Genomic DNA, 65,697 nt, shown 5'->3' on the forward strand with positions numbered 1-65,697 from the left:
ATCCTGCCTTGACGCACAGTTCGGGACCCCCTACCTGAGATCCGCCGGTTTTGACACCGACAGAGACCTAAGTTCCAGACATATGGTGTGATACATATGCTACCTTATCTTTATCTTCAGTATCTATGTCTATCTAGTACTTTGGTATCTTATGAGTTGCATGCTTATCCTGTTATATACCCTGCTCTCATGTTTCCTATGCTTAGATTGTTGGACTATAAAATATAGGGGGAGTGTTGATCCTAATATGTGTGTGTCTTGCATTCCAAAGGCACTTCTAAGTAGGTGCACACATTCAGGGGGAGCCCGTCTATATTTTGTAGTTCTCGGTATCTTTACTTTCATGTCTTATCCCTGTGCAAATCCCTTGTTATCATCAATCCACCAAAAAGGGGGAGATTGTTAAGGCATATCTCTCTCAATGTAGTTTTGGTGATTGATGACAACATGCTTGCGTACTAATCGTGTGCGTTGAGCATTTCAGAGATTCATCCTTTGGAACGAGACAATTTCTTTCCCCTCGGAGTGTTATTCAAGACGGTGTAGCTCTTTCGTTTCCTGTTTGGTGGACTAGTTTCATAGGAGTCACCGTACTAGCAAGAGGGGGTCCGCTTTGGTAAGGCTTGGGTGGAATCAACACGTACACATACTTTCCTCACCCTCTGAGCCATTCCGCTTAAATGGAGTGCCCTTTCCCTTGTTAGTGTGCGGTTTTGGGTCCAAGCGGTCGTACCGCGGTACCCAGCGGTAGTACCGCTTGTGGGTCTCAGCCGCAGTACTGCTGCGGTACCGGGCTCCTTCCGCGTCGATTCAAGGGGGTCACCTCTCGTGTCGGGTTGTGCGGTACTTGCAGCGGTAGTAGAAGCGGTAGTACCACTCGAGAGCGGTAGTACCGCTCGAGAGCGGTAGTACCGACCTACCACCGCGGCAGTACCGCACTGGGCTCGGCTCATGTACCACACGGTAGTACCGCATGGCGGAGCGGTAGTACCGTTGGGTCCAGCGGTAGTACCGCTACCCCCTGCGGGCTGTTTTGGAGGTAACGGTTGGATGGGATCCCCTTCTATAAAAGGGGGTCCTCTTCTTCTTCGTTGACTTACCTCTTCCCCCAAAAGCTCCATTAATGATCCAAGCTCCATTTTGGCCCGATCTCTCTCCCTAGACAATCAAACTTGTTGATTTGCTCGGGATTGGTTGAGAAGGCCCCGATCTACACTTCCACCAATAGAAATTTGATTCCCCCACCAATCCCTATCGGATCTTGTTACTCTTGGGTGTTTGAGCACCCTAGACTGTTGAGGTCACCATGGAGCCATAGTCCATTGTGGTGAAGCTTCGTGGTGTTGTTGGGAGCCTCCGATTAAGTTGTGGAGATTGCCCCAACCTTGTTTGTAAAGGTCCGGTCGCCGCCTCCAAGGTCACCAATAGTGGAATCACGGCATCTCGCATTGTGTGAGGGCGTGAGGAGAATATGGTGGCCCTAGTGGCTTCTTGGGGAGCATCGTGCCTCCACACCGCTCCAACGGAGATGTACTTCCCCTCAAAAGGAAGGAACTTTGGTAACACATCCTCATCTTCACCGGCTCCACTCTTGGTTATCTCGCACCGTTACTTGCGCAAGCTTTTTAGTGTTACTTCCCGTGCTTGCTTGTGTGCTTGTTGTTGTTGCATCATATAGGTTGCTCACTTAGTTGCACAACTAGACAACCTACTTTGATGCAAACTTTAATTTGGTAAAGAAAAGCTAAAAATTGTTAGTTGCCTATTCACCCCCCCCCCTCTAGTCAACCATATCGATCCTTTCACCTGGTAAAATAAACGGACAAGCAACCATCACATCCCTTCGTATTTTTTGCATTTCATCTCTCTGCATTTACTTCCTCCGGTTCATCTCGCACACTCGATCCCTAGCTACTACTCCTAGGGCCAGTTCTTTTGGCGGCTTCCCCAGCTTTTCTCATAAGACTAGTCACAGTGGAGAGTAACATTAAGGCCCCTCACTCATATATTTGGGCTTCTAAACTACTACTACTTGTAGTACCTCCGTTCTAGTTTATTCCTCACCATTGTAATTTGTGCTAAAATTTGACCAAAGATAACATTTCATTAGTTAAATTTATGATCAAAATTTGACACAGATTACAATGGGGACCAATAAACTAGGACGGAGGTAGTAGTTATGGGATTACTAATCTAGAAGCCTAAAAGAACTGGCCCCTGGTACTCCTACTAGTAGTAGTACTCAAGTTGGAATTTCAATTTCACGGCACAACTTGTTAGGCAAAAATTTCGATACAGGGTGTAGGAAGCGGTTTGGGAATTTGCATGCCTTTCAGACCAGTGAGATACTCCGTACAAAGTATGACAGAGAAATAACCACAGAGAAGGAAGCTAAAAGTAAACAATCAAACGAGCATTTTTGCATTTATTTTGCATTGAATCGTTTCACAAGCTTGACTAGTGTTATTTTTCTACTTTTACAAAAACCACATCGTAATGTTAAAACGTGCATTTGCACGTACATAAGTAATAGTAGTACTCCCTCCGTCTAGGTGTATAAGTCTTCCATCATTCTTGGTCACGGTGCACAACCAAAGATGACTTATTGACTTGGACGGAGGGAGTAGCACAGTCTGCAAGCATATATAGAGAGAGACGTGTAGTGCGATAGTATATAGTAAAGTTTGTGCTATATGCACGTACTTGCAAAATGCGTACGAATACACAAGGTTTCCAAACTTTCCCTTTTACATACTTAATTAAGGACGCTAATAATTCCTGAACGTTCGGGATTTATTATTTGCGTCCCAAAACTAATGAGATCGCCTTACGAAACAAAAATTATACTCCTACTAAAAGCCATGGCGCTCGCAGGAGCGCTTGCGGCGCGCCACGGGTGCCCTGGTGTGCGGCCGTTTCCCAGCGCATCGACACAACGCCTCTTCCTCACCCTCGTAACTCGCGAGGTGTTGATTGGCGGCTTGCCAGCGGGCGAGCGCGATCTCACCGGTGTGGTGATCCGGCGCCAACAGGTACTCATCCTCGTTGGAAGCGTGCACCCAGTCCATGTACCGTCAAGCGTAGATGAGGCGCTTGGGCCCGACTACACTCAGGGCTTCGGCACGGGCGTCCTTCGCCACCCTCACGGCCCTCGCACGAGCTTTCTGCCAAAGAGCCAATTGCCTGACTCTCTCGGACGCGACACAGGCCTATCAGGCAGCTTGTTCCGCGGTGCGCTTCTCTTCCTCGGCCTTCTTCTCTGCCTCTATTTTGGCGCGCTCTGCAGGAGGCAAAGCCTCCCACAAGGCGACATCCATTTCTTTCCAAAGCTCCTCAAGGCTGGGGGGGCTCGGCGGCCGGTGCGGCGTTCTCCTCGTAGCGGGGAGCCGACGCGTCCTCCGACGCGCGTGCTTGCAAGATTGGGAACGCCAACACGTCGACCTCGACGCGTCGCGGCAAGGATCGGAACGCTGACGCATCCTCCTCGACTAGTGGTGACGAGGAACAGAACGGCGACGCGTCGCATCGCGGCGAGGAGCGAAACGCCGACGCGTCCTCCTCGACCCGCGCAATGCAGCGAGGGCGCCTAGGGCTTGGGAGGGGCGATGCCATGGTGGTCGACGTGAGAGGGAGGGGGAGGAGATAGCGATGTTGTGGGAGGCTCAGTATTTATAGCGAGCAATGGCACACCTGCGTAAGATATGGACTGAGCTGCACTGACTTAACTGCAGGTCCAATTTCATCACTTACATGTGGGCCAGACCCCTGTTGGGCCCATATGTCAGTGACCCAATGCACCTGCAGTTAAGTAACAGCTACGTGGGCATATTTGTTGGAGTAAATTACGAGGGAGGGAAGGGGTGGAAATATTGCTGGTCACAACGGATTGGACGAGCGCGGGGGGAGGAGAGTCATGCATGCAGATTTTTTTTCCACACGGGATGGAGTGGTGGGACCTCCGGAGGGAGAAGGAGAGTCTGGCAGGCATATTATTTCCACACATGGAGAGGAAAAGATTTGGAGACGAACGGGCTTCCTGCAGGTATGGGGAATGGTGCATAATAAGTCTCATCTTGCATGTCGGGCTAGGTATAGTCTCAAGTCATTAAAAACGTACACACCCCACACATGTTCATATTTCAAGGTGCACTAAATTATTGCATGTGATGATTAAGTCTGGCCATAATGGTGGTATCTTAGTTGGTATCATGCACACGAGAATAGCAAACATGCTGATGTGGCAAAGAATTAAAGAAGAGAGGGGGGTTAGAGTAACTAGTGTTCATGCATGCATTGGTAAACACATTTTTTGTGAAGAACTACAAAAACTATTCCACCGCCTCTATCTTGCTAAGAGTAGGTGAAAATTTTGAATCGAGCCCTTTAAACTAGAAGGGAGGTAGTAGTACTCTAATAACTAACCTTGGCCCTGTTTGGATCCATGTGTTAGAGTTAGTTTGGGTTAGTTTGAACTCAACTAACCCAAAAAAAATCCAACCCACCCAAGAGGTGCTTATTTGGGTTACTCCCTCCGTCTAGGTGTGTAAGTCATCTTATGTTGTGCACCGCGACCAAGGTGGAGAGGAAAACGAGAAAACTTAATGTCTTTTTGCTAATTAATAGCATTGCATGCAATGAACTAACCAATGCATGTCATGTTTGGCAGTCTCAAGTCATTGAAAGCATGCACGGCCTACATCTCTTATTGGTTGATATGTCACAAAACAAGAAACGAGGAGGGAGTTAATGTACGGTGCCTAAGTGTTTTGAGATTATTTGGTTTTCGTAAGGTGACTTACACACCTAGACGGAGGGAGTAGTTCTTCTCGGGACACTAAAAAACACATTTTTCTCTCGCTCTCCCTGCAGCAGATCCCTCCCCACTTCCTCGAAGCTTCTCGTCCTCTCCCTCCCTCCCTCCCTCCCTCCCTCTCGCACCGCCCATGAAGGCACCTCGCCGTATCCGCGCTCCATCTAACCCTGTCATCCAAACACCTCTTTCGCTAGAGTTACTTCAGGGTTAGTTCAGGATTAGAATCTTTAACTCATCTAACTCATCTAATAGTAGTTCTTATACTCATTATAATTAGTGTTGTAGATATTGATATTTTTAGTATAAATTTGGTCAAGCACTTTGCAAACGGTTGACGGAAGTAAAAAAGGACCAGAGGGAGTATCATGCATGCGGAGTAGGCAAAAAAATTGCTCATTTATAGCCGGTCGAAGTCTCAAAGGGCGCGACCGTGCAAGGGAGGCGAAGGTCGTGGGAGGCGCCACGGTTGACGGAATTAGTTGAAGTTACCCACATGCCGGCATGGCATGCAAACAGGCAGAAGCTATACCGTCAGGCCTACGATATGGGTCTAATAGACATGACATCCAGTGGGTCCCGCATAGTTCTCGAGAACTCTTTGGGGGCTTGCAGCCGTTTATCCACCGGGCAAGCCAGCAACCCCATGCTGTTCGCACACCCTACTCGTCCCCGTCTTCTACTAGTACAGTACCTTACAACAGTTCACTCCCAGTCGTCCCGTCCTTTCACATTACACCAGTTCAACTTCTCCTAACCCTCCTCCAAAATCCATGGCCTCCCAAATCTCCATGGTCGCCGCTGAGTATCAGGTTAGAGCCATCACCGGCGATGAGTTCTTCGTCATCTACACACGTGGATCCGTGATGGTGAAAGCATGCCTTGCTCGCTTCCTATGCATGTTCAACAGTTTCAACATCTCCAAGTCGTTCACCTGTGGTCCTTCCGATTTTCATTACTGAAAACCAACTTCTAAATCTAAACCATAGTATTTGCCCTAGAACTACCAGGTTCAACATCTTGCAACATAAACCCATACAACCATACACCAAGGAGGTACGTAGTACTATGAATTCCATTTTCGCTCCATAACAATCATTCTGAAAACTACTTAGTACTTATAACGCGGCAATGAAAATCGAACTCTTAACCCCGCTAAAAATGATATTTTAAACATGGCTACTCGATCTGTGGCAACTGGCGAGCCACCGCCTCCAAGTTGTTCACCTGTGGTCCCGACCATCAACTCCTACGGATCAAATTATCACGCGAGCTGACTATTCCTACAAAGGTGCGCTCCACCACGTACCCGGTACCCGCGAATGCAGCAATCATGCACCTAGGGTTTTAGGGTTTATTTGTTAATGTTGCCTTTACGTAACACTCATGTGTGCGAGACAGCGAGAGACCGACTGCGTGTGTGCGCCTCTTCTCTTAGTATATGTACTCCACCGTTTGTTTGGTGTCCAAAAAATTATAATAACTACTAGCAATGTGCCAATGCGTTGCCACATGATCAGAGTAGATTAATACATATTCACCGATTTGATAGAAAAAAAAGTCTAGTTTTGAAATATGTATATCACTAAAAAAATGTTATGTTTCACTCAAAATATATTCCTTTGGCGGTTATGATGAGATACTAGCAAGATGCCCGTGCGTTGCACGGAACATCAAGATCTTGTGAGAGAAAAGGATGAACGAGGGAAGGCCTTATCTACAAATGTGGAGAGAAGTGCGGGTAAATTGCCATAGTTTCGTTCCTATCCGTCAGATATAAATCAGACGGCCTATATTGCAAGATCGCAGGCCCACCATCATCACCAACTCTGTTTTTTATCCCTACTCTTATAAAAAAAAGCATAGTCGGTGATGATCATATGCCTGCCATCCTGCAATATAGGCCGTCCGATCTATATCTGACGGATAGGAAGGAAACTATGGCAATTTTGCAAAAAGATACCCACACCCCTCTCCACACTTGCAAATAAGGCCTTCCCTTGTTCATCCTTTTCTCCCACAAGATAAACTACTCATAAAAATGCATCTTCATGTTCCGTGCAACGCGTGGGAATCTTGCTAGTTGTTGCAAAAAGCCCATGTGTGTGTGAGAGAGGGAGAGAGGAGGAGGAGGGAGTGCATGTGTGACAAAGACACAAAGAGTGTCTGTGCAAGAGGTATCAGCTTAAAATGAGGCGATAGTGTGTGTGTGCATGATCGAGAGGGTGTGTCTCAAGAAGGGAAGAAAAATCTACATAGATACAAGGATCGGGAGAGAGACATGTATGCGATAGTGGAAGCACGAGTGTGCGGGTGTATAAACCTATCTAGAGTCTAGTCGATAAATGTTTGTGAGAAGAATATGAGTCGGGGGTGCGAAAGCGAGAGTTTTCTGTGTGAGAGAGAGACGGTGGTCAGGAAGGGGAGTAGAAGCAGGAGTTGTGTGTGTGAGAGAGAGGGGGAGTTTGTCTGATCGGTAAACAAATGATTAATGTCAGTCTAGGATGGAGACGAAAAGGAGACTGCAACAAATGTTGTGTCTACAGGAGAGAGAGAGAGAGAGAGAGAGAGAGAGTAATTTTAGTGGTATGATTCATATCTAGAGACATGTAGGGTGTGTGAGAGAATCCCATACAGAGAAAGACAAAGTGAAAGACGAGTGGAGACTGTGTGTGGCGGCGAAAAAGAAAGCTTAGGTACCTAGTGATAGGAGAGAATGGTAGAGACGTGAGAGATAATGAAAACCGTGTAATGTATAATGATAGGGAGAGTGTGACACTTCTCAAGGGAGACGTCGAGAGACCATGTTTGCGAGGATAGAAGAAACATGAAGTGAGCGTGCGGGTGAGCTGGAGAAAAGAGAGTGATAGCTACATGAAGGAGCATGCGAGAGAGATGGGCATGAAAGGAGTGAACATAAAAGGGATTCAAATATTTGAATTCGAGATGATGATACATGTAATCCATACTCAAACCAAAATTGATCTATCAAACATGCATACTCATATGAATTCACGCACATCTATGTTATTTAATATGTAGATATTACTGATCCATACATTTTAGTATAATATAATTTGGTTTATTTTTGAATTCAACCTTATGATTTTGAGATCATTGTATTTATAAATCATATTATACATATAAAGGAGCAGAATTCTTTGTTGTGCTTTTGAAAGTATATATAAAAAATGATGTATATAGAATTTTATTCCAATCGAAAATGGATCTCGCCCGAAAAAATAGAATACAAACGGGATTCGAATTGAGTTGGCATGGTAAACGTGCACTCTCGCAAAATTTGAACAAAGCGGGGAAAGTCGCAGTAACCGCCCGAAACCAAATTCTGCGAGATGGAAATCACTACTGCCTATCCCTGCCATGCAAAGCCTATCTGCTCGATTTCCATAGGTTTCGATAGGGGTAGGTTTGTAATTTCACTCAAACGTGACATAACCGCCTCTCACCCGGATTCATACATGGTGGGCGCCAAAACACAGTGTGTCCTCGGCCGAAATCGACTCCCTCCCTGATTCATACATGGTGGGCGACAAAAACAAACTCTTGTCGGCAAATATTCGGTGTATGCGAGATTACCGTCCTATCCCCAACCGACTAATATTGTTGTGATGTAGGAAATTTGAAACGGGGGGTAAGTTTGTAAATTTCCTCGCATTTGAGACAAGCGCGCCCTGAAGACATGGTTCCCCCCTTCCTCTCCGCCTCCATTTCCCCATTTGTACTCCGTGGGCACCAAAACACCCTCTCCACCCCAGCCTCCTCCGCCCGCCACCCCATCCACGGCCGTCCTCCTCCACCATGCCGAAGCTGATACCCCGACGCCGCCGTCCATTACAAGAGATCGACCTCTCTCATCCACGGCTTCGGACCGGGATCCTTGCATCCCGTCCTCTCGCTTCATCCCCGCCGTCGTCCACCTTGTCGGCGCCGCTCCTACGACCGTCTCGTCCACCGCGCCCCGCCGCCACCGTCTACCCTCCTAGATCTGCTTCCACGCCGCCGACAGCCATCGCTACCACAGCACCATCAAATTCTCAGAAGATGCATACACGGCGCCGCACTAGACGCAGTACTCTTTCGTATCTGATCAACTTATTTATCGCAGCAAGAAAATAGATCACCACTGCTTTACTCTGATTTCTTGTCCATCACTTACTTGCTAGTTGAAAGCAAACATTGGTTGCAAAGTTTCCTTTGTCCGGTTTGCACCTTCAGATCCGCCATGGAACGCTCAACACTATACTCCCAATGCTTATGGTTTTCCCCTTTTATATTCCACACTAGTTAAATCATAGTAGACTAAATTTCAAAATTGGGTCAGTCGATTTTTCAGAGCTCGACGGAGTTCGCCGGTGCGAATGAAGGGGCTCGGGTGGGGACTTTGGTTGTGGGGGCGGTGGTGGGGCCTCGCCGAATGAAGAAAACTCGACGCTGGTGGGGGCGGGGCTGGGGGTGGGGTGGCGGGGGAACACAGGCGATGGGGGCCGGTGGTCCGGTCGGCGGCCCGTGCGGTGTTCTTTATGGGAAGAATTAGAGACGAGGTAGAAGAACGGTTAGGAGACGTAGGATCTTCATCCAACCGCCTGAAATGGTCCAATGACCCAAATGACAAAAGTCACGCGACTTGAATGCAGACATGCCTTTATATTCAGTACCATCATCGTACCTACTTAGCACTGCTCCTGAATCCATCAAGCTAAACAACGTGCCACTCATAATTCCAAACTTGTTGCTCAAGTACGAATCTGATATGATGCTGATATTACTAAAATAGATAACATTTAATTGGTCAGCTAATGTTCCTACTTTACTTTAGAAAAAGCACGTGCACCACATATAGAGAGACAGCAGGGAGTTGCTTTCTTAATGCGCTCTGGTTCATCATGTGTGGGCACTGCGCAACGAACATTTTATTATCCAAAATATGCTTGCTCTTCTTTAGCATGTTCCTCTGCAATGACTGCAATGACTTACAAAATTGGCACCAAGGCATTGAGTGCCATTCTAGATGCAATGAAACTCATACGCTCCCCATCTGTAGATTCTTGTTCAGAATATGATCCTAATGACTATTCTAACCTCGAGGAGTCAAAGGCAGATGGTCTGTCATGTTCACCCATCAAGGTGCCTGCTCTAATTTGGCAAGGTTTTATTGATTGCGCGTATCTTGCATATGTTGTCTTGCATTTCTTCTACTTTGTTGCACCGCCATCTGCTTAGTTTACTCATCATATATGTCGAGATGCCATGCCCATCCATTATCAATACATATTCCATCTGTCATCATACCATGTTTTTTCACTCAAATGTTGTTCTTGTGCATCAGACATAAAAAAGGAAGAGAATGATTGCGGAACCTGAAGGAGCACCAGTAAAGTCCTTGAAAAACGTGGTTGTGCCGGAGAAATCAAACAGCACCCCACTTATATTGGCTGTACAACCAGTGACACAAAACTTAGGACCAAATCCAGCAGACTGTACTCATACTTCACTGGCCACACCACTAGCCCCACCACATAGGACCTGCATTCCAGCAAAAGGTATGCTGATTTCAGTTGCCATAGCACCAGCCGTACCACAGAAAAATCCCACTCCAGCAAAAAGTACAACGAGTCCACCGGTCGAAGACCTATCCCAACTGGAGAGACGACCAATTCCTGCAGATTGGAACACCATTTTAGTTATTCCCAGTTTAAAAGACAATGCTTCCAATGTTGTTAGGGACTACGTGCATATATTCCCTTCATTGGAAGATTATAGTGAAGACAAACACCATTTTCACATCTTCATGTCCCAGTTACGTGTAAGTGCTATTATTCATGGTGATTATTTTCCTGTTTTCTGCTGATTGAACACATCAATGATTTACATTACATTGTTGTAAGTAGGCGAGGGTCAATCTGGATAGTCATGACAAGCAAAGCTTGCTTGCGCTTTTCAAGGAAGCATTGCAGTAGTATTGGTGTTACCTGAGGAAATCACACTTTGATGGCAAGTCTATAAACGAATTTCTGGTGAAGTCTCCTGTGCTAAATTTAGAAGACATTGAATGGAAAAACCTTGTTATGCACTGGTCTCGTTCCGAGGATGAGGTATTGTCTATGATATCGCATGAAAATTTGAACTTCTACTTTTCCGCATGTGCCTTATGGATCTTTTTTGCAGGAAATCTGCTCGAAAAAGAAATCCGGTTTGAAAAGAACGACAGGATGTCGCAAATATGCTGCCCGCTTCTTTGCTCTTGTTAGTACTTGTTGTCCTGTATCACTGTACTTGCATACATACCTGGTTCATTATGTGACAGCAGTATGCATGATAGCTTGCTTATCAATTATTCGCTCCAAATTATCTGATTTGTATGAATGGTTACATTACTGTAGAATATATCCAATGCCAATGAAATTTTTTAGCTCTGCATTGTTCTTGTAAGTACCTGATGTCCTTTATCAGTGTACTTATATTGACAGGTAGTTGTTCATGTACCATCACTCTGCGGCTTATTTTCCTTTGCCCTTCATTTTCTGCACATAAGATCTATATTTACTCTTACCACACTACAAGAAATATGCCAACTTGTGACCCTCACTATTGGCCGCTGAAAGGTTATAGTTTTTCATTTGCTATCTTTTTGTGACCAAAAACAGAAGGTCAAAAGCTGGCGGTCGTAAACTGAAATTAGCGACCTTCTCTGTGAGAAGGCCGTAGATGTTTACAACCAAAACAGAAGGTCGTTGAACCCATGACCTTTTGTTTTGGTCACTGGCTGTCTGCCCAGGCCACGTCCGATCTGACGTGGCAAAATTGCGACCAATTGAAAAGGTTGTTAACAAGATTCAGCCTGGTCCGATTCGGTGTCTATATGGGCCGAGCCCAACAATTCAGCCTTTTTAATATATATTTTTCTGTTAATTTTCGCTAGGTACATGGGACTGGCCCAACAATTTGGCCTTATTATTTTCTGGGCCGTGGCCTTTTATAGTATATTTATTTTCTAGTTTCAGCCATTATATATTCAAACTGGTCCCACTAGTCAGATGGGTCCCACTTGTCAATTTCATCTATCAAATAGGTCCCACGTGTCAGAAATGTACAAATTAGACATATTATTTTCGTAAGTGGCCCCACTATTAAGTTTCCATTTCACAAGTTTTGAAATCACATACATAATCAATATTTCAAAAAGAACAAAGAACACATAAATTCATCACATATACCACTAAATAAATCTATTACAATCTTTACAACACAGATATGCTACAGTATGCCACTGTTCACTGAGTAGGACTTCACGGCTTCACACTTCTAGACTTCACACTTCACACTTGAGCTTCTGTAAAAGAGAAACCACCACAATTTCAAGTCTACAATACAACAATTGATAATAATCAAGGATAATAAAAAAACAAGTAATAGGTTCAAATGTGAAGGCAGCATGAAACTAGTGATACGACAACATGCAGAAAACACTACAATGTAATAATGTTGTAAGTTCATATCAACACAAAATCAGCACTGTTATATAGAGCAAATGATATTCCCCAGCACTGTTATATAGAGCAAATGATATGCCCCCCTTTTATCTAAGAGTGTAGTTTATGCTAGTGACAGAACAAGGGATTGTAGTATATGCTAGTGACAGAACAAGTGTAGATATGATGTGCCAGATTGCCAGCAACAGTGCTTACATGCATCTTCATATTTCAAAACGCCAATCAGGTTAGCAACAGTGCTAGACTAGTTAGCTAGCAAAACACTAAAGAAGGCATAGACAGAAACAAAGGTAGCATGCATCACATCAAAAAATAGTAAGAACTGAACCTACATCATATCTACACCAATCAGGTTGCATGTGTATGCTAGAAATCAAGAATCAAAAGGACTTCAGCTTGTTTCAAATATCTTGCCTCTATTGCTCCCAGTTCAGTAAATAAATGGTCGAGCAGTGAGTGATTCGTTTCAAGAACTTGGCAGTGCAAAATAGATTTCGGGTGGAGCACAAATAGAATACCTAGAAAAGAAACATAAAGAACTATACAGTTAAGTAAGCATCATTGGCTGTACAAATAAGTGGAGAACAATAAAGAGCTATACAGTCTGTTGAGAACAATAAAGAGCTATACAAATTCATATTCAAGTTTGACTACATGCTAACAGACTCATGATCAAGTTTGACTACAAGCTAACAGATCATTGTGAATACAGATGATTTTCGGACTAGAACCATTGCGCAAGTTCAGGTCGTTTGAAGTTTTGACAACAAGCTACAAAATCTAGTTAAATCAATAGTAGTATTGCAAGCAACAAATAGACTCTCAGAGCGGAACCAATGCACAAGAATGGACCAGCAACTACTAGGTCCAACAACTAAGATATGTAGGAAATTTCAGATGTATCACTTCATAGATCAAGCATAGGCGCAACATAAAAGGCTCATGAGCGCTACAAAGTCTGAACGATTCAGCAGGAAGCGGGCGGAATCAATCAACTAGACATGCGGACAACAGAGGTGCAGGGGAAGAAGCTCCTGCACCGGCAAAAGCAGACACAATCTGGTCCCACCAACAGGTCAACCATGCCAACATCTCCAGAGAACATACGAGCAATGGTGTCAGAAATCTTAAGCTTCTCCATAACAGGAGCGTGCCCAACAAGACCGACTTGGTGCAGAATCATCCCAGTCTATCTGCAGGCAGATACATTAAACAACAAAGTCAAGGAAAATGAAACTGAAACAAAGCAAACACAATGGTTGGATACGAGCAGAATCATGGGAGACAGCTATAATATAAAGAATACAGTAAGATATAAAATCAGCTAGCAGAATCATGGAAGTACCACAAGATTACATTGCACCAAGCCACAACATAAACCATAAGTTATTATTGTTCACCGCTAGCTAGTGATGTAATAAAAACATTAACAAGTGGAGTTATTATTGTTCACCACTAGCTACCGATGTAATGAAAACTGATGCAGCAGCCGAAACCGGCATCCAAAAGGGCATGCAAACACTTCATAGCAAAATCATATATGCCCCATGCTAGGAGAACCAGAGCATCACAGAGTACTACTGACTGACCCCAAAACAGAGCATCACAGCAAAAGACTTCACCAGGGGCCATCCATCCACATAACCCACCATCCCGAGATCTCAATTCTCACGGGTAAAAAGCAAGCAAGAAGAACAGATCACCTAGGGCGTGGTCTGCTTGTACTTGGGCACCTCAGTGAGTAGCTTGTTGTAGGTGGCCTGGTCGAAGATGCATATCATTCAGTTACCAGTAGCAATCCTTGTAGGTGCATATTTACCACATCAAATGGTAAGTATACAGGCAGAGTTGTGCACTTACTAACTAGTGTGTTGTGTGTTCACCCTTTGCACGCACCCATGGGCATTTAAATTAAAATGAAACAAGCCACCAATGGTTGGCTAATCTAGAACATGGCAGGCATTTATATGATGGCAGTACATAGCTAGGAAACAAACAGCAGTCCATAATTGCTTCATCATGTGTAGAACAGAATACAGACTCGCCTCTACAGGCTACAACACTAGTAGAGTATTATTATTGAGCCCTAACTAACAGATTCTGGTGGCTTAATTAGTGGGCAGATGTATGCATGCACAAAAAGGGGGACATTTTTCAATCAAACTGAAGAAAGATGCACATCATCCATTCAGTAACTAGTAGCAATAAAATCCCTGTTTACCCCACCCCAGCGCACTGTAATAAAATCCCTGAAGAATACAATAATCCATCTGAAGAAAGATGCATGCTGCAAGACTGAGTAATAAATAGCAAGCATAATTATGCACTTGGTAGTGCGTCGTCCTCTGTTTACCCCACCCCAGCGCACCCCAGAGAACCCCCGGATTCGACACAACAAATCCGCGCAAGAAAGGAAAGGATCACGAGACGCAGACCGCTCGGGCACCAAAATCCACCACGCAGCAGACCAAACCAGAGGATCATCATCATCATCATCACAAGAAGAGAAGAGAAAGAAAAAAACAAAGGCGACGGTATGGTACGGTACGGTACACTAGGGGAGGGGAGGAGAGGAAGGGCGGAGCTTACGGTGGCGAGCAGGGAGGCGAGGTATCAGCTCGCGCGGCGTGGAGGAGCAGCGAGGCCGCCATGGCGTTTGGGGGCGGGGAGCGACCAGCGACGGAGCTCTTTCCGTCCACTGTGCTGCGCCCATGGTGTCCCGGTGCTTGAGCGAGGACGGCATCCTGGATCTGGGAGGGAGAGAACACGAGGTGACAAAGTGAGGGAGGGCTGTGAGGAGAAGATGGAGTGGAGGGACGCACCTGAGTCGCCGGACCACGCCGAGCGAAACCCTAGTGACGGGAGATGGTCGCGGGTGGCGCTAGAGGACGCGTGCGCCGAACTGGGAGAGGTCGAGGGCCGAACGAGGCGGGGCAGGGTCGATGGCGATGCCGGTGACGTTGAGCTCCAGCTCCAGCACGGCCTGGTTGGAGAAGTCGAACTCCTCGAGCGGGATGATGGTGCGCGGGTCGGCCCGGATCTCGGACGCCGCTGAGGGCGCAAGCGCGAGCGGGGCGAGGGCGGCCAGGAGCGTCACGGTGAGGGTAGGGGATGGGAGAGAGGAGGAGGTGGTGGGGGAGGCCTTGGACGGCGGGGAGCTGGCGGTGGCGATCTGGAAGGGAGGAGGTGACGACGGCGATCTGGAAGGGAGGAGTGGTGTGAGGGGGAGAGAGGGGCTAGGGTTCACTGCTAGGCCGTTGGCGGGGCTGGTTGGGAGGAGGTCGCCGCGGGCAGGTGGGATCGGGGAGAGGATTGGATCGAATCATGGGAGCCGGGCCCCCCAGTGACAACCCGCAGGAACAGCACGCGGCGACAACCCAGCCCCTGCACGGCGGCGAGGTTGGTCGAGGACGAGGGAGACCAGGGGAGAGTGAGGGCGGCGGCGGAGGTGGGTGGCAGCGAGGTTCAGAGGGGTGGGTGGCGGCGACGAGGGGGCGAGGGGGATCTGCATCGGGGGAGAGGGGAGAGGATCTGAGGGGAAGGGAGAGAAAGAAAGAAAGAATGGTGGCGGGGGGTGGGTGGAAAATATCCATGAGGACAAACCTAGGGTTTCGGCACAGGTGGGTTTGGGACGTTGGATTTGGAAGCATCCGACGGTGGTTGATGCATGATCCGCGTGATATGCTCATGGTCCAATCAGAACGCAGCAAACCATTTGATGACCATATGACCATATAAATTGGTCGTGATCGATTCAAGATAAAAAATTTCATTCCATTTTTCAGTTCTCAAAATGAGTTTTTTTGTGGAAGTCCTATCAAATATTTGTTCAAATAATATCATATTTTGCACAAGTTTACATCGTGGATTTGCAAACAATATTGACAAAGGGAGTTTTCATTTTCTTTGGATAAAAATCAATTTTACATTTTTCGAGTGCCCAAAATAAGTTTTTTTTGTGAAGGACCTATAATATATTTGTTGCAAAATTGTACCAAATAAATTTTCTAAAATACTAGGACATATTTAATGCTTAGTTGACCAAATGGTTGGGTGTAAAAAGTTTTGATCCACCTCTCGTGAAAAAGACAAATTTCCGCCGATTCAGTTGGAAACGGGTCAAATTTGAACTGTAGCTGCCTTGTAGTTTGCTATTTATTTTTTCCAAAAAATCATTTCTAGGTACATAAGTATCTATTTAATCAGAGAAATATCAAAAGTTTTTCCAAGATTCAACCACTAGCTAGGAACGGTCAAGCCCGCTGTTTTGACCGCATTTTGAAACAGGCATAAAAAATTCAAAAACAATCAAAAACTGGAAAACCTTCGCATTGTGTCATTATATGTGACCAAGTTACGAGGAAAAATAATAAAATTGTAATACGTCAATTATTTTAAAAAGGTGTTCTCAGAAATGAGCTATCATGCATGAAGATTCGTGGCTTTCAAGCCAAATGATCAATCTTATGGCCACATTCATGTCATAGTTTGTTCAAATGATCTCATATTGTGCACAAGGATGCATCTTGGAATTCCAAACAATGTTTTCTAAGGAAGTTTTCATTTTCTTTGCACGGAAAATTCATTTTCCATTTTCCGAGTGCCCGAAATGAGTTTTTTTTGTGATGGACCTACCATATATTTGTTGCAAAATTGGATCAAATCAATTCTATAAAATAATAGGCCATATTGAATGTATAATTGACAAAATGGTTGGGTGTCAAAAGTTTCGATCCACCTCTGGTGAAAAAGATAAATTTCCGCCGATTCAGCAGGAACCGGGTCAAATTTGAACTGCAGCTGCCTCATAGTTTGCTCATTATTTTTTCCAAAAATCATTTTTAGGTACATAAGTATCTATTTAATCAGAGAAATATCAAAAGTTTTCCAAGATTCAACCACTAGCTAGGAACAGTCAAGCCCGCCGTTTTGACCGCATTTTGAAACGGGCATAAAAAATTCAAAAACAATCAAAAAATTGGAAAACCTTCGCATTGTGTCATTATATGTGACCAAGTTACAAGGAAGAATAATAAACTTGTACTACGGCAATTATTTTAAAAAGGTGTTCTCAGAAATGAGTTATCATGCGTGAAGATTCATGGCTTTCAAGCCAAATGATCAATCTTATTGCCACATTCATGGCATAGTTTGTTCAAATGGTCTCATATTGTGCACAAGGGTGCATCCTGGAATTCCAAACAATGTTTCCTAAGGAAATTTTCATTTTCTTTGCATGGAAAATTCATTTTCCATTTTTCGAGTGCCCGAAATGAGTTTTTTTTTTGTGATGGACCTACCATATATTTGTTGCAAAATTGGATCAAATCAATTCTATAAAATAATAGGCCATATTGAATGTATAATTGACAAAATGGTTGGGTGTCAAAAGTTTCGATCCACCTCTGGTGAAGAAGATAAATTTCCGCCGATTCAGTAGGAACCGGGTCAAATTTGAACTGCAGCTGCCTCATAGTTTGCTCATTATTTTTTCCAAAAATCATTTTTAGGTACATAAGTATCTATTTAATCAGAGAAATATCAAAAGTTTTCCAAGATTCAACCACTAGCTAGGAACGGTCAAGCCCGCCGTTTTGACCGCATTTTGAAACGGGCATAAAAAATTCAAAAACAATCAAAAAATTGGAAAACCTTCGCATTGTGTCATTATATGTGACCAAGTTACGAGGAAAAATAATAAACTTGTACTACGGCAATTATTTTAAAAAGGTGTTCTCAGAAATGAGTTATCATGCGTGAAGATTCATGGCTTTCAAGCCAAATGATCAATCTTATGGCCACATTCATGGCATAGTTTGTTCAAATGATCTCATATTGTGCAGAAGGGTGCATCTTGGAATTCCAAACAATGTTTCCTAAGGAAGTTTTCATTTTCTTTGCACGGAAAATTCATTTTCCATTTTTTGAGTGCCCGAAATGAGTTTTTTTGTGAAGGACCTACCATATATTTGTTGCAAAATTGGACCAAATCAATTTTCTAAAATAATAGCCAATATTTAATGCACAATTGACAAAATGGTTGGGTGTCAAAAGTTTTTATCCATCTCTCATGAAAGACAAATTTTCGCCCATTCAGAAGGAAACGTGTCAAATTTGAACTGCAGCTGCCTTATAGTTTACTCTTTATTTTTTCCAAAAATTGTTTCTAGTTACATAAGTATCTATTTAATCATAAATACATGGTTTTGTGGTGATACATTGTGGTTTGGACAGTGGCCCAGGGCCCCAACTCCAAAGCGCGTAGACTCGCATGCCCGCCGCGTGGTCACCGCCTGACCGTGGCATTGCCATGTGTTCTGGGTAGACTAGGCATGTCTAGTAGGTTGGGAACTCCTTAGGTAGATGCTAGGAAGAAAATAACAACAGAAGGATCTCACGAGGAGACCGAACTATGCTCAAAAATGAATTAGTAGCCAAGTGTTTGATAAGTGGTACGGGAAATTCACAAGGCTAATGGGCCTGAGTTTTGGCTGAGGATGATCATCTACTAGGGAGACTGTCTTGGCAAATTTTTAGCTCAAATGGAGGAGTTTGGATGGCACTTTCTTTGCAAAGTACCACATCGGGCAGAAATATGGATGTTGAATCTGGGCTCAAATGGATAAGTGGATTGAGCTGTAATTTTGTGGAGTATGGTAATTTGGGCATATTAAAGCACTGTAAAAGTTTTATACCATTTGGATAATCCTAGCTTGTACTTCCTTCACAAAGCTTCTCTCTGGATAGAAACTTTATAAATTTTCTGAGGAAGACTTAATAGGAAAATGGAGCTGAATATTGGAATGTGGCAATGATTTTTATATGTAAGATGGTACAAAAAGTTTGAGGACAATACGAGGTGTCTAGATAGCACTTCCTTTGAAATGTGCCAATTTGGACAGAAAATAGAAATTGAAGTTGGGCTTACATAGATGATAGGATTATGCTGAAATTCGGTGTAGTGGGTTTCTATAGTCAGGGTAATGTCCTGGCAAGTTTTCAGCAATTATAAAGCAATATAAAATGTAGTTGCTTCACAAACTAAAAATATTACCACGAACAAAGATTCGATGGTGAGCTCACATGTATTGTTAGATAGAGCTAAACTTTTGTGTAGAGTTATGACTTTGGCATATAGAATATGTCGCAAAAATTAAACTGATAACGATATTCCTATCTTGTACTTCCTTCACAATGCTTCTAGGTGGACATAAACTTTGGAAATTTGTTGAGGAAGATTTACTAGGCAAATGGACATGAATTTTATCATGCTGCAATGATTTGGATAGGAAAGAGCGCCCAAAAATTTTGAGGGCAATCAAGAATATATAAATAGCACTTCCTTCACAAAGTGTTTTTTTGAACAAAATAGGAAAATGAATATTGTTGAATTATTTTTGAACTAGGCAAGGAAGGTTTTGTACATATTTGACAAAGATATGACCCAAAGAATTTATGATTTTGTTTTGGGAATTTTGGGAATGACAGAAATATAGGTTGCTTCACAACCTAGGGCAAAAACTGACACATGGACATGACACATAGGCAAAACTGATGAGGTGACGCCTAGTCATAGCAACCCACCACAATTTACAAGGTTATGACCATCTATATTGGTCATGATCAGCTAGAAATAAGGTAGCGGACCAGTGCTATATGCTTTATGACCATTTTGTGTAAGGAAATTACGACCTTTCTGACCAAAATGGTCGTTATAGTTTAGGGTTTGGAGCCCCCCGAACAGGTTTTGACCAATTGGTCTTAAATGGTCATAGATCTATGACCAATTCTTCTAGGGTCACTGACAGAAGGTCACTAGTAGACATATTTCTTGTAGTGCCATAAGGTTGGATAACACCGATGGTACTGAAGAAGTTTAGCTCTGCATTGCTCTTGGTTGTACCTTTTGCCTGTATCGCGGTACTTACATTTATAGCTACTTGGTTATGTAGCATCACTCTTCATCTTATCTTAAATATTCTCCATTTTTTCTTATATTGTCACATCTATATTTACTCTCAGCAAAATGTAGAATAAAGGCAATGCTTATGAAGAAGATTTTGTGGTAAACTTCTTGAATTGCCCCCCATCAGCATAGACAAATGCTTTATAGAGCCTACCTTCACGAATAATGTAAGTTTGTCCTTCTCAAGCCTTCAAACTTTGTTGTGTATATTTGGTTAGGCATGACTGCAACAGCTGTTTATTTTTGGTGTTTGCATCAAATCGCATGTTTAAAGTTTATTATGTACTCCAGTTCATAAACAAAAGTTTGTCCTTCTCAATTTAAGTTTTCAGTTATACAACCAAGTTCCTTCTTCATACCATGTAAATTAAACTATACAGAGCAAGTGATCTTATTTTGCCAATCTAAAATGGGATAAATTGACAGCACACTAACCATTGATACTTATGAGTTATTGATCTGTAATCCAGTGGTGTTGTGTTGCTGTCAACTCCTTCACAATGTCATTTCATGCCATGTCTTGACCTGAACAATAACATATTGTGTTAATGCTATTTTAAATTGTGTCACTTTATTCGTCAGTAAGAAATGTGATGAATTGTCAGCACTGATACTTATATGTGCAAAACTTGTCATCTGTCTGCTTGTTTATTTTTCAGAGTGAGGAGGATATAAGTGTCAAACAAGTGCAGTCTCACTAGCTTGCTCAGCTGCTTGCGCTGCAGCTCCCGAGCAGGGCTAACCTTTCTTGAACTCTATTGAAGAGCTGCCGGTTTTGTATATTATTTTTTCGGCGTGTTTAGTTGCACTGGTGGAGATCTTTGATGCCCAGTGTATGTAATCTGTTGTCTGCTTGAGGTTTTTTTCTTATACATGATGCTGCAGTTATTTTACTGTATATATATCATGTCTTCGTAGTAAACCGGCCAAACGGCCGTCATGCAAATCACCATGTATGATCCTCATCATGGGCCCTGTCATCTTGGTCCGTTAACAGGCCTAAGTGTAAACTGGCCCACTAGTAGATTCGGGCCTTTAATAGGCCGAGTAAACCGCCGGCCCTATTTTCCCAAGAAAACTCAATGGGCCTTTAGGAGGCTGAAAGGTAGGTTGGGACTGAAACGTGCCGAACAGCTCACGGGCCGGCAGCAGGCCGAAATAGACCCCGGCCCATGAATGTGCCAATCAAATCATGGGCTTATAACAGGCCAAAATTGTCTTAGTCCTTGTTTGGCCCAATCAGATTATCGGCTGCGAGCAGGCCGGATGCAAACCGAGCCGTAGTTAGGCCCAACTATATGACATGCTTTTAACATGCCGAAATTAATATAGGGCCGAAATGTTAAACGGGCCCTTAACAGGCCAAAACTAATATCAGGCCGAATTACTAAATGGGCCTTTAGCAAGTGGGCCCAAAAGCACAGCGTCCAGTTGACGGGCCAAATCTGATATGGGCCATAATTTAGCCCAAAGCCTCTTAAAGGGTCGGACCTGATCTGGCCGTAATTTGGCCCAGAACGTGGTAGGCTTTTAATGGGCCGAATCTCATATGGGCCATTATTAGGCCTAGAACGTGGCAGACCATTAATGGACCGGATCAAATATGGGTCGGCATCTGGCCCAGCAAAAAAAAGTTTGATTCAGAGGGAGAAGAAGCGGTAGAAATTAGAACAGAAATATCATTTGATTCGACATGGCAGCCAGTTAATGGGTCGCCCTATTAGGGTCCTCAAAATATTGTGGGCCTACAGCTAGGCCGGCCCATTAATGTCGGCGAAATCTCGTGGGCCTTTAACTGGGCCGGCCCATTATGGTCCACAAAAATCTTGTGGGCCTTCACCTAGGCCAGCCCATTATGGCCCGCAAAAATCTTGTGGGCCTTTACCTGGGCCGGCCCATTATGGCCCGCAAAATCTTGTGGGCCTTTAGCTGGGCCAGCCCATTATGTTCCGCAAAATCTTGTGGGCCTTTAGTTGGGCCGGCCCATTTAAACTTTATGGGTCACTTTTGGGTCAGTCCACGTGTTAACATATCATAGGCGCATCTCGCCCATTGGATGAGTGACACCTGTGCCAACGCGGAGCTGACACGTGTTTCCTACAGCCAATGATGATTTTACACGTGGAAAATCCCCATTGGTTCGAGCTTTTAACGGGTTATCGGATCCAAAACCGGACCCGATAGCTTAATGGCGTTCCGTTACGGTGGATGCCACGTGTCGGTCACCCTTGACGAAAGCACTTCCGTGACGCGCGATTTATCGTCATGGAAGTGGACACTTTCGTGATGATAATTTTGATAATGTCATGGAACACTTCTACGACAGCACAGGTATGACTATCTTGATTCTGTCATAAATTTGTCATGGATGTACATGCATGACAGAAAACGTGACCTACTGTGACAAACACGTATCATCACGGAAGTGTATTTTTTGTAGTGAAACCTTCAAATGAAATTCTGTTTTGTATGCTCGAATAGCTCATGTATTAACTAGGGCTATCTATATCTTCCATGCTAGGTGGGTTATTCTCACGATGAGTGGACTCCGCTCATCATTCACGAGAAAATGGCCGGTAACCGGGATGCCCAGTCCCATGCTCAAATCAAATCAAAATAATTGCAAACAAAACTCCTCCAGGATTGTTGTTAGTTGGATGGCACCCGTTGTTTCGGACAAGCCATGGATTGATGTTTGTTGGTGTTGGGGGAGTATAAATTTTACCATTCTGTTTGGGAACCGCATATAATGTGTGTAGCATGGAAGATATCGAGATCTCTTGGTTGTTGTGTAGACAATGAAAGTATGCCACTTAAAATATTATTTATCTCTATTTCAAAACTCGAGCTCTGGCACCTCTGCAAATCCATTCTTCCGTCTGTGAAGGGCCTATCTATTTACTTCTATGTTGAGTCATCATCCTCTTATTAAAAAGCACCAGTTGGAGAGCACCGCTGTCATTCGCATGCATTGCTATTAATTTATATTGAGTATGAATGTGCTTGGATCTCTTTTACCATGAATTACAATGTCTAGTCAGCCCTTGATCTTCAGGGTGCTCTGCATTTATGTTTTGCGGTCTCAGAAAGGGCTAGCGAGATACCATCTTGTTATATCATGTTATGATTGTTTTGAGAAAGTGTTGACATCCGAGATTTATTATTATTGCTCGCTAGTTGATTATGCTATTGATATGAGTAAACATGAGACCTAAATGTTATTGTGTATATGGTTAGTTCATAATCTTTGCTGAAAACTTGAATGCTGGCTTTACATATTTGCAACAACAAGATCAAACAGAGTTTGTAAAAGTTTTTCTTTATCACTTTCAGTTTGCCAACTGAATTGCTTGAGGACAAGCAATTGTTTAAGCTTGGGGGAGTTGATACGTCTCCAATGTATCTACTTTTCCAAACACTTATGCGCTTGTTTTGGACTCTAACTTGCATGATTTGAATGGAACTAACCCGGACTGACGTTGTTTTCAGCAGAACTGCCATGGTGTTATTTTTGTGCAGAAAAAAAAATTCTCAGAATGACATGAAAATCCACGGAGACACGTTTTGGAATTAATGAAAAATACTGGCGAAAGAATCAGTATCAGGGGCCCCACACCTTGTCCACAAGGGTGCAGGGCACCCCCCCCCCGGGTGCGCCCCCTACCTCGTGGGTCCCCTAGGACTCCACCGACCTCAACTCCAACTCCATATATTCACTTTCGGGGAGGAAAAAAATCAAAGAGAAGGATTCATCGCGTTTTACGATACGGAGCCGCCGCCAAACCCTAATCTTCCTCGGGAGGGCTGATCTGGAGTCCGTTCAGGGCTCCAGAGAGGGGAATCCATCACCATCGTCATCATCAACCATCCTCTATCACCAATTTCATGATGCTCATCGCCGTGCATGAGTAATTCCATCGTAGGCTTGCTGGACGGTGATGGGTTGGATGAGATTTACCATGTAATTAAGTTAGTTTTGTTAGGGTTTGATTCCTAGTATCCATTATGTTCTAAGATTGATGTTGCTATGACTTTGCTATGCTTAATGCTTGTCACTAGGGTCCGAGTGACATGATTTCAGATCTGAACCTATTATGTTTTCATGAATATATGTGAGTTCTTGATCCTATCTTGCAAGTCAATAGTCACCTACTATGTGTTATGATCCGGCAACCCCGAAGTGACAATAATTGGGACCACTCCCCATGATGACCGTAGTTTGAGGAGTTCATGTATTCACTAAGTGTTAATGCTTTGGTCCGGTACTCTATTAAAAGGAGGCCTTAATATCCCTTAGTTTTCAATAGGACACCGCTGCCACGGGAGCGTAGGATAAAAGATGTCATGCAAGTTCTTTTCCATAAGCATGTATGACTATATTCAGAATACATGCCTACATTACATTGATGAACTAGAGCTAGTTCTGTATAACCCCATGTTATAACTATTGCATGAGGAATCGCATCTGACATAATTATCCATCATTGATCCATTGCCTACGAGCTTTACACATATTGATCTTTGCTTAGTTACTTTTCTGTTGCCACTGTTAGATTTCTACAAAAACTGCTATTGTTACTTTTGCCACCATTACCGTTACTTCCATACTACTTTGCTAGTAAATACTTTGCTGTAGATATTAAGTCTTTCAGGTGTGATTGAATTGACAACTCAACTGCTAATACTTGAGAATATTCTTTGAGTCCCCTTGTGTCGAATCAATAAATTTGGGTTGAATACTCTATCCTCGAAAACTGTTGCGATCCCCTATACTTGTGGGTTATCACACCACATGTTGGAGGATCCATAAGAATATAACTTCTATACAAATATACACAACCATAACTCATTACGTTGTATTCCTTGCCCATCTTCAACTAATTTGCTCAAGTTTGAAAATAATTAATGGGTATTAGCAATCATAAAAGATGTCCAAGATAATATATTTGTATGTGAAAGTTCTCTTCCTTATACTAATCATTCATGAATTGCTTGTATGACCAATATTGTGATTGTCAAGCTTCAAAAAAATCACTTTCTAGACCCAATGTGAAGCTACTACTAGGCATGAACATACTGAAGGAAATATGCCCTAGAGGCAATAATAAAGTTGTTATTTTATATTTCCTTATTCATGATAAAGGTTTATCATTGATGCTAAAATTGTATTGATCGGAAACTTAATAATTTCACAAATTAAACAAAGTTCTCAAATTTTGTTCGGTAATTCAAAAAATCTTTGAGGAATTTCAAAAAATGTCCGCTTTCAAATAAAATATTGGCGTTTTAAAAAAAAACAAATAGTTTCAACATTTGTGTTTTTATTTTCACCCTTTTCAAAAATCAATTGTATAGAAATTTCAAATTTCGTTCACATTGTTTCAAAAAATTCTCCATGTTTTCAAAAATTTGTTCAAATAATTCAAAAAACTATATAGTTCAGTAAATGATTAGGCTGCACTAAAATGTTGGCGTTTTTTGAAAAAAAAACAAATAGTTTCAACATTTGTGTTTTGTTTTTCACCCTTTTCAAAAAACAATTGTATAGAAATTTCAAATATCGTTCACATTGTTTCAAAAAATTCTCCATGTTTTCAAAAATTTGTTCAAATAATTCAAAAAACTATACAGTTCAGTAAATGATTAGGCCGCACTAAATATCCCGCTCTAGTGAATTCTTAAAACCATTGCGCTAAAGTCTTTCACTAGTAGTCATTCGCCCTAGTGGCTAGCGTCACTCGTCAACGATCTGTGCATCACTAGTTCGGCCAGCCTGTGCGTCGGCGCGCAGCTTGACACAGTAAGGTTCCAATAAGAGCTCCCATGGATTCAAGCCTGGGTCTCCTCCATGAGAAGTAGTGAAGCTAACCACTAGGTTAGCACAGTGTTCGTGATAAATGCTAGGGCGCGCCCTACTTATAGATTAAAAGTGTCGGGTTTACTCCTTTTTCTGTTTCTTGTTTTATTTTATTTTTCTCTGCCTTTTTTCATTTGTTTCTTCAGTTTTTTCATTTTCTTTTTCCTTTGATTTATTTTGTTTCTTATTTGGTTTTCATTTTTTTGGGTTTTTTTGTTTCTTTTTGTTTTTCATTCTACATTCTTATATACATGATCAATTTTTTTCAAATACTTGTTCAACATTTTTCAAATACTTGTTCAATATTTTTCAAATACTTGTTCAACATTTCTAAAATACCTGCTCAACATTTATATATGTATGATAAAAAATTTCAAATACTTGTTCAACCTTTTTTCAAATACTTGTTCAACATTTTTATATACATGATCAATATTATTTCCAAATACTTGTTCAATATTTTTTAAATACTTGTTCAGCATTTTTAAAATACATATTCTACATTTAAAAATACGTGTTCAACGTTTTTATATTAATGATCAACATTTTTTTCAAATACTTGTCAATTAATTTTAAAACACTTTTTCAGCATTTTTAAAATGCGTATTCTACATTCAAAAAATACTTGTTCAACATTTTTATATACATGATCAACATTATTTTCAAATACTTGTTCAATATTTTTTAAATACTTGTTCAGCATTTTTAAAATACATATTGTACATTTAGAAATACGTGTTCAGCATTTTTATATTAATGATCAACATTTTTTTCAAATACTTGTTAATTAATTTTAAAACACTTTTTCAGCATTTTTAAAATGCGTATTCTACATTTAAAAAATACTTGTTCAACATTTTTATATACATGATCAACATTTTTTCAAATACTTGTTCAAATTTTTTTAAATACTTGTTCAACAGTTTTCAAATACATGTTCTACATTTTAAAAGTACTTGTTCAAAAATTTTACATACATGATCAACATTTTTTCAAATACTTGTTCAACATATTTCAAGTAGTCGTACAACATTTTACAAATACTTGATCAACATTTTCAAATGTTTCTTGAAGAGTGCTTTTGTAAACAAAAGTATACAGAAAAATAAAAATACTTTTTCAACATTTTCAAATTCTTGAAGAATGGTATAATATGATATTTTAAAGTATAAACAAAAGTAAAAAAGCGAAAAAGAAAACAGAAAACGCAAAAAATATACAGGAAAAAGAGCTTATGGCCTCCCGCAGTAGTGGGCCGGCCCAGCTCGAGTGGATTTGCTTGCTTCCACCCGAACGGGCTCGCACTGAGCGGAGCGGGCTCCAATCCATCCCCGACATACTGCTCAAAAAAATAAAATAAAAATCCATCCCCGACATTGGTGCCCCGGAGGCGGAGACGCCGGCACTGGCACCAGCGACCCCCACCATCCGGCCGCTCTCCTCTTCCCCCCACTCTCCACAACCCGCAATGGCGCCGGCCCGCAAGCGGAGGTCCGCCGACGAGCCGCCGCTCGTCGTGACCGAGCGCGCGACAAGGGGGCGTCCGCCCAGGGAGGATGGCGACCCCGAGTTCGTCGGGGACCCCATCCCCGCCGACGAAGCTCGGGCCAAGTTTCCCCACCGCTACCACCGCCAGCGCAGGTAGCTCACGCCCCCTCCCCTTGTGTCTGTTCTCTGAGCGTGTGTGTGGTGTGTGGATACTGTGCTGAATGCTTAGGGATTTCTGCATCCGCGTTCGTCTGGGCAGAAATGGGGAGGAGGAGGAGGAGGTGAAGGCGCGCTGCCATTACTGGGCAGCCAAGGTGGAAGGAATCGTCTATAACCTCCGTGACGATGTGTATGTAGTGGTAATCGTCTTCCTCTGCTTATCAACATGTTGCTCCTCAATGGAGTATCTTTTACTACATGTTTCCGGTTATGCTTGCTGCTAATGAATGGTTGCTCCATTCATCATCATTGTTATTTAGGTAGGCTGTTATGGTTAGTATCACTCCGTCATATGCTTCTGCTGTGAGATCGACGGTCCTATCATCATTGTTAATCAGCATGACTACTCTACTTCTCTGTAGAAAATTTGCTGCGTAGATGCATTTCCTCTGGTACCCAATTGGGCCCATGTGGCTCTGCATATGGCTGCTGCAGTAAAAGAATACTCGCTATCTTTTACACTTTTTCATGCTACTGTTCTGCCTCCACAACTCATGTGACCGCTGTTATGCTTGCTGCTATCATTGCTTCTGTTTTTCTTTCTTTCTTTTGTTGTTATTAATTATCAGGGTGCCATCATAATGCTTCTTTTCAACAGCTCATGCCATTGCGGTTATGCATGCTGCTGTCAAGTACTCGATGGCTGACCGTCATCGTAATGCTCTGTTCATGCGCCTAATGTGGTTGCCTCCATGTTTCCTGCTTTGTAATCTATGTTTATAAAGCGGTAAAGCGAAGCGAGGCGCTAGGGGGGCGCCTCACTGCTTAAGCGATAAAGCGTAAAGCGAGGCGACGCTTTAGACAGACTCTGAACCTGATGGGCAGTATAATAGAGCACCATTTAGTGAGACATATATATGTTGATTCTAATCCACCAGTGAGCCCATATATTCTGATCCATCCACTAAGCAGTAAGCAACTAGCCAATTGCTATAAGAGAGGCAGTAGCACCTAACAGCAGAGGAGTTGTGCATAGCATAACACACAACAGAGCAGAAAAGGCTGGTGCAGATCTGAGGAAGCTGCTGCCAGAGGAGAGAGGAAAGAGCTGAAAGCCTGGATATTTGCACGCTCTGGTTTTGGTTCTCTCTCTTTCTTTCCCCTCCTGTAACTGTTTCAAATGTGAGCCCAGCCCTGTTTCCCTGCCAGGAATCTCTGTACCCTGCCTGGCAAGTCTAAGGCGTCCTCTCTGCCTTAAAGCGCCAATCAGGACGCCTAAGCAGGCGCTTCAGACGCTTTAGTGTCTAAGGCGGACGCCTTAGACACATGTCTAAAGCGAGTTGGACGCTTTGAGCCTGGAGGGCGCTCTAACGCTTAAGCGACGCTTTAGGGACGCTTTACAAACAGAGTTGTAATACTCGCTCACCTTAATGCCACGGTTTGTACAAAATGAATTTACACCTCAGCTTGCATTGCTTAATGCCATTTTGGGTACTCCTCTGGCCCGAAAAAATTGTCGCTAGTTATACTACCGAGCTGTATTATCTCAGTCCTTTTCTAGTGACAGATAAGACGGATCGGAGGGAGTACCAAACTGCATCCATACGACACCTTTCTCCGTGAATATGGTTTCTGCTGATGTAAAAAAATATCCTTGCTATCTGTTAGATGTTTGCATAGGTTTATTCATTCCTGATTCCTTTATCATCACTCCTGTTTAGGCAGAGGAAGGAAAGCCCCATTTCATTGGTAGAATCACCGAACTTTTTGAGGGAACAGACCACGTCAAGTACTTCAACTGCCGTTGGTTCTTCCGATCGGAGGACACGGTGATCTCGACCGCGAAATTGGTTGATGATCATAGTCATGATCCCAAGCGGGTCTTCCTCTCTGACGAGAGGAACGACAACCCGCTTGACTGTATTGTGTCCAAGGTTAAAATACTGCAAGTCGATCCCAAGGTTACTGCTCTTGTTCACAACTGTGTCTCCCCTCCTTGATGAAATGCTTCTCATTTTTTTTAACTCCACGTTTTAGCTTGATCTGGAAGCAAAAGCCCAACTAGCGGCTGACAGCGATCTGTACTACGACATGTCGTACACTGTGCCCTACTCTACCTTTGAAAATATCACAAATGGTAATTGCTGCTGTGACCTTTGTACTCATTTCAGTTATGCAAGCTTTTTATTGACCTATCTAATGCTTTAAACATGTTCAATACTGTTGCTATAATTTGCTGTAACTCTGTTTAGTTTTGTAAATTAACTCCTAAGAGTTGAGCATTTTAACCAACATGTGAATTTTTTTCCCATCAGACCATGTTGATCATAATCTGGTTTAAGTTAAAATCTAAACTCATTGTCTTATGCCCATGCTTTCTTCCTTCAAAATGTTATTTCAACCTGATACGTTCAATAGAAATTAGGATGTAACTCGTTTGTTAAAACAGTCAGTAAATATCATAAATGGCAATTATTGCTGCTAACCTATAACTCTGTTCAATTATGCAAGCTAATTATTGGCCTCCTTAATGTTTAAATATTTCCAATATTGTTGCTAAGTTTTTTTTTTTGAAAAAGGTGTGTATTATATTAAATAATCAACATAGGTTCATTACAATCATCATCGACCAGTCGCAACACGCAGGCTGGAACTGAACCGATCAACACACCCTTACTCACACCACTCCTACCAAAACTAGCGAGAGCGTGGGCAACCCTATTGCCATTTCTAGAGATCTTAGCAATAGTAAAATCAGGGAGTTGGCCCAGCAAACTCTGAATTTCCCTACACAAGCTACCAATGGGAGATCTATTAAAGTCCTTTGAAGAAATTTGTTGGATGACATTCACACAGTCGCTCTCAATAACTACTGGCCGGTCTATGAACTGCATGGTATCTCGGATTCCTTCAAGACAGGCTTCAGCTTCGGCCGCCTCAGCACTAGCGCAGTTACTGATTGTGTTCCAAGCAGATCCAATCACCGCCCCATTTGTATCTCGTAGAACAGCCCCCCAAGCTCCATGGTTTGTCTCCTGAATAAAGCTTGCATCAACATTTAGTTTGAGCCAACCTGAGTTAGGTCTGGCCCATTGATAATCTGCAACTCTCTGTTTAGTCTCACGGAATGAAATGTCTGGCATCACTTTTTCTTTTCCTTTAAAGTCAGGTAGCGACTGTCCCGCTCTGATCGCCGCATAGGAGCTAGCATAACTTTCTAGGAATTCTGCTGATGCCTTTATTGTATCTTTCCCGTCACCAAATATAATGTTGTTTCTAAGGTGCCATGCTCGCCACCAGATGAAAAGGAGGTGTGTACGCTCCTCATTCGCCTTATCAAGAGTTAGAAGGACCCACTCACGCCCCGTACATGTGAGATCAGTGCCTCCTTAATGTTTAAATATTTCCAATATTGTTGCTAAGTTTAACCTGTTTAGTCATGTAAATTAACTCCTGGGAGATAAACATTTTAGAGAATATGTAAAAACAAATCCCATCTGTCCATGTCGATCATAATCTAGGATTCTAGGTTAAGTTTAATCCAATCTCATTGTCCATGCTTTCTGCGTTTGGAATGTTAATTCTGCGGATAGGTTTGGTAGACATTAGGATGACATATTTTTTCTGTGCATATAAGCTGTGTTCAAACATGCAAGAATATTTTTGGTAGAAAAAGATAGAATTAACTAAGGGGCATCATGGGCCTAGGAATTTTCATCTATTAGTTAACTTATCTTTGGTAGATATCACCTATAATCTTGGGCAATTAGGACATGAGATCAGCATGTTCAGTAATTTTAATGATCTGTTGAATAATCTTGCCAGTTCAGTATTATAACTGAAGGTGTGTTTTGCGTGTAGATATAAATGAAATTTCAGGGATTTCTTCGGATGCTGATTCGGAGGTTGACACCTCTGTGGCAACTGCAACGCTACTTGACCTTTATTCTGGTTGCGGTGGCATGTCCACTGGATTGTGCTTGGGCGCTGCACTAGCTGGATTGAAACTTGAGACGGTATTACTTAGGCTTATATTTATTTGGAGAATAATTTGTCGACCACCCTTCATTATGTCTATAATTTCTTTCTTTTTTATATTTGTAGAGGTGGGCTGTTGATTTTAACAGCTACGCGTGCAATAGCTTGAAGTCCAACCATCCCAAGACCGAGGTTGGCTCATGAATCTTTAATTCTTTTTGGCTGGTACAAATCCTCTTGTTCTATCTTGACTAGATGTGATTTCTGAATATAGGTGCGGAACGAGAAGGCGGATGATTTTCTATCTCTTTTAAAAGAATGGGCAGTTCTATGTGACCAATATGTCCATGGTAATAATGCTGAGGCACCTCCTCCGATGGACGATGAGGAGGAAGAGGGTGAACTCGAAAAGGACGAATATGTCGTGCAAAAACTCACTGATATCTGCTATGGTGGCATTGATAGGAAAAGTTGCATTTATTTCAAAGTGCTACACTGTCCATCTAGCTCATTTCTAGTGCTCATACTTCTGTTACTTAGGTTGGTGTGATATTTTCTTGAACAGGTGCAATGGAAGGGATATGGTCCCGAAGAGGATACCTGGGAGCCCATTAAAAACCTTAGGTTTGTATCTAATTTGACATATTCCTATTACATAATAATGTCTATTTCCGTTGCAGTTATCCAGAAAGATCTATGCACAGTTCACTGATTCTTTTTTAATGTTCAGTGACTGCCCTTTAAAAATAAAGGAGTTTGTTCAAGAAGGCCACATGCGAAAAGTATTACCACTGCCTGTGAGTACTTGCTATTCTTTCTCCGTAATTTTGTACCTGAATATCAGATTCCTGATGTTGTTTATTTGTTCTGTTATACTTTTAAAGGGTGATGTAGATGTCTTGTGTGGGGGGCCACCTTGTCAAGGGATAAGCGGGTTAAATCGGTTCAGAAACCGTGACGACCCACTAAATGATGATAAGAATAGGCAGCTGGTCACTTTTATGAACATCGTTTCCTATTTGCGGCCGAAGTTCGTTTTGATGGAAAATGTGGTGGATATACTGCAATTTGCCGAAGGATATCTAGGTAGGTATGCGTTGAGCCGGTTGGTGGCTATGAACTACCAGTCTCGGCTGGGTATTATGTTAGCAGGTTGTTACGGGCTTCCACAGTTCCGCATGCGCACCTTCCTATGGGGTGCCCTCACTACAATGGTTTGTTTTAATATTCTTTGTCACTTTCAGTTTTTTTTACAAATTTATTTCTGAGATGATTGATCAGTTGTATTTGGATATGCAGGTGCTCCCAAAACATCCTCTCCCCACGCATAATGTTGTTATACGAGGCGGGGCGCCGAATGCATTCACGGTAAGCAAAACCATAATAAAATTAAGATCGTAATGAAATCCTATGAGGAGTGAAAATATGCTGACGAGCTTATTTTTCGTTGCAGCAAAGCGTTGTGGCATATGACGAAATTCAAAATCCAACCTTGAAGAATGCCTTGGTCCTTGAAGATGCGATCTCAGATTTACCGAAGGCATGTATTTACTTGACTTCTATTTGTCATATTTTCCACATATCGTCTTACATCTGTTATGCAGGTTGGTAACGATCAAGCTGATGACGTACTTGAATACCTTGTGAAACCAAAGACAGAATTTCAGCGCTACATTCGTCTTAGCCGTAAAGGTAACTATATAGCTCTTTTGATAAGACGAATATATGCTCATCTTTTTTGTTTGTGAAAAGTCCTTTCCTTTTGCATTTCACATTTCAGTTCAGTTTATGCATTTAAATTACTATTTTTTATTAGTGTTGTTCCAATGTTCTAGAAATGTTGGACTACTCATTCGGTGATAAAACCGGTCCTGGAGAAGGCAAGCTAATGGATCACTGTCCTCTGAAGTTGAATAAAGATGATTACGAGCGCGTTAAGCGAATACCATTTGAGAAGGTAGGTGGCTGAATTTTTTCGAAATGTTTCTTGTGTGATTACTCCTCTTCCCTTTGTGAAAATTTTGAATTCTCACTTAGGGAGCCAACTTCCGTGACCTGGAAGGTGTAAGAGTAGGGCCAAACAACGTCGCTGAGTTTGACCCTGAGATTCCACGAGTTTACCTTGAGTCTGGCAATCCATTGGTACGTGTTGCACCGCCCAATATCGTCAGGACTTTTCTAGTCACAATTGCTGAAGATTGCATGTCTGTATGGCCAGGTCCCTGAATATGCAATCAAGTTCAGGAGTGGCAAATCTCTCAGGTTAGTGCCTTACTTATTTTCTTTTCTGAAACTATACTAGGTTGTTGATGCTGTTCTCAAGATACACGCTGCGATGCATTTACAGGCCGTTTGGACGATTGTGGTGGGATGAGACGGTTCCTACAGTGGTAACCAGTGCAAACCCACACAGCCAGGTCAGCTTTGTCACAAGCTACCTCAATTTTCTGATCTGACCATTTAGGAAGCACATGACCTTTTGTTCAGTTTCGACAGTGTCAGGTTTAGAATCTCTAAATGTGTTCCGTGTTGCTCCCTGCAGAGAATACTACACCCGGGCCAGGCCCGAGTTCTGACCGTCCGTGAGAATGCAAGGCTGCAGGGGTTCCCGGATTATTATCGCCTGGATGGTCCCATCAAGGAGCGGCAAGTTTACGAACTGCTCTGCTAGTCGTGATTTCCATAAATAAATCAAGACTGAAACTGAACATCTGTTGGTCATGAAATGAATTCTGGTGCTGGCTGGCAGGTACATGCAAGTCGGCAACGCGGTGGCGGTCCCTGTGGCCCGGGCCTTGGGATACTCTCTGGGCCTGGCGTACCTGCGCATACACGACGGCAGCGATGACCCGATGCTGGTGCTGCCCGCCAACTTCTTTAGCCCGGGGCAGACCGAGGCCATCGCGCCCGCAGACGAGGTTGCAGAGGAGTAGGACACAGAGAGCTCCCGTTGCTGCTGGTCTATTGAACTGGGGCCATTTTCTGAAATTGAGCTAGGTTGCTGTGATTGGCCAGGATTGGAGTTTTGTGATTGGCTAGGATTCATTTTTTCTGCTTTGGTTGTATTTTTCTCAACATTATCATTGGTTTCCAATTGATGATTTTCATCAGTAGAGTGGTGGTCATATGTCTGTTTATGAATAGTCGAGTTTGTGCTCAGCTCAAGTTGCACCTCATTGTGCCTGTGGTGACTCAGGTGATGTTTGTACAGTAACCAGTCACACATAGAGAAACCAACAGATCTCTCGTCCCACACTTGTGGTTTCCCACAGATTTGGAAAAAGAGTTGGACCTTTTTATAAGGGTTCCTCTTTCAGATGCTATTGGAGCTTGACAAAAGAAGAAGTGGTTCCCGTTGCCCGCCTCACGCCACGCGTGCGCGTCGTGTTTTGTAAATGAACCCCAGATTATTTTTCACATCATATTTTTTTTCACTATGATACATGCATATTACTACCTATGTTACTTTCATTATGATTTATTTTAAAGTGAAAGTACTATTCTACTCCGTGAACTGTCAATTTGAAGAAATAGTGAGAAAATTCATTAAAAGAAAGTTGTTTATTTATGCCAAACATTGTTGAATGTTTCAGTGCTTGCAAATTCCCCTGGAAAAAGGAGTGTTTGTAAAGTTTCATCATGTAATGACATTCACGGAGTCATGGCGAAAATAAATAAATAAAATCAACGCTCTAAAATGCTTTCAAAAATAGCATTTTTTGGAGGACCTGTTTTGTTTCTATGCTACAACTTCCACGAATGTCATCCCACCGTGAAACATTGCAAACACACCAAACATTCAACAGTGTATTCCGATGGGCGCAGTTTTTTTTAAGGTAACGATGGACGCAGTTTTGCTCTGGGCAACGTGTGGATGGAAATGGGCCGTTGGATGTCATTTGGATGGTAACTTGGCCCAGCCGCTGGATGTTCATTTCAGAGTCGATCCCTGTCCAGCACACCACACCACCGGAGACATCCGACGCCACTCGAATTCCCCACCGCCCGCCGCCGCCGTCGCCGTCGCGGCGCCATGCTCCACCTTCGGAAGCGCGTCCTCTCCCATCTCCTCTCCGCCGCGCCAGCGCCTTCCACATCCCGACTCCTCTCTCTCCACCGCCTCCTCTCCGCGGCCGCGCCCGCCGTTTCCCCCAACCCTAGCTTCGCCGTCGAGGAGTACCTCGTCGGCGCCTGCGGCCTCACCCGTGCCCAGGCACTCAAGGCCTCCGCCAAGCTCTCCCACCTCAAGTCCCCCGCCAACCCCGACGCCGTCCTCGCCTTCCTCGCCGGCCTCGGCCTCTCCGGCGCCGACGTCGCGGCCGTCGTCGCCAAGGACCCGCGGTTCCTCTGCGCCAAAGTGGAGAGAACTCTGTCCCCCGTCGTCGTCGGGCTCACCGGCCTCGGTCTATCCCCTTGTGATATCGCGCGCCTCGTCTTGCTCGTCCCCGACAACTTCCGCCAGAGATGCGTCGTCTCCAAGCTAGAGTACTACCTGCCACTCTTCGGCTCCTTCGAAAACATGATCCGGCCGCTCAAACATGGCTCCTCCATCCTCGACTCTGACCTCGAGAGGGTGGTCAAGCCCAATGTCAGTCTCCTAGCAGAGTGCGGAATAGGTGCTTGTGATATTGCCAAGCTCTTCGTATGTTCGCCGTGGATACTGTGTGCCAAACCAGGGCGTGTCCTGGAGATGGTTGCGTGTGCTGAAGGTATAGGTGTGCCCTGTGGCTCTGGAATGTTCAGGCAAGCGCTGCAGGCCGTCTCATACTTGAGCGAGGACAAGCTCGCTGCCAAAGTGGACTACTTGAAGAAGACATTTAGGTGGTCAGATACGGAGGTCCGCACTGCTGTGTCCAAGTGGCCGGTTGTGCTAAGGTGCTCAAAGGACACGCTGCAGCGCAAGTCCGAGTTCCTCATCTCTAAGGTGGGCTTGGAACCGGCGCGCATTGCTCACTGGCCGGTTATCCTCGGTCTTAACCTGGAGGGCCGGCTCAGGCCCCGGTACCATGTTATGAGGTTTCTTAAGGAAAATGGATTGCTCAAGCGTGACCCAAGCGACTGTACAATTGTTAAATTGACTGAGAAAGAGTTCTTGGAGAAGTTCATATGCCCTCACAAGGACGCTGCACCATACCTTGCTGAAGACTATGCAACCGCTTGCAGAGGGGAAGTGCCTGCGAGATTCATATTTGCATGAACCAAGAAGCAGGAAAATGGATTGCTAGAGCGCGAGGGGAACTACTATTCAGCAGCCTTAGTTACTGGGAAGATTTTCATGGAAAAGTTCGTATGTCCATACAAGGAAGCTGCCCCCACCTTCCCAAAGACTGCTGCCACTTGTAGGGGAAGTGCCTTCTAATTTCAGACTTACATCACCAATAACGGGCTATGAGAATTGGTAACTGCGTATGTCTACGTGTAGTGAGCTGGTAATTTTTGTCTCAGTGTTCTTTGCCTAACTAGATGTTGGTTATCTGCTATAGCATATCTGGTACTGTACATGTTAATTCAGTGTCGCCAGTCCTGGTTGAAACTAATAATTTGATTTTAGAGTACTTGTACGTCCACTATATCATTTAGAGAGAAGAAAGAATCACATTGCGATGAACTTTTCCATCCTGATCTCATATTGATACGCATTCTGAACTAAGAAAGTGACATCAGGGCATTCTGCAAATGCTTTCAAGTATTAATGAAAAGTATATCTGCACGCTCTATATCTTTATGTTCTGAGTGGCAATTGCAGCTTTCAATGCGATCCTGAGTTAATCTATCTTTCCATGAAAAAGGGTTCTCAATATGGCCATAAAGATGACAAGAAGTCCCGAAATTTGTTGAACTTTTTTTCGGGAACAATTCTGGAGTTGTTGATGGTCACAACGTGTTGATCACTGTTGAGGGTGCAGTTTTGATATAGTCTGTTGGTTCCTCTAGTTCTTCTTGCTTAGCTGAATGCCTTCATTTTTCAAGCAGTAGCTTTGTTTATAAAATATTAACTGTTGTGAAAGCAGCTCATCGTTTTCTAGTACTTTGTATCAGTTTTTTCCTTTATTTTTCTCTTATATTCTTGGATGGCATACTGGCTGATGATACTTTTTCTGGGAGCATCTGATGTCAAAACTGAATAGTAAAGTAGTTGGCCAGTAGCATTTTTGTCGATGGCCTACCCATATAGCACTATGTAATGGATATGTCGAAGGCCCAGGTATTTGTACTGGAGAAGCAAATTGATGCTTGTATGGTGTGGTGCTGAAAAGCAGAGGGCAATTCAGACAATACAGGAATATGTTAAGGTGGTCTTAAAAAGGTTATGGCATTACCATGTTACTCTCTGCCTTACCTTTTAGCTAGTTTTAATCTATATTAGCACTATCTATATAGATACTCAGGACATTTTTATCATTGGTGTGCTTTATTGGGATAGCAAGTCACCCTCTGTCTTATGTTTGATATTTTGCTTTTTTAGATGCTCTTTTATATTTGCTTTAGTTGTGTTGATTACAATATTTTGTGAGGACATGTATGCTGGTATTGGAAAAAACAGAATGAAGATACCTTAGCCAAGAGATGGTCCGAGAGATGATATCTTAACAAAAAAAGGGCAGCCCCAGTGCATGTAGCTCCCGCTTGCGCAGGGTCTGGGGAAGGGTCCGACCACTTTGGGTCTATTGTACGCAGCCTTTCCCTACATTTCTGCAAGAGGCTGTTTCCAGGACTTGAACCCGTGACCTCATGGTCACAAGGCAGCAGCTTTACCACTGCGCCAAGGCTCCCCTTCAGATGATATCTTAACAAAGCCTGGTCTTAATATTTAGGGGAATGCAGTATTTTTTCTCAGTTATACTGAATGCCATCTCTTCGTGCACTCCTTTCAGTTAAATCTCAGCCTAGGCTTGCAAGTACTAGCTGTCAGATAGCGAGCGTAGTTATGGAATCTTGGAGAATTGCAAACACAGAAACTGTAGACATGCTGGCCTACCTCCAATTAAGAATCAAGATGTGTGAGGAGAGGATGGTGAGCATATGTTTATTCCTGATGTTAGGCTGTAGAAATTGGAATAAATGAGATCTCAGCTGTGTGCTTGCAGTAACACAAAGGAGATGGGCACATGCTATTATTGGCGCAGAGCTCTGATTTGAAATGAAGATCAGTTGCGTGTCTCTTCTCTAGTGCCTAGTTTAGCCTGTGGGAATTATAGAAATAATATTAATGCAATGAAGGCGAGGGGAAGGGGTCTATTAAGGAATGAAGTGACTTGCCAGGTGAGTAATTTGTTTTTAAAAAAGTAGTTTCCTTGAGTAAGAATTGGCCGGGCAATAAAGAGCATACTGACTGATTTACTGAGTGTTGTAGATTGATGGTGCTTTCTTACTTTCTTGAGAAGAAGTGATGAAACTAGATATAGATGCATAGTTCTTTCTTCTTCTTTCAGGAGATCGACCAAGCATGGTGGTTGGGGATTTGCTATACTACACATGATTCTGATGGTTCTGTTAGTTGATGATGCCTGAGACTTCCTTCAGTTACAAGTATTTATTCAAGTGTTGATGATGCCTTTCTCCTTCTGAATTTTGCAAGTTGTGCAATCCTTCTGAACCTGATACTTGCATGATAATTTACTTTCACACTAGAACATTTTCTACCCTGGGATAGAAACTTGTGCTCTAAACTTTCTTTTGTACGCTGGGAAACTTCTGGTGTTATCAAATGGTCTTTGCTTTTACTCCACCTCTATGAGCACTGTTACCGAAGAATGGGTTATTGAAATACTTGGGCAAAGAAGCTGCTGTTCAATCGACAGTTGCATTTAGCACCAGCTAGTGCTGCAATTTCTTATTATTTTAATAGAAAGCCGCAAATGATCGAGGCGCTATGTAGTATGTGAATTATGTGTTTTCATCTTCACCTGTACAGTTTTATTGAGTCAACCATGCATGCCATCACTTTTTTTCTGGAGCTGATAAACGAATGTAAACAAACATATTTCTCTGTTTTCCATCCATATATATGCCATGTAAGCAATTAGATGTGGAATTTAAAGCCGCTAGCTAATTGATGGTGATTTACTCAGACTAATATTTAGTTTGCCCTTTCTCTTGGTCTTACCAGAGCTTTCCTTTAACGGGAACAGTCTTAATAGAGCTTTTTATGTGTAGGAATTTGGTGCATGGAAGCAAGCAGAGGGCAGTTATGGATAAAGTTCAGCAAGCTAACTGGTACGAATAAAGCTATGTTGTTATTCACCCTCCATTTACCGGGGTATCCAATCTGCTTAGATTGATCTGCACTTGCACTTCCTTTGACTAGGTATGCGCTGAAGTTTATTCCCTTTTTTCTGTGATTTCCTGGCTGTGGCTGCATACCATTTTGAAATCCTGAGCAATTTCCGCAGTACAAGTGCGGAGTGGTAATTTGATATTTAGGATCGGAACAAGTTAAATATGCACTCTTCCTAAGACTTGAGAATGATGCAGCAATGTATCATCCATAGTATCCTGCGTATTGATTCTGAGGATGCTCTGAGATCTGGCAATACAAACGCAAGGGGCCGAAGGTACCGCTGCAGTCAGGCTGGATATACCGCTGCAGACGCAAGCTTACATGATCGCTGGAGGAGAGACATGGTTTCAGCCGTGGCGGCGCGAGATTACTCGACACTCTATTAAGACGGCGGGGGAAGATCAGTGTCGCCGTCCAATCAAGTGTCGCTAGCTGGGGAAGTTGGCAGCAGTCTGGGAGGTGAGGAAGATGAGATGATCGTGTAATTGCTGGGCGTTTTTGAACCCTATCAGTAGAGAAGAAAGATTGATATGTGTGAGCGCCTGCTAATGCTGACTCAGTGTTGCAAATCGATCGCTAGATCACAGCTGAGCTAATATTGCTGAATAATGGTGAGGGAGAAGGTATTTGTTGATAACCTTACAAGGAAGCTGCCTCACCCTGCTGAATGCTCTGCTGCCGCTTGCAGAAGGCAATTGTGCACTAGATTCAGATTTGCCAGCCTGATAAAAGGAACAGTGTGTCAAATTTCAAAAGTAATCAGTTAGTTCTTTTTCTCCCGACTAAAAGTTTGATTTCTTAACATGGTGGCATACTGTTGGAATATTTGTCTGAAGCTGGGTATTCATATTTGTATAGAAAGCAAGGGATGCTGATATCTTGGATATTACTTCCGTAGCTTTGTCATCATTTATACTTCCATTTTGTGCTTTGATCTGGGGTGCAGCATCTACTAGTTTCTGTTACCACTATATTGCGTCAACTATCTTAGGTGCCATCTGCGCCGTATTTGAGATCCGTCACTTTCTCAAGTTCTATAAATGTGTTCACTTTTTTCGTCCTGTCGAGTGCTAACAGGGGGCAAATTGTGATATCCTCTGAAGTCTGAACAGGGAGCAAATGGCTCCTGGCTTCCATTTGGAAGAGGACCAAGATGATAATAGTACCTACCATGTTATCTCAAGGCCGCCATCGTGTAGCAAAAGCTTCATCCACTGCCTCCTTTCTACTCCCTCCGTAAACTAATATAAGAGCGTTTAGAATACTAAAATAGTGATCTAAACACTTTTATATTAGTTTACAGAGGGAGTATTATACAGAGGACGATGTTCAATATTTGGTACCGCAAACGACGGTCGTTTCACAGACTGGTTTTGGAGAATGGATATAACTTGCCTGGATCTTTTTTGGGTGAGTGAATTTTGGTAGGGCATTGGCCGAGGAAAATGGGCATATCTTACCTGAAATTGTTCCCAGTGTGTAGATTAGATAGGTTGCAAGGGAGCCTCTTTTTATTTTCTTCATGTGAAGAATGCTTTTAACTGAAATGCAAATGTGTACTTGTAAAAAAAATTCAGTGTTCACATCTGTACTGAAATCCTTTGAGTTCGATTGCAGGACGCATCCCGTTTGCTAAGCTAGTGAAGTGGTTGTTAAGTTTCTGCAAATAAAATTAGCATCTAGGCACCAGTGGTCTAGTGGTAGAATAGTACCCTGCCACGGTACAGACCCGGGTTCGATTCCCGGCTGGTGCATTTTTCTGGTCTTCATTTTTTGTCCTTTTTTCATCTATGTTTTTTTTATTCCTGACGTTAAATCCTGCATGCCATATAAGTATTTTTTTTGCTTTATAGACATCAAAAGCAGAGGGAGAAGAGTAGTGAGAGCGAAATCAATTTTTTTTCACTACAGATGCTATCATCACTTTCAACCACCTACTCAAGGCCATCTGCGCGGAGAAGAAGACCAGCTATGCAATGGAAATCGTACTCCGAATAATGCCCGAGCTTAACTGCATACCGGATGTTTTCTCCTACACCATTCTTTTCAAGGGTCTCTCCAACGAGAAAAGAAGCCAAGAGGCTCTAGAGCTGATTCACATCATGGCTGAGGATGGGGGTAGCTGCCAACCTAATGTGGTGTCATATAGCACCGTAGTTGATGGCTTGTTGAAAGAGGGTGAGGTGGACAAAGCTTACAGCCTATTTTGTCAAGTGCTAAAGAGGCGAATTTCACCGAATGTTGTGACATGTAGTTCAATCATCTCTGGCATGTGCAAGGTTCATGCGATGGACAAGGCTGAGCAGGTTCTTCAACAGATGTTTGATACAAGAATTCTGTCAAATGTTGCTACATATACTAGTCTCATACAATGATACTATTCATTAGGACACTGCGAAGAGGTGGATCGGATTTTCAAGAAAATGTCTAGAAATGGTGTTCAACCAAATATTGTAGCTTACAAACATACGGATGGATTATCTTTGCAAGAGCGGAAGATGCGGAGAAGCTAGGAAGCTTTTTGATTCTATGATCAGTTTGGGCCAAAAACCGACGGTTACTACATACAACATTCTGCTCCATGGGTATGCCACGGAAAGATATTTTCATGATATGCATTGTCTCATCGATTTGATGGCAGAAAATGGCATTTCACCGGATCATTATGTCTACAACATATTGATATTTGCATATGCTAAAGAAAAAAGGGTTGGTGAGGTAATGCATATATTTACAAAAATGCGGCAACAAGGATTCAACCCTGATGCAGCGAGCTATGGGACGGGAATAAACTTACTTTGCAGCATTGGCCGAATGGATGATGCTGTGTTGCAATTCAATCAAATGGTAACGGAAGGATTAGCTCCTGATATCATAGTTTTCACCACCCTTTTAGTGGTTTTTGTTCTTGTGGCAAATGGGAGAAGGTCCATGAACTATTTTCTGAAATGTTGAATCGTGGAATCTATCCCAATGCTGTGTTCTTCAACAGAATTATGAGCCCCCTTTGCAAAAATGGAAGGGTTATGGAAGCCCAAGATCTCTTTGACCTGATGATACACATGGGTGTAAAGCCGGACATGCATACTTATAACACGATGATGGGTGGATACATGTTCGTTGGCAAGATGGATGAAGTGAGGAAGTTACTTGACAATATGGTCTCAACTGGCCTGGAACCAGATATTTTCACATATGGATGACTACAACTTGAAGGAAGTTGCACATTTGGCCTAAGCTAAGCTGTAATTTTTTAGTTACTTTTGTCAGTCATGGATCTCCCTTGTTTCTTTGATTTGTGTCATTCCTGTTTGCACATAAACCCATGTTATGGTTGAGTAGATAATTAGAGGGGGCATGAGCTAGCTGCTCTTCATGACTTCCATCTGGTAGCACAAGTAAAAAGACCTTGGTAAGCACATGAGGTGATAATGGTACGAAAGAACTCTTTGTTGCCTCACACCAATTGTGAAACCATGGTGATCTCCTGATGCATGTTGCCAGCGGGATGATATGCGTTCAGATCAAACCAGTGCTTGTGTTTACATACAAGTATGTTCCAAATGATTAGCAACACAAAGCTAGGGATTCGCCTGACTTATTCAGTTCTAGCACCCAGGGGCGAACCCAGAACAAAAAAGACACCGGTGTCCACATGCAAACCATACATGGGAGGATAACAAGCAATAATACACATAGAAGTAGCACACAAGAATAATTTAAATGTGATGGGCATCATTTGGTCACATGAAGGGCCAAGATTGTCTTAAGCTTCTTAAGAAACATTTCCATAAATACCCCTAGAATTTATTGGTTATTATGTTGGCACAAATGCACAACGAATTATACTATTTGTGTTCATCGATGAAAAAATAAAAAATAGTAAATAAAGCATATTGTTTGAATTGCATGGTTCCAAAGTTAAACTTATTCGACATTGGTTCTTACCGCCATCGTGCGTGGCCAAGAAATAATCCAACTAGATATGAATCATTCAAAAGATTGACAAATTGCGGCCATGAATTAAAAACCCTAGCCATACAATTTAGAGAAAAAGAATTAGATAAAATTAAACAATCATAATACCCTCAAATGTGGATCCTGGTTGTACAGTTTAGAGAACGAGAATTACACAATTAAGATACATACATGACCTAACTCAGATACATACATACATACATACATACACAATTAACATACATACATCGATCTGCCAACTCCAGTAGCGACCGAGGGCAGGGACGGGCGCTTGGTGTCTGTCTCTAACTGAGCAGGCGACAGCGGAGAGGAGGCAGAGGCGGCGAGCAGCCGAACAGAACACGTACTACATAGAGGGCAACGCACATGAAGGGCTTGATCCAATTGACCCAAAGCAGACAGAAGAGAAGGAAGCCCACACGCCCCTAGATGAGCGGGCATCACAAGGAGAACAACAAGTTTATAGCATAATGGACCGGTACAACTTTGTAATAAATCATCAACAATTAATATAGATGAGTGAGTACCCTAATTGAGTATTTTTTTTCTTTGTACTGTAAAATTTGCTAAAAAATTCATTTTAGTTTGAGATCAAATGTGCTCCAAATGAGTTGAACAAAAATATTGCACAAACATAACGAGAGAAAAACCTTGTAAACGGGCCCACTCCAGAGAGCAGCACCCAGATGAGAGTGAGACCGACGCGTGGGGCCCACTCCAGAGCACCCACGGAAATCTTCTCCACGGCCTCCTCCTCATTCCCGCACCAACGCGTTCCCCTTTACCTCGCCGCCGGCGCCACCGCGCCGTCGCGCCGCCATGCTCCGCCTCCGCCTCCGATGCCGCGCCCTGTCCCAGCTCCTCCCGCCCCCATCCTCGTCTCCCATCTCCCAGCTCCTCGGCTACCACAGCCGCCTCCTCTCCGCGGCCGCGCCCGTCGTCTCCCCGAACCCTAGCTTCGCCGTCGAGGATTACCTCGTCTCCACCTGCGGCCTGACCCGAGCCCAGGCACTCAAGGCCTCCCCCAAGCTCGCCCACCTCAGGTCCCCCGCCAACCCCGACGCCGTGCTCGCCTTCCTCGCCGGCCGCGGCCTCTCCGGCGCCGACGTCGCCGCCCTCGTCGCCAAGGACCCCAAGTTCCTCTGCACCAAGGTCGACAAGGGCCTGTCCCCCATCGTCGCGGGGCTCTCCGGCGTCGGCCTGTCAGATCCCGAGATGGCGCGGCTCCTCTCGCTCGCCCCAGACAGATTCCGCTGTAGATCCATCGTCCCCAATATACACTACTGCCTGTGCATCTTCGTGTCCTACGAGAATCTCCTCTCTGCTGTCAAGCGCAATTTCTACATTCTCACGTCCAACCTTGAGAGAGTGATCAAGCCCAATGTCGCGGCCCTGCGAGAGTTTGGGCTTGGTCCTTGTGCTATTGCCAAGCTGTGCCTCGCTCAGCCATGGCTGCTCACCTGCAACGTAGAGTGTGTCCGGGCGACGGCGGTGTGCGTCCAAGGTCTGGGTATACCCCGAGGATCTGGGATGTTTAGGCATGCACTCAGTGCTGTTGCATTCGTCAGCGAGGAGAAAATCGCCGCCAAAGTGGAGCACCTGAAGAAAACATTCAGGTGGTCGGATGCTGAGGTGGGCATTGCTATTTCTAAGGCTCCAAATGTGCTGAATAAGACTAAGGAGTTTCTGCAGAGAAGGTCAGAGTTCCTCATCTCTGATTTGGGGTTGGAACCCGCATACATTGCTCATCGCCCCGTAATGCTCTCGTACAGCTTGGAGGGCCGGCTAAGGCCCCGGAGCTACGTTGTGAAGTTTCTTAAGGCAAATGGATTGCTAGATCCCGACCGGGACTTGTATTCCGTGCTTGTAGTGACTGAGAAGGTATTCATGGAGAGGTACATATGCCCTCACAAGGAAGCTGCACCATGCCTCGCTCCAGACTATGCTGATGCTTGCAAAGGGCTAATGCCGACTAATTTCAGATTTACATGAAGCAAGGATTGGTTATGGAAATCGCTAACTGTGTATGGCATGACAGTTTTCACCATTCATAGTAAGCTGGTAATTCACATTAGTATTTTTTCCCCTAAATAGAGATTGATTTTCTGCTGTAGTATGTCTTCCATATGCTGGTTTGGTCGCTGCTAATGCCTGATGAAATTGATAGTTTAATTCATGAACCCTGTGGTGTTGATGTAATGATGTTCTAGTTAAGTAGACATGAAAGCATCGCCTGCAATCTCTAGAAATGAGAGTCCATGAATATATTTGTGTTTCTGACTTCCATTTCTAGGATAATGGAAATTGAATATGTGGGTAGACCAATTTCCTTGTGAAACCAGAACCCAGAGAATCAGAAAGGATGAGAACTGTATTGCATCGTTTTCCAGTAAATATATCATATGAGTTGCTTTCATCCAAATTTTTATTTCCATTTTCATTTCTGTCTTTTTTTACATCATTTACAGTTCATTTTTATATCCAGGTTATGTTTAGAAAAATCAGTTTTGCTAAAGCACATCTAGATGTGCTATAAGTATTGCACATCTAAGTCCTATGTCATTGATCTTACGTTGAGATTCGTGTGGATATTTTCTTTTTCTTTTTTCTTTTCCTCTTTATGCTTGATTCACTCACTTAGATGTGCAATAACTAGAGCACATCTAGATGTGCCCTAGACACACCCTTAGAAAATATATGTTTCTATTGGGTGTCTTATTATGCCTTTTGGTTTCTTTCCCATTCTTCTTCTAAGATTTAACATCTTTGTTCCTAAATCCTGTACCTGATTTTACTTCCACTGAGAAAATTTCAAACTTGAAAAGGTAATAATCTATTTGGGACTAAACCATGATCAACAATGACTTAGTCTCGTCATTTACGTCTGTCATAGTTTGTCAGAACTAGAGGGTCTGCTCAGGCCCTGATACTATGCTGTAATGTTTCTCAAGGAAATGGATTGCTCAAGCGCAACCTGAGCTACAATACCGTTTTCATGGTGGCTGAGAAGGTTTTCATTGAAAATTTTCATATTGCCCTCACAAGGAAGCTGCCCCGCACCTTGCTAAAGAATATAGGGGAAGTGCCATCTACTTTCAGATTTTTTTTCTTGGAATACTTTTTTCTAGGAACTGACAGCATTTATGTTGGCGCTAGCTGTTTATGTTATGAAAAATACTTGGCTGTTCCCCGGATACTTAGAATTTTGGCTACCTTTGGAAAACTTTATATTACTTTGCAATATTAAATGAACTTTAAATGCATTATATATCTTGAGGACTACTAGGACTGAAGCTGTAGCCGTTGGGTGCATTTTATGCGAATATCCACACATACAGGTTAAAGTTGGACTCTTGGAGTTAACGAGTTGCCATTGCGGTTGACACACTTGAGTTATTTTCCTCTTGTTTTTTTTTACTTGTGTCATTCCTGTCTGCACAGAGACCCATGTTATGGTTGAGTAGATAAGCTGGTTGCTCTTCATCTGGTAGCACAAGGAAAAAGAGACCTGGGAAGCACAGGGGGGTGATAATGGTCCATGTAGCATTACTACTGGGTTCAATCCCGTTACACGCATGGTACATCACATCGGTTGAATTCTTGAGAGATTGATCCTTGCCTCCTTTGTACATACGGTCTATACATAGCTTTGCCTTAAAGGGCTCATCAACAAAGAGGAAGATGTCCGGCATACTTGTTTGATTATACTCGGTTGTGGTGATTTCCTGATTCCGATCATTCTTTCAGGTAGCAGGAGCCTTGATTTAAAAGCTTGGCTACCAGAGAAGACATATTGTGTGTGCTCAGTGCTAACCAGAGAAGACATAGCATGCATGCACATAGGCTGTACTTGTTGAGCAGCCGCCGAGCAGGGGATGTTTACCTGGAGATATTGGCTTAGCCTAATCCATCCAAACTCAGTCTTCAATTTACTGAATTTAAATTAGATGTTGCTTTCTTTCTACCGGGAGAAGATGTCGGATGCAGACGCGAACCCGCCTGAATGAGACAGAGGATCGACCTCGCTTCGGGGCGCACACACTGCAAGCACATGCTGCAGTCAGATTCCAATGTCCAAAGTTTTCGGCTTGCTTACACAGTTTCTTTTGCTTGGGCCCAGAATAAGGGAAAATCTTGTTTTTGCCACTCTAGATTTCGCCAATTTTCCTTATGCCACTCTAGATTTTGACATTTCACTTTTGCCATTCTTAGTTTTTGACAATCATCACAATTGCCATTCTGTGGCAAAAGCAAAATAATTTTATTTCATTTTTGCCACTCTTAGCTTTTGACAATTATCACAATTGCCACTCTGAAAATTTTGCTTTTGCCACGGGAATGGCAATTGTGATAATTGTCAAAAACTAAGAATGGCAAAAGTGATGTCAAAATCTAGAGTGGCATAAGGAAAATTGGCGAAATCTAGAGTGGCCAAAATAAAATTTTCCTGAATAATTTGGGGGGTGGGGGGTGGGGGTGGGGGGGGAGTTGTAAAACAATCTTGTTCCACTGGATGCAGCCTCTTTTTTCATCTGAAAGACACCCAGCATTTCTGAAGATACATATACACCTACAGTTTCAGCAGTGAAGTTCTGTTTCCAGTTGCAATAAGGTTGGTTACTTATCAGCTGAGTGCAGTAGTGGAGACTGATCGGTGTTGAATTCGCTGCCGGCTCCGAGATCTCGACCCGACCGATGGATGGATGGATGGACGGAAGGCGCTTTGAAATCGTTGCTCTGGCGCCGTATATTATATGCAGTCCTATGTTTTTTCTTCCTCTATTTAGGGGAGCATCATCAGGTTTAACAGGTGACTATTTGGTTGGTTACATCTCGTACAAGGGAAAAGCGTATCAGGTACCCCAACGCCCACACCAGATATGGATTCTCAGTTCTACTAGAATTTTTATGAAACCGTTTCATTCGATGTAAGTTCCATTTTTCCTACAGTGTGTCCCAAGAATTCATTGACGGAACCGACGCTCAATGTCGGCTCATCTTCTTGCAATCACAAAGAAAAATAAAGAAATATTTAACTCATCAAAATATTGCCAGTCACTCAATTTCTTTTTTGACGGGTGCTCAATTTTTTTTTAGAGAAGACAGGGCATCTATCTAAAGAAAAGAGTGTAAGCCCAGGGCTGTGGCAGCCCAGCCCATTTCACGCAGACAAAAAGCCCAGCCCAATTGTATATGTCTGTCAGTCAATGTGACAGAGACTGACCCACGGCTTCCCCTTCCTTCGCGCAGCTCCCTCCCTCGCCGCCGGCGCCGCCATGCTCCGGCGCCGAGGCCTCGTTCTCATCCAGATGCTCTCCTCTCCCTCCGCCGCCACCACCTCCCCCCTCCACCGCCTCATATCCGCAGCCGCCCCACCACAGGTACACGCGCGGAGCAGCATCCTCTCCTCTCCCCGCCGCCTCCTCTCCGGCGCCACAGCCCCCGGCATCTCCCCGACCACCGGGTTCGCCGTGGAGGACTACCTCGTCTCCACCTGCGGCCTCACCCGACCCCAGGCACTCAAGGCCTCCCCCAAGCTGTCCCACCTCAGGTCCGCCGCCAACCCCGACGCCGTGCTCGCCTTCCTCGCCGGCCGCGGCCTCTCCGGCGCCGACGTCGCCGCCCTCGTCGCCAAGGACCCCAAGTTCCTCTGCACCAAGGTCGACAAGGGCCTGTCCCCCATCGTCGCGGGCCTCTCCGGCCTCGGCCTGTCAGATCCCGAGATGGCGCGCCTCCTCTCGCTCGCCCCACACAAATTCCGCTGCAGATCCATCGTCGCCAAGCTGCACTACTACCTGCCCCTCTTCGGCGGCTCCTTGGAGAAGCTGCTCCGGGCCATCAACTTCAACACCAACCTCCTCTGCTGCAAGGGGAGGGTGGAGCCCAATGTCGCGTTCCTGCGCGAGTGCGGGCTGGGTGACCGCGACATTGCCAAGCTGTGCAGCTCGATACCGAGGATGGTCACGGCCAACCTGGAGCGCGTTCAGACAATGGTGGCGTTGACCAAAGGCCTCGGCGTGCCCCGGGGGTCCAGAATGTTCAGGCATGCTCTCAGTGCCGTCGCGTTCCTCGACGAGAAGAAGATCGCAGCCAAAGTGGATCACCTGAAGAAGACGGTCGGGAGGTCGGATGCCGAGGTGAGCGTTGCTCTCCCTAAGGCCCCGTTTCTGCTCGCCAAGTCGAACGAATCGCTGCAGCACGGGTCCGAGTTCCTCATCTCTGAGGTGGGGTTGGAACCGGCGTACATTGCTCGTCAGCCGTCATTGCTCACTTACAACCTGGAGGGCCGGATGAGACCTCGGTACTACGTTGTGAAGTTTCTCAAGGAAAATGGATTGCTCAAGCGCGACCCCAGCTACTATACTGTTTTCAAGGAGACCGACACGTATTTTGTGGAGAAGTTCATATGCCCTCACAAGGAAGCTGCACCGTACCTTGCTGAAGACTATGCCGCCGCTTGTGGAGGGGAAGTGCCCGCTAGATTTAGATTTACATGAACCAAGAATTCTGAGTAATATATGTAGAATCACGATGTAGTTCTGAAGCCAGCTATGTTTTGGTCATTATTTGGTAATGGAGAAGAACATACATGTTTTCTGAAGATTAATGTGGCTTTCTAAAATCTATCCTTTTATTATGTATTGATTTCTCCTTTGTGCCATGCTAATCAGAAGATTACTTTATACGTTGAGCTTTTACTTCATAATCGTCATGGGAAGTTCACTGCTTCATAAATAGTTTTTATTGCCGTTTTGTGAATTTCAGTTCATGTCATGGTTATCTTGACTTTCAGGATTGTTGGTTGCAGCATCAGAGAAAGGTAGGTCACAAGCTGTAGGTGCATGCCAACCTCAGAGGCCAGAGACCCCAGATCTGGGAGAGGCAGTGCTGATTGAGGGGGGCAGCTGGAAGACGTGATGACCCATGGACTTGGAACATCGACGCTTAAGCTTTGGTATGAGATATATGTGATTTTGTCAAGCCGGTCTTCCAAAACTGAAAGGAGTTTTCTGTCTATGAAGCAGGCGACTTGTGATGATTATCGGAGGTCATTCAATTACTTTTAGATGATGCCCATCATCTTTTTGTGCAGTTCATGTTGGCAACCTTGCTATTGTGCTTGCTGGTTGATGATAGTGTCCGTGCAATGATATAAGCTTGCTAAAGGAAACCCATGTGAGGTACTTCATAATCTAGAGACCTTTACTTCCTGCTTCTTTTTCATCACTAACATATGTTCACAAAAAATGGGCACCCGCATTTACCGAAGCAAACTGTGAGCTGCATTGGTTTCAGTTGCACACATCACTGAATTCATTGGTGGCCTCACTTTCTTTTGTGAATTCCGCAGTCTGTTGAGGTTGTGATTAGTTCACTTGGTCTAATCATGTTAGTACAGAACTAAATATCTGTCGAAAACTTGCCCACTATCTGATAGAACTCCCTCCAATGTTATGAAGGAGGTAAACCTTGATAGCTGGGCAGGTAAAGAAACTGAGGTGGCATGTCGATTTTTTCCCATCATGATCTAATTGGTTTGCATGACCTGTCAGCTATCCTGTGTAGAATATGCATGTTCTTTCAGCATTGCTAAACCTGCACGGAACTTAATTCGCTAAGTACGTCCTACTCCATGATGTAACTTGTGATCTTGATCTGAATGAGCTATAGTATGTTCAATACAGTTAGTTTGTAGCTTGTGATCTTGATGTGAATGAGCTGTAGTATGTTCCACTACAGTAGTATGTTAATTGCAGTTAGTTTGTACTGGATCTATCAGGGATGTTATGTAACTCAAGAAGTGTTGCTTATCGTTTGCAAGTTGTTAAATTAATTCGAGGCGCCAGCTATACTGAGGTTCTGGGTAGATCAAGATTTGAAAGTGAAAAAATCTGACCCATATGCTGATCTGTTCTTGTCTTGTACAGTGCGTGTGCTACTGCTTGTGTTCATGCTAGAATGCTAGTAGCTGTGTTACATGCTAGATTCATGTTCATGCTAGAATCCTAGAATCATGCTAGTCTGAGTCCTACTACATGCTAGATTTGTGCTACATGCTAGTAGTTGTGTTCATGGTAGAATCATGTTCATGTTGAGTGATGAATACTAGAATCATGCTGACTGATGGCATGTTCATGTTAGGATCATGTCCTTGTTTCATGTTGCATGTTGAAACTAGGGTTTATGCCATGAGTGGATGTTATACGTGCATGTAGTAGGACCATTTTAGGATGGTTCCAAATCTGCATGGCTCCACATGGGTGCTATTGGCACTTGCTGTTGTTATTTTTAGATGTTTCCTTGTTTAGGATAGTGTAGTGATCAGTGCCAGTTGCAGCAAAGAAGATGCCACTGATCAGTGACTTGCCCAACAACAAGTGTCATTGATAAGTGGCATTTGTCCACTTGCTGTTGGGTAAAATGGCACTTATCAATGGCACTTGCTGTTGGGCAAAATGGCACTTATCAATGGCACTTGCTATTGGGCAAGTCACTGATCAGTGTCATTGATCAGTGCCATTTGCACTACAGCAAGTAGATTAGTGCTCTTGCCCAACACCAAGTGCCACTGATCATTGCCATTTGGCCATGAGCACATGCCATTGATCAGTGGCACTTGCTTGTTTGCTTGCTTGCTTGCTTTATTTGATACTAATACTTGTCATGTTGTCTGACAAGATACTGAAGACTGACTGGGATATGGCGGGTGGAGGAGCTCAGGTCGTGGTCGGAGCTGAGCGCGCCGAGGATTTCATCCCCACGAACAGGTTGCTCAGGACGGTGGACCTGCCTGGCAGGATCGCCTTCATGAGCGTGCCTCGTTTAAGGGGACTATCTTCGAGGCAGGGCCACGATGAGGGAGCCAGGGAGCCGATGATATTCTACCAGCAGATCAAGGACAACGAGGACCTCGTCATGCTCGTCGTCCCTCCAAAGTTCGTGGAGGTGATGAACACCTGGCTGGTCATCAAGCGACTCCCGCGTGTGGTCAGGCTCTCAGCCAACAAGGGGTGCGTGTTATGGGTGCAGGTCCAGAACTTCGAGGGCCAGATGGTGCTTGGCCGGGGTGGAACTACTTCTGCCGCCGCCATCGCATCGTCCCCGACGACCTCATCATTGTGCGCATCTCCGGACTCGGACTGAAGGTTCAGATCTATAACCACGACTCGTCGGTGATGTGCAGGTATCGTTGCAGCAGGCACAACTGCCTTGGTGGCATCGAGCATGCTATGTATTTAAGTTAAGTCAGGTGTTAGTGGAGAACTTTTAGGGTGTGTGGCGAGACTTGTGCTGGGAACTTATTCATATTTTGGCTAGGAGCAACACCTTGGCACAACAGGTAAGGAGAATGCCCCTGCTCTTAATCTAGACTTATGCTATCTAGTTAAGTAGTTTGCTGTGTTAAGTTTGCTGTCATTATATTGCTTGCTTTGTTTGATCTTGTTGTTGTGATGTTGCTGTTGTGTTGATCATGTGTGGTGGTAAGACCACCACATTTGAATGGGATGAGCAGAACACAAACGCTAATTGCAATCAAACAGCTGAAGTTTGCATCTGCTCACACTCTAAGCACAAATGCGGGCAACCAAACAGCAGGGGGTAAGTGCTTCTCGATGCGATGCAGGCAACCAAACAGGTTGCATCTGCTGCATATGAGGCTGTTTTTCAGCAACCAGGCTGACTAGAGATGGACATGCAATGCAACTACTGTTGCAAACTGCAACCAAACACGCTCATGGTGTAGCAGCTGCAGCCCTGCTCCACCTCCTTTACGATGCTGCGAAGTAAGGAAGCTTATAGAAGTATCCGTGTGTCATTCCTTCACCATCACGCTTGAGAGTTCCAGTTTTGATTTTTGATCCTTGCATATCATGTGTTCGCTCGTAATAATAGTATAATGTCTGATGAGTTTTAGCTGCCCTGATTTGTTTCCTCTACAAACTGTAGATCTCCAATCCAGATAAATAATGTTTGCATGCTCTCCTCTATGATTGTGGGTGCTTAAATCTAAGCTGTACTGTTTCCTTGGTCGTTGTTTGGTAACTCGGTCATGTTGAATATGTTACTATTTGAATTAAAACCACCACAAGAATTATGTAATGGAGTAAGTAGCAATTACGCACATGTATAATGTTGTTGAAGTGTGGAACCATGCGTCTCATGGAATTGTGTTGTTGATTTTTCTTCTACCATGCCGACAACTATTATTATTTAGTGTTTATACACCATCTTATTATTATTTGTTTCTCGAACCACAACTTTCATGCCTTCTAGTAAAAAGTAACAATAAAAATAAGAATCTGAGAGAAATATGTACCAAAAAATGGAACCGTGTTGTAGGATATAACTAGATTTTGTAATTACCGACAAAGCCACCTGTCATCTTAAAAATATAAGCTAATTAATGCTAAATTTACGTTGTAGTAACCCAACTTTGCATCTTTCTATTTTTCAGCTTGACTTCCTTTTCTCCAATAAATTTCGCAACTTATGGTTTTTGGTCTTTCCGGTCTACTATGTAGAATTAGGGATTAATTCCTTCATAAATAGCGCATCCAAGAATTAATATGTGGCAATGTGCTCTAGGAAAAATACACGGAATCTTGATGCAATGAATTTTCAATGGTGTGGCTGAATTCGAAATGTGTCGTTCACGCAAGCAATTGCGGCCTTGTAACCAAAACAAGGAGGCAAAATAGGTATTCTTCATGAACCAAACGTAAGTGCATACATATGTAAAATTAATGATATTCGTGTATTCTGACCAAAAGCTTGATATGTTGAACTAGTACTATTTGCATTCATGTATGTTAATCGGTTTACTTGAGAATGCATGGGTTTACATGTCGCAAATCAACATGCATATATGCCAGAGATGAATACTCCCTCCACCCCAACTTACTTGGCAGTCTTTTCTTGATCGGGGAGGTACTAAATTTTCAGTTAGCCTCGACATGGTAACCGATTTCTAACATCCAAACACAATCTGATCTGATTGCAAGTCTGGGTGACATGATATTGCATTGTTGATATACAATGATGCATGATAATCCCGCGTTTGAAATATGGGTATTGTTTTTTCTTTTGGGAGAAAAAAGGTCAAACTGGGGGGATTCTTCTGTCTTGATTGTAGTTTTTTTTCTTGGCTGAGGCCGTCAGAGCCAAACCTTATCTATCATATTGGCCTTTCGGTTTTGTCTGGCCAAATAAAAGAGAATCTGATATAAATAATAACTGGGTATTGGAATCCGGAGAAAGAAGAGCATTGATGATTGCTTTGGCCTTCCGTTTCAAAAAAAAAAAAAATGATTGCTTTGGCCTCGTCCCTACCCGAAGTGCCCTCCTACTTGCCGCAAAACTACGGCCGGACTGCCACCGCACCTCCCTTCTTCCCCTCGTCTCCCCTATTTCACTTCCGCCCCCCACACGGCGCCCCACCGCGACCGCGAGCGAGGAGACCGACCGAGCTATCTAGGGTTCGCGCCTCCCCGCCGGTCGCCGCCCGCCCGCCGATCCTCTCCCCGCCGCCGCCCACGCCCGCTCCGGCCGCTCGCCGCTCCGGATCCGCGCCCCTCGACCTCGGGCCCCGCCGCCGGGCCGCCGGTACTTCCTCTGCCCCCCTCTGGTCGCGCTTCTGTATGCCGATCTGTGCCGTGCCGCTGTATGAACTCGCCGCTGCTTACCCCGTCGCTGTTGCGTTGCTGTCGGAGTTAGCGCCCCATGCCACTGCTGCAGCTGTTTGCCGCCCCACGATTTCGCATGACGAGTCGATTAGAGGAGATGGCCGGAGAGGACGATTTCGGGATGCATGCTGTGTTAGGATCTAGTATATTATACAGGAGGTAGGGGCGTAGGGCAGGAGCTGGCAGTAGGCCGCGTCGGTTCCCAGTCAAGTCCCAATGGACGCAAAAGCCCTCGGGAGAGGCTCTTCCAAATAACCGCGACAATAGATGGGATTCGCCCGAGACGAGAAGAGTTTAGGCGTAACGCCGCACAAGTGTTAGATTAAGAGGGTTGACGGTCCGTCATGGTTAACCTGACCATAAAACTTCACAAGCTAATCCTACAAAGATAAGGAACTCGATAGTGCAGGCTAGTCATGATATTAAACTAATCTCTGAGTTAACTATGTTGTTAGGATTGGTTTCTTTTGTTTTATCTTCTGGGCAATCGTCGTTGCTAGTGCCATCAGGGCTGAATAGGTTGACAACATCACACTTGTTATCGATGGAACGCAGTAATTAAAGAGAACCAACCTGCTTCTGTTGATTTCTGCTGCATCGTTTCTACATGTTTGTGTGTAAAACCATTCTTATGCTTGAATGGTGCTTTTCTTGTTTTTGTCATTTTTGTTCCTACGAAAAGTCTGCTCTCTTTAGCTCATGCTCGTTACCTCCTCCCCTCATATGTTTCACAGGAAGATGATAAACCTTTTTAAGATCAAGGGGCAGAAGAAGGAAGAGGCGGCCAACTCAAATGGGGGGCCTCCTGTTAAGAAGCAAAGTCCAGGGGAATTACGTCTCCATAAAGGTTTGTTTTACCACAAGTGATTTGATCTTATGTTACTTTCTGGCAATTGGTGTGTAACTTCCTAATGTTGACACTTGATGTGTGGTTCAACTTGTGGTTTTTGCACCTGCTTCTATAGCTGCTGCGGAACGTATATTCATATGTATGATAAATCAGAGTGGTTAATTACAGTTATCGACTGCTGCCCTCTGAGTCTTTTCGATTCATCCCATATGTTCTATATAACAAAAATATATTGGAGAGCACCTTATATTATAGTTAGGATTAAAACCACTAGCCAGTGGTCAAACAAATGAGATTATCATAATCCACCACAGTGACATGCTATACATTGTGTATTGGTAAGTGCTAGGCTGAAATCCATTTCTTGCAACCGTGTGCATTTACATCGCCCTGTAAGCATGTCATGTTTTTTTTCGTTTCTCATTACAAATGTATGACTCCCTCCGGATGGGAATATAGGCGGGAGGGCCATGCACAGATGCACTGCGGCCCAAGATGGGCAGTTAACTCTCCCAAACGATTGGTTGCCTTCGTAAAAGAAGCCAATCAACGCACATATATTACTCATGCATGCAGCAGTTAATTGGCTGGTCCTTGGCCTCCTGCATCCAGCGGTCCAGAGCGCATGTCGCTCCCTGCCAATGCCCATTCAACGGTGAAAATTAATTCGTGGCTAATTAATGTGTGGGCGAGGGCAAGAAAACCACTTCAGATTTGGCGTGATTAATGAGTAGGGGACTCTTTTCACAAAAAAAAAGTAGATTACTCAACTGCTTTTTGACATTTATATTTTGAGGAAATGTCCAGAGCGCATGTCGCTCCCTGCCAATGCCCATTCAACGGTGAAAATTAATTTGTGGCTAATTAATGTGTGGGCGAGGGCAAGAAAACCACTTCAGATTTGGCGTGATTAATGAGTAGGGGACTCTTTTCGCAAAAAAAAAGTAGATTACTCAACTGCTTTTTGACATTTATATTTTGAGGAAATTATGTACATATTACCCCTTATTTTTTATGTAATTGACTAATCTTGTAATTCAAAGGGGTCTGTTTGGTTGTACTGGTCTAGATACTGCTATACCTTTTCCATGTCAAAAAAAATATGTTACCTTTCTGTATAAGCTCTGTTGCCATATTGGCTGAGCTTCTACCGGTTATTGACCCACCATTTCATGGGCTATTGTTCATGTGTGTGGAAAATTGGGAAATCTCTGTACCAATGATTATGATCTGTTTGTTCTTCTTTTTGTTTAACTTGCATAATATAGTTATTAGTTGTCACACTGTCGCCCAGTCAACACATAGTTGCCACCTAGTCATCCTGGTCCAGAGGAGGGACGCCATGGCCTCTTGTCTAGCCTGGAGGTCATGGGGAAGTGGCGAAACAAGAGAATTGGCGGCGTGTTCAGCAATCTGGACCCCACCACGTTCTCCTTGCCACTGTATTTGGTTATGATGGAGCTGTCTTGCCCATAGTCAGGCTTGTCTCTAGGCCTGCTTACGACAGTTTGAGAATTGAGGTGGAGCAGCAGCAGGAGCAGGGCCGAAGGGATATGGTGGGGCATGGGAGGGCGTGGAGGAGAGGATGAGCTGGCAACATGGCTGAAGTTGTGGGTAGTAGGGCACCGAAGGTGGTGGTGGCACTTGGCAATGGGTATGAGAGTAGAGAGGGTGCAGGCTTGAGTTTGTTGGGGTAGTATGCTGAGTGATAGTAGTTGCCTAGTGGGTGCCTGGGTGGCACATCAATCCCCTGTTTTCCTTTTTGGTTTGGCATCGCCTAATTGTCGTTAGTACTATTGTTTATGACTAATACTCCCTCCGCCCCATAATATAAGAACGCTTTTCAAGCTATTTTAGCTTGAAAAATGTTCTTATATTATGGGACAGAGGGAGTAGTTCTTTATAAGGAAGACCCAGATATCTTATTGTCTCAAACGCACTATTTTAACTACAGTTGGATACGAGAAATACAATTCACTATGGACATACTTACATATTAAAAATCAAACACTGTGATTTTTCTATCGTTCAAACCTGTGGTGTTAACATTCACCTATAGGTTCATGTGTTCCTGATTTATGTACATGATCTATATCGTGCCTTTCTAATTGGATAGTTTTCAAAATATGGATCTTGTTGACAGTTTCTGTCCTAACTCGCAGATATTGCTGAGCTTAACCTACCAAAGACAACTAAAATTTCCTTCCCAAACGGAAAGGATGATCTCATGAACTTTGAAGCTACTCTACGACCTGACGAAGGATACTATCTGTAAGTATCTTATTATAGATACTTCTTTTATACCTACTCTTCTTTTTGTCCTTTTGTCATGCCATAGTAATCTTCACTGAACAGTCAAGCTACTTAAAAACATGCACTGTTGCTAGTTGCCACATAAATGGAGGGATAGGTAGTTTTAGATGGCTGTTAACAAATTTCAGTCTTGCATTTTGGTGTACGTGTTTGAAGGAATATTTGTTGATGAATATGAGTTAATAAGAGAAATCAAGTTAGTTTTATTTTACAGCTAAATCACACCTTCCGCAAATATCTCTTGACATAGCATGAAGAAAGATTATTCCATTTATAGTACTTACTATAAATAGAATATGAGGAGCAGTTGATGACTACTGTTAAATTAGTTTATTTTTCATCATTTCGATATCATTCACGTCCCACTCCTCTGGCCATCATATCTCATCTTTTCACTACTAATTCAGTTTTCTTAAGGTGAGAGAACTTACTTTTGTTGGCCCCCTTTATAGTTGATGAAGAAGTATTTACCTAAAATGTAGATACGGGGATGTGAAAATGGATCACCTATAAGCTGTCATGTGTACACGTAGCCCCAATCGAGCTGTAAAAGCAGCAGATGATAGCTAGTTCTCATATAAGATATTTACTTGTGTTAGTTATCTTCCTTATTTTCTTAGAAGCATTTTGTGTCTTTATGTTTTTCTAGCAACTCTTGTAAGAAGAGTTAGTCTTATGGTTTGCATGAAGCAAGAATAAGGGAAACCATTCTCTCATGTAAGGTCTTTCTTACAGTCTCATCTTTCTCCTATATCCCTCCCCTGGAGCGGTGCAGACTGGCCCCACCTTTGTACAGTAGTTATCTGGTTACCTTGATGAACCAAGGCCCATCACCATAGAGATATATTAACCTTATCAGTTGATGAAAACAATATTAGTCAGTTATTCTAATATCCACAATATGTTTTCTTTCTTAGAGGTGGGTCATTCACTTTCACCTTCCAAGTTTCTCCTTCCTACCCTCATGAGGCACCGAAGGTCAAGTGCAAGACTAAGGTAAGCACCACAGCTTTGACTCCTTTCGTTCATCATCATAAGTTGACTGTTGCTAATGTGGTAACTTTCAGGTTTACCATCCCAATATTGACCTAGAAGGAAATGTCTGCCTGAACATTCTGCGTGAAGACTGGAAGCCCGTCTTGAATATCAACACCATAATATATGGTTTAAACCTTCTTTTCTCGGTAAGTGTCATCATATCCTATTAGGTTAACTGTGCAATGGTTGATTTTCCATTTGAAATGTAGTTTATCTGTTTGTTTTCTTATGAAATTTATTAGATGTCTGGGAATAATTGAAGTAATTGTTTCTGTTTTGTTTTCTCATCATGTGTTCTGGTCACAAACCATCTTGTTAATGTCTGCAGCAACCCAATGACGAGGACCCATTGAATCATGAAGCCGCGGCCGTCCTCCGAGACAACCCGCAGAAGTTCCAGAGAAACGTCCAAATGGCGATGTCGGGAGGCTATGTCGATAACACCCATTTCCCAAGGTGCAAGTAAGGCGGGCGGGTGGGCGGGCCTGCTACGTGCTTTGCTTCTGGCTTGCGCCCCCTACCTTATCCCCGAATGCCAACCATTGCACAATCTGAAGAAATGCGGGCGGCATACCCAGGAAATGTATCTATCATACTTGTTTGTGTCAAGAAGATGTGACTGTTATTGTGCTTGTTTGGTGGATGTTCTGGAATTGTCGTGTAACATGAAGAAACGTGGTGACATTATGCAGCGAAGCGAAACTCGCCTGTATCGAGCTGAAAAGTAAGTCAGGGGTGTGGATGTGTGGAACTGAATTATCTTGACCCAACAAAGAAATCACCTACGCAGGTCTTGTATCTACCTTTTGGGGAGGGAAAAAAGGCACTCTGAAGGCTGAAATCTATCCTTTTGAATTTAATGTTATCATATCAAAATCTCTAGGCAAACCTAATAATCTTAGGGTTGCTTAAGACTCTTTGAGTTTGCAGGTGCAAAATGTTCTAGAAAATCGCAGTGAACAAGATGTCAGGACCGGAGAAAATATCTGGTGAAAACCAAGTTACAATGAAAACAAGCTGACTTGTGAATGGAAGTCCCGCTTCTTAGCTTGAGCTGTAAATTTAAAAAAAATTGATTTTTTTGTGGCAAACATTGGTGGAAATTTTTAGTGCTTATGAAGTTCCATTACGAAGTGACATTTGTGGAAGTTGTGCCAAAAAATAACAAAATCGATGCTCCAAGCTGCTTTCGGAAAATAGCATTTTTGGACCTCTGATTTTTTTTCCATGAGTTACACGAATGTTATTACATGATGAAACTTTGCAAGCACACAAAATATTCATCAATTTTTGCCAAATTTTATTTCATTTTTTTAAATTTTACTGTTCACACGAGCTCATTTGAGCTGGAGCTAAGATACTCCGCGTCCACTTAGTTGTGGCATGTGGCTTCCAACTGAACACCAATACATACTTCTTTTTGCAAAAAAGAAAAAACATCACACTAATACATGCTTCGGGAGGTTTGCTTGAATACTGTTTCTTTTTGGTACCACTAGGTGTGTCTATCTAGCTTCTCCACCATTCACAGCCGTTAGATTAGAAACGAACAGAAGAGATGCACCCGTTACTCTAACACGAGTACTGTATTGATTCTACGTGACGAGCAGATAAAAAAAGTTGGGAGTGGATATTTGCAAAGAAGAAGAAGACGAGCTCTGATCCCGTGGCACACAATCCGAACCTTTTTAAGTGAACCAAACAAGGCCTCAGCGGTTTCCTATTCAAAAGGGGGGAAATTTGAAATTGGATTCACAGACATTACACGGTTTCAACTGAAACCAAACACATATTCTGATTATTCACTTATATCTTTTTTTGTTTGTTTGTGAAACTAAACTTGTGAAATGTGACTCCAAAATTTATTTCAATTCTTTCTATCAATTCTATCAATTTTTTAAATCAGTTGCCTAAACATTAAATTGTGTCAAAATTAAATTGAACAAAAGTTTCAATTATTTCACTCAATTCCAACAAAATTGAACACATATTTAGATTATTTCACTCAATTCCAGAAAAGTTGAACACATACTTCGATTATTTCACCCAAATTCTTATAATATACACATGCATTTTAGATGTGATTATTTCACATACATTAGACTCATATTCCAATTATTTCAGAAAAAATGAAAACAAGTTTCAACTATTTCACTCAATTTTAGAAAAAACTAACAAATATTTCGACCATTCCACTCAATTTTGGATCAAAATGCAATATGAAAGTGATTTGACATAAAGTTGTTGTACAGGATGGGGTATGAGAAATACATGGAATACTTTCAGCCTTTCAGGTGTGGCTTTGCATAGATGGAACTTGATGAGTTTGGAGGGTGGATCCTTCACCAGTGCAGTTTTTTTTTTCGCGATGGCCTTCACCAGTGCAGTTGGAGAAGGCAAGATGACGTCCCCACAGATTCTAATCCCGTTGGACATGGAGCCTTCTGATGTATCAAGGCTGTTTTTGCCTTAGTGGCTCCACATGTCAGGGAGTGGATCAATTGTGCGGACAGCCGGACACGCATCGTTCATAGGCCTTGGTCATGCCTACACGTGCCAACAATGTAGGGAAGTTAGAGAAAAGAAATATCCATTTTGGTGTATATGGTCAGTTTAGTATATATATATGCATGCTTTGTTTTATTCTTATGATGCCGAGGAAATTTTAAAGTTACGTATTCCGACTGTAGGTGAGGAAGATTTTATTGCTTGGCACTATGAGAAAAATGGAATGTTCTCGGTTAAAAGTGCGTACATGCTGGCGCTGAATTTGAAGAACAATAAAAGTGAGACGGGGAGCTCTAGTGATGCTGGGAATGGAGAAAGGAGGCTTTGGAACATTATTTGGAAGGCTCAAGTCCCTCAGAAAATCGGAATTTTTGCTTGGCGTACTGGTACTAATAGTTTGGCGGTTCAAGTTAACAGGGTTAAACACCATAAACTACCATTGGCTTATGTTTGATTTGTGGCGTCGAAGATGAATGTGTGTTTCATGCTCTGGTGAGATGTCCCAAGGCGCGGGCGCTCCGTATGGCGGTAAGGGAGGTATGGAACTTACCAGATGATGAGATATTTAATTTTTCAGGGTCGGATTGGCTACTTATTTTATTGGAGCAGTTAACGTCGCCGGTGCATGAGCAAGTTATATTCATGTTTTGAAGGGCATGGCACCTGAGGAATGACTTGATCTTTGGTAAGAGAAAGGAAACTATCTCTACCTCTGTGAGCTTTATTCAAAACTACTGGGGGTCCTTCTCGTTCTGTCATACCAATAGGAAGATAAAGGTCACCAACAAAGGTAAGAAAAGGGTTGATGGGTTTTATGATACCATTGAAGTGAAAGAAAAAGTTGTGAATTGGCAGCCACCCGACTCGGAGTCCATTAAGGTTAATGGTGATGCAAGCTTTGTGGATGCCATTAGTTTTGCAAGTGTGGGTGTGGTTGCCAGGAATCATTTGAGAGAAGTGATCATTTCCTCATGGGATTATATTGGGGTTTGCAATAGCGTGGATGAAGCGGAACTTAGAGCGACCCTCGCAGGGCTTTACATCGGTATTACTCTACACAAGCCCATCATCTTAGAAACTGATTGTTCTTTTGTGGCTTCCTTTCTAGGAAATGATTATTTGGACAGGTCTTCCCTAGCTGATCTGAAGATGGAAGCATTGAGTATTTCTAGGTTGATGACAAGTTTCAAGATTTTCAAGATTAACAGAAGGGCCAATAGGGTGGCGCATGAAATTGCTAAATTCAGTTTTGTTAATAGGTCTGATGGTGTGAGTCTTAATAGTGTTCCGCCCTGCGTGGCTGAAATTGTAATAGACGATTGTATGAACATTTTTAATTAATTAATATATGGGAGGGGTTAAAAAAAAGAAATAGACGATACACCTGAATATCAAAGAACCAGCAACCGGAACACCGAACTGAACACCATAATAAACTGAATAAATCTGGAATGTCAGTCAACTCAGTTTGGTTCCCCGATATTCAACTTTCGGGGTAAAGGTGCCCACTCCGAACCATAATAGCCCGCGGTAAAAAGACTTAACTTATGACCGAGGAAAGGCACGACAACGTGATCGTCACCCTCTAGTATATATAAACATGGGTTCCTATTGTTTGGGGCACACCACTTCCTATGTATACATTTTCACTTTAGCTATATATAAGCCGTCTGAAAATTAATTTTGGGTCAGTTGATTTTTGAACTGTCGATTTCAGCATTAAGATTCATGTAACTTTTTTTTTTGTGTTGGTCTGTGTGTTGTTGTGGGCTGTTTTTCCTTTTTACTGACCCAATATTTGGGTCAATCAATTCTTTAACAGGCCGAAGCCCATTCTAGTGCGACATAGTCTTCTTATTTTCCCTGTTTTATGTTTTTATGTGTTTTTGCTTCTGTTTTTTATTTTTTGTTTATTAGTTCATTTTTATTTTTTTATTTTGTGAGTATTTTTGGGATGTTGAGTGAGTGTAAACATATACATGTAAATAATATTAATATGTGCCAAAATTTCACTTTTATATGATTACTTTTTGCATATTACAGAAAGTTCAATTTTCATGCAAAGTTGTGTGCAAGTTTTTATTTTTATTTCTTTTTAAAGGAAAATAACAACACCACTAATTCATTCTTTATTAGAAAATTTATTATTTTGATATTATTTTATTTTTTATTTAATTTTCATTCTACATTAAGGGTAATACCAATGCCACTAATTCATCCGTTCTTAGATTTTTTTTGCAGAAGTCTCTCACATTTATATGCTTATGTTTGCATATTTTTAAAAAGCACAATTTTTATGTATATTTTGTGCAAATGATGCCACCCTTAAATGGCTATACCAATGCTTATGTTCTTAGAAATTTTCCCCATTTTCTTTCTTCTTAAATGGCTATACCAATGCCACAAATTCATTCTTCCTTAGAAATTACAATTTTGATTTTTTTCACTTCTTTCCTCTTAAAGGGTAATGCCAATTTCACTAATTCATTCCGTCTTAGGAAGCGCATTATTTTTATTTTTGTGTGTGTAAGCATATATGCAAGTACTAGATAATAAATGAGCAAATTATAGTAGAATGCAAAAAATGCAACATTATATGCTTATTCTTTGCATAATTTCAGAAGTGCAATTTTAGTGCAAAATTATTTGCAAGTTTTTTTTCAATTTTCTTTCTTAAAGGGTTTCAGTTTTCATAGAAAACTTCATTATTTTGATTTTGTTTCACTTTTTTCTTTCTTTCTTCTGAAAGGGTAATACCAATGTCAGGAATTCATTCTTCCTTACAAAACTTCATTATTTATTTATTTGATTTTGTAAGGGTAGTTTTTATGTCACTATCCATTAATTTTTAAAGTTTTTTTCATTTCTTCTTAAAGGGTTTCATTTTTTCATAGAAAACTTCATTATTTTGATTTTGTTTTACTTTTTTATTTTCTTTCTTATGAAAGTGTAATACCAATGTCACGAATTCATTCTTCCTTACAGAACTTCATTTATTTATTTGATTTTGTAGGGGTAGTCTATATGTCACTAATCCATTAGATTTTAATGTTTTTTAATTTTGTTTCTTCTTAAAGGGTTTCATTTTTTCATAGAAACTTCATTATTTTGATTTTGTTGTACTTTTTTCATTTTCTTTCTTCAGAAAGGGTAATACCAATATCACAAATTCATTCTTCCTTACAAAACTTGATATATTTATTTATTTGATTTTGTAAGGGTAGTTTCTATGTCACTAATCCATTACTTTTTAAAGTTTTTTAATTTTCTTTCTTC

At 42.8% G+C, this 65,697-nt stretch overlaps 5 protein-coding genes and 1 non-coding gene across 39 annotated transcripts; all 6 read left to right on the plus strand.

Annotated features, from left to right (window-relative positions):
- The first annotated feature begins 27,473 nt into the window (after window positions 1–27,473).
- LOC123131626 (DNA (cytosine-5)-methyltransferase CMT3) lies at window positions 27,474–35,211 on the plus strand. Of its 2 annotated transcripts, XM_044551286.1 has the most exons (21): window positions 27,599–27,785; window positions 27,892–27,991; window positions 28,450–28,557; window positions 29,353–29,431; window positions 29,513–29,752; window positions 29,829–29,928; window positions 31,653–31,807; window positions 31,896–31,961; window positions 32,044–32,256; window positions 32,335–32,393; window positions 32,500–32,566; window positions 32,654–32,983; window positions 33,069–33,137; window positions 33,223–33,309; window positions 33,374–33,461; window positions 33,605–33,726; window positions 33,807–33,911; window positions 33,988–34,031; window positions 34,117–34,186; window positions 34,312–34,415; window positions 34,519–35,211. In XM_044551286.1, the coding sequence occupies exons 4-21, from the start codon at window positions 29,417–29,419 to the stop codon at window positions 34,700–34,702; spliced, it is 2,118 nt and encodes a 705-aa protein (XP_044407221.1). In that variant the 5' UTR covers window positions 27,599–27,785; window positions 27,892–27,991; window positions 28,450–28,557; window positions 29,353–29,416; the 3' UTR covers window positions 34,703–35,211. The 2 variants fall into 2 exon arrangements, with proteins under 2 accessions (XP_044407220.1, XP_044407221.1); XM_044551285.1 differs by lacking the exons at window positions 28,450–28,557; window positions 29,353–29,431 and having other exon boundaries at window positions 27,474–27,785.
- A 507-nt stretch (window positions 35,212–35,718) lies between these two features.
- LOC123131627 (transcription termination factor MTERF15, mitochondrial) lies at window positions 35,719–40,939 on the plus strand. 3 transcript variants are annotated; one of them, XM_044551287.1, is made up of 2 exons: window positions 35,719–39,986; window positions 40,078–40,939. In XM_044551287.1, the coding sequence occupies exon 1, from the start codon at window positions 35,803–35,805 to the stop codon at window positions 36,964–36,966; it is 1,164 nt and encodes a 387-aa protein (XP_044407222.1). In that variant the 5' UTR covers window positions 35,719–35,802; the 3' UTR covers window positions 36,967–39,986; window positions 40,078–40,939. The 3 variants fall into 3 exon arrangements, with proteins under 3 accessions (XP_044407222.1, XP_044407224.1, XP_044407223.1); XM_044551289.1 differs by having other exon boundaries at window positions 35,719–39,299; window positions 39,927–40,939; XM_044551288.1 differs by having other exon boundaries at window positions 35,719–38,784; window positions 38,858–40,939.
- A 794-nt stretch (window positions 40,940–41,733) lies between these two features.
- Window positions 41,734–41,804, plus strand: TRNAG-GCC (transfer RNA glycine (anticodon GCC)). Its single transcript has one exon. It is a non-coding gene; the product is annotated as a tRNA-Gly (tRNA).
- Window positions 41,805–44,733: 2,929 nt separating this feature from the next.
- On the plus strand, window positions 44,734–54,850 carry LOC123131629 (transcription termination factor MTERF4, chloroplastic). 31 transcript variants are annotated; one of them, XR_006464234.1, is made up of 6 exons: window positions 44,734–46,089; window positions 50,822–50,983; window positions 51,054–51,209; window positions 52,717–52,974; window positions 53,059–53,212; window positions 54,616–54,850. XR_006464234.1 is itself a non-coding variant. In XM_044551294.1 (3 exons), exons 1-3 carry the CDS (start codon window positions 44,848–44,850, stop codon window positions 46,018–46,020), a joined length of 1,011 nt encoding a protein of 336 aa, XP_044407229.1. In that variant the 5' UTR covers window positions 44,734–44,847; the 3' UTR covers window positions 46,021–48,179. The 31 variants fall into 31 exon arrangements, 4 of the variants coding, with proteins under 4 accessions (XP_044407229.1, XP_044407231.1, XP_044407228.1 ...); XR_006464241.1 differs by lacking the exon at window positions 54,616–54,850 and having other exon boundaries at window positions 44,734–45,725; window positions 45,801–45,923; window positions 46,011–46,089; window positions 52,717–53,213; XR_006464244.1 differs by lacking the exon at window positions 54,616–54,850 and having other exon boundaries at window positions 44,734–45,725; window positions 45,899–45,923; window positions 46,011–46,089; window positions 52,717–53,213.
- LOC123131628 (uncharacterized) lies at window positions 48,515–50,629 on the plus strand. Its single transcript, XM_044551290.1, has 2 exons — window positions 48,515–48,885; window positions 48,979–50,629. The coding sequence occupies exon 2, from the start codon at window positions 49,305–49,307 to the stop codon at window positions 50,523–50,525; it is 1,221 nt and encodes a 406-aa protein (XP_044407225.1). The 5' UTR covers window positions 48,515–48,885; window positions 48,979–49,304; the 3' UTR covers window positions 50,526–50,629.
- A 539-nt stretch (window positions 54,851–55,389) lies between the features above and the next one.
- Window positions 55,390–60,715, plus strand: LOC123131630 (NEDD8-conjugating enzyme Ubc12). The gene is made up of 6 exons (XM_044551297.1): window positions 55,390–55,632; window positions 56,447–56,559; window positions 58,725–58,833; window positions 59,793–59,871; window positions 59,943–60,059; window positions 60,242–60,715. The coding sequence occupies exons 2-6, from the start codon at window positions 56,451–56,453 to the stop codon at window positions 60,377–60,379; spliced, it is 552 nt and encodes a 183-aa protein (XP_044407232.1). The 5' UTR covers window positions 55,390–55,632; window positions 56,447–56,450; the 3' UTR covers window positions 60,380–60,715.
- Window positions 60,716–65,697: the final 4,982 nt, after the last annotated feature.

Source organism: Triticum aestivum, chromosome 6A (assembly GCF_018294505.1).
Source record: "Triticum aestivum cultivar Chinese Spring chromosome 6A, IWGSC CS RefSeq v2.1, whole genome shotgun sequence".
Classification (NCBI taxonomy): Eukaryota; Viridiplantae; Streptophyta; class Magnoliopsida; order Poales; family Poaceae; genus Triticum; species Triticum aestivum.

Bases quoted from the DNA above. Each gene is read 5' to 3' on its own strand.
- LOC123131627 (XM_044551287.1), top strand. From the start codon at position 35,803: ATGCTCCACCTTCGGAAGCGCGTCCTCTCCCATCTCCTCTCCGCCGCG.
- LOC123131626 (XM_044551285.1), top strand. From the start codon at position 27,613: ATGGCGCCGGCCCGCAAGCGGAGGTCCGCCGACGAGCCGCCGCTCGTC. The intron at 33,727-33,806 runs GTAGGTGGCTGA...ATTCTCACTTAG, and splicing joins AGCGAATACCATTTGAGAAG to GGAGCCAACTTCCGTGACCT. The intron at 34,187-34,311 runs GTCAGCTTTGTC...TGCTCCCTGCAG, and splicing joins GTGCAAACCCACACAGCCAG to AGAATACTACACCCGGGCCA.
- LOC123131628 (XM_044551290.1), top strand. From the start codon at position 49,305: ATGCTCCGGCGCCGAGGCCTCGTTCTCATCCAGATGCTCTCCTCTCCC.
- LOC123131630 (XM_044551297.1), top strand. From the start codon at position 56,451: ATGATAAACCTTTTTAAGATCAAGGGGCAGAAGAAGGAAGAGGCGGCC. The intron at 58,834-59,792 runs GTAAGTATCTTA...TTTCTTTCTTAG, and splicing joins CCTGACGAAGGATACTATCT to AGGTGGGTCATTCACTTTCA. The intron at 59,872-59,942 runs GTAAGCACCACA...GGTAACTTTCAG, and splicing joins AGGTCAAGTGCAAGACTAAG to GTTTACCATCCCAATATTGA.
- LOC123131629 (XM_044551292.1), top strand. From the start codon at position 44,848: ATGCTCCGCCTCCGCCTCCGATGCCGCGCCCTGTCCCAGCTCCTCCCG. The intron at 45,726-45,800 runs GTCAGAGTTCCT...GCTCTCGTACAG, and splicing joins AAGGAGTTTCTGCAGAGAAG to CTTGGAGGGCCGGCTAAGGC.